General features: G+C 38.9%; 2 protein-coding genes across 6 annotated transcripts; both read right to left on the bottom strand.

Annotated features, from left to right (window-relative positions):
- Positions 1–17,640: 17,640 nt before the first annotated feature.
- On the bottom strand, positions 17,641–41,226 carry nsg2 (neuronal vesicle trafficking associated 2). The gene is made up of 5 exons (XM_079487283.1): positions 41,031–41,226; positions 40,494–40,652; positions 36,819–36,938; positions 20,654–20,764; positions 17,641–18,732 (listed from the first exon to the last, which is right to left on the bottom strand). The coding sequence occupies exons 2-5, from the start codon at positions 40,620–40,622 to the stop codon at positions 18,541–18,543; spliced, it is 552 nt and encodes a 183-aa protein (XP_079343409.1). The 5' UTR covers positions 40,623–40,652; positions 41,031–41,226; the 3' UTR covers positions 17,641–18,540.
- A 2,624-nt stretch (positions 41,227–43,850) lies between these two features.
- cpeb4b (cytoplasmic polyadenylation element binding protein 4b) lies at positions 43,851–69,392 on the bottom strand. 5 transcript variants are annotated; one of them, XM_079485929.1, is made up of 11 exons: positions 68,954–69,392; positions 67,165–68,317; positions 60,785–60,875; positions 54,056–54,106; positions 52,036–52,059; positions 50,500–50,670; positions 50,303–50,392; positions 50,058–50,176; positions 49,464–49,578; positions 48,205–48,386; positions 43,851–47,736 (listed from the first exon to the last, which is right to left on the bottom strand). In XM_079485929.1, exons 2-11 carry the CDS (start codon positions 68,263–68,265, stop codon positions 47,509–47,511), a joined length of 2,172 nt encoding a protein of 723 aa, XP_079342055.1. In that variant the 5' UTR covers positions 68,266–68,317; positions 68,954–69,392; the 3' UTR covers positions 43,851–47,508. The 5 variants fall into 5 exon arrangements, with proteins under 5 accessions (XP_079342055.1, XP_079342056.1, XP_079342057.1 ...); XM_079485930.1 differs by having other exon boundaries at positions 69,174–69,304; XM_079485931.1 differs by lacking the exon at positions 52,036–52,059.
- Positions 69,393–72,089: the final 2,697 nt, after the last annotated feature.

Genomic DNA, 72,089 nt, shown 5'->3' with positions numbered 1-72,089 from the left:
AAGAGAAAAAAACAAAAAATTACAGTTTGGGGTTTTTAATAAAATGTGTATTGTTTACTCTGGTCCATGTTTCCCCTGTAGATCAGTTTCTGTGAATACGCCCATATCATCAGATATGAGTAAGTGTGTTGCACAGAACAATAGTTTCATTCCCGAATGAGTAAACCAGCAGATAGATCTATGGAGTTATATTAATATCTATATTATACCGGCGCCGCTACCGACCTATGTACTCCAGAAGCAATCGATGAGACAGTCCCTGCATGTGCTGCATCGCCAATAAGATAACTGTCACTCTTTGTTCCCAATAGACATGGCTTAAAAAGAGTTTGTTTTTCTCTCTGTTGACTGAAAAATGGAGACAGAAAATCTATGAGTGAGAGATGGCTGTGCAAGTGTTTTGAATGAATTAAATATCCGATACCAGTTCTTTTAAGATTCAATCTTCTGTATTAGACAAAGGCATGACTATACGGAAGGCAAGAAAAACATATTTTCGACAGATTTCACAAACATCCATAATTCTATGGATGTTATGGATTAGTTGATCTGATCCCATTCAAAAAGATCAACCTGATTCAAGCAAAGCTGAAGCTTCACCCAATGACTAAAACCAATGAGCGTCTTTGTATTCACAAAAAGATTACAATCAGAAACCAACAGGATTAAGAACAGGAGAAGATTGTAAAGCTCTTATGTGGGATACACAGTTCAACCAGGGGTCCGCAGCCCCAAGGGGGTCCACGGTGGAACTGCAAGGTGTCTGCTAATTACTCACATGCAACTTTTTGTTAAAAATGTAAAGCATGGGTACAGAAATATTATAACCAAAATTGAGTTCTTTAAGCTGTGCACGTGCGAGGCCGCACGGACTCATTGAAACGCATTGCAATTTTAACCTGAAATTGAAGGGATGAAGGGAGTTGCGTGCAAATAAAGTGCATTCTCATATATTTAAAGCTGTAAAGAGCTTATTTGACTGGCAAATGACGCCACACCGCTTCTGCGTTGTAAACACTGATAAGTTGCCCCAAAAAAAACGTGGAATGTTGCCCTCCTTAGTCTGACATGATGCTCTGCAGAAAAAACGCATGAAATTTCATGGAACAGCCGCGACAATGCTGATCCACGAGAAAGACAACAGAGCAAAGAATTATAAAATTGTTCTGCAACACACAGCAGAAGAAAAAATATTACACTTAATAAAACGGCCTGGTTTTACAAGAGAATGCATAACATCTGCACTGATTTCCTTCGAATCCGGAGACAACCTCCACTAGAATAGTCTTTGTGCCATTAACCAGGGTCAGTCATCCCATTGAGGCCTTAATAAAAAACTTAAATGTTTTATACTCACAGTAAAATGAAAATGTATGATGCTGCACATCCCTTAAAATAATCTATATTAACAATAAAAATCATACACAAAACGTATGTATGTGCAACAATAACATGCATAATAGTGCTAATGTTATGTCAATACATAATATCGCTGCGTCAATAGGGTTGTTTCTATTTAAATTGCTTTGTTTACACATTTACCTTAAGGGGTCCATGCTCCATGCATCTCTCACGTTGAAGACCCTTGGTTTAAAGACCCTTGGTTTAATGTAAGCTTTATGATTCAGGTCCATTATAAGAGACTCACTAAGACTCTGAGGTAACTATGGCCAACTCTCTGTGTTATTCTCACTTTGTGTTTGAATCTATCAGTAAACACAGCTGCAGTCGTGTCAGGTGCTGTGTGTGTGATTTACAGCTTGGACATCAGCGCCCTGTTGTCGCCTTTGAAATTGAGAAAAATCTTCTGCCTCCAAGAGACACACGTGCACACTTTCTCTCTACAGACTTAGTTTATCTAAACATTTGTGCTGGGAAACGATTAAAATTTTATCGAATTACTTTTCTGTGATTGATCGCATTGTTAAGCGTAAAATTCAATAATGAATTCAAAAGAAGTGCATTGTGCACTTTTATTTTATAAGTATTGCTATATAAATAAAAATGTAATAAGATTTGGTTTGCAAACACTTAAAAAAAATCATGTGCTTTTTTACAACTGTATTTCCTTTACATAGTAACATTAACAATTTTAACTTAAAATATTTCTTGTAAATCTCAACTTAAACATTAATGTAATCAAATATAAAACCAAAGCCATATTTTTCACGGCCAGGGCATCAACGCTCTGTCTAGTTTGATATAGAAAAAACAAGTTATAATGATTATTGATTTTATTGCTTATAAATAAACTCTCCTTCAACACAAATGGCCTTATCGTACACCCGGCACAATGCGGCGCAAGTGTTTTCGCTAGTTTCAGCACAACGCAGTTCTCATTTCCCATCCTGCGCTGCGTTGTTTTATTGTATGCTACTTTTTTCTTTATCTTAACAAAAGAGAACACAGTTCCTTTAATATGAGTGTTTTGGGCCCGTCATTTGTTGTTTAATGAACATTATAAACAGATCTTTACTTTGCTGCTCCCCCTTTAAAGTCATCACCGATTTATCTGTGCTATTACCATACATTTTTTTTAATAATTTGCACTTTTTAATCTTTAATCAAAAACATAAAGCTCGACAACTCTTCACCACATGACGTAAGCAACAAAAAAGAGGTAGGACTATCCAATGGCCAGGCATTTTTAGCCTTCCCTCCAGGCCCAATTTACAACAAACCAATCAAAAAGGGAAGGGCAAAACAAAGCCCTAGGTTCCGCTTTCCTGGTGCAGGAAACAGTCTGTCATAGAGCTGAGAAGCAGATGGCAGGGAGAAGACGCTAAATGGAAGGCCTACAACAATTAGCCAAAGAGCGTAACGGCTCATGCTAATGCCCTGGCTTCCGCTCTTTAAGGTGTTTGGGGATTTTATCAGACACAAATGAGTCTTGGTTATAAAACAGAACCGACAACAGAAACAGAAAAATGTGTAAATGAAAACGTCTTTACTGGCAATAAGCTGTATGTAATGTTCAGAGAGTAAAATCGAAACGGGTCTGAAGTTGCAACTTTTGCTGCATTCATGCGCTCTCTGAAATTCGATAATTCCTACTTCAATCGGAAATAATTCATGGTACTGTGCTCTTTTATTGATAAAAGATACTTTTAATGTTTTAATGCAACTAAATCATTAGTAACAATAATGTTACAAAATACTTTTAATGTTAATAAATCCATACGTTACCTTCGGGTTTGTAGTGGGAAATATCTCACCTCCTAGGTGTCTTGAACGCAGTATTAAAACTATGTGATTACGTAACAAATATGTTTATTCGCTTGTGACGTCATCGAGCGCCACAGTTTCAGCGCACATACAGTATAGCACACACATTTTCTAATATTGTCTGTGCGCTGTATGTATGTGATCAGGCATATTTGATATAAATGAAATTATTTAACGCAGGGATGAACTTTGCTTTTAAGTTTTCATTTCGTCCAACGCCACTCCACAAACGTTGGTTTTGTTAACTTGCCGGACACGCCCACTACCTCTGGCCATGCTGTGCATATGTCACAGACTCAATAAAAAAATGAGTCACTTTGTCACTGCAGGTTTCTGGCAGTGTGCTACATGTGTATCTTCATCTAAACAATGTCCCAGACATCATTTCCAGTGAATACACCTCAAATTCAGAACCCGAGGAGACCGTCTTCAGTCTGCCAGCATTGCAATCTGTTTTCTTGGAGTCGCCATTCACTCTCCTGTCATTCATGTCATATCAGTGGTTACCCAGGCTATTACCCACAGCAGAACAGACAGAGGATGTGGATGCTCTGCTGCTTCTGATGTTCAAAGCATAAGGATGAATTCCTATTATTAGTGTAACAAAGCAGCAGTGTCCTTATTCCTTGCAATAATGATGCATTTACCTATTCACTTATCACTATATGGTTATGGGCATTATGAATCAATGACCTCATGTACAGTATACAGAGCCAAAATCATATATGGTAATGCAATCATCACAATCCTTGATATCAAGCATCCACTAAGAGATTAATTGAATACCAATATTCATATAACATGATATTTTATTAAGGCAACTTTGAAGATAACAATACAATTTATCCCACACATGTTGTACCATCAGGGCTGAAAATCATCGCTTAGCGTCGTTCAGTAGTCAGGCCTACAGTAATACATAGTTGATATAGTTATTTTACCTGTTCCCTACCATACCTGTCCAAAAGCCAAACCTAACTGTGAATTTACAAAGCAACAATCATACGGTCAGTCATATTGCCCTTGAAGGACAGGAATGTGAGCATCTGTGACCTCTCAGCGAGAGCCTTCAGACTCCTGTTTGAGATCTGTGATCAGAGCTCAGTCAAACAACAACACGAGTCACTGGAGAGACAAACCTGCCATGTGTCTTCCACTGTGCTAAGTGCTGGATTTGTCATAGCTGTCAAATATAGAGGATCTGCTTACACTGTATGGATACAGGCTGCCAGTGGGGGGGCTTTCATATAATGAAATAATAAAATACACACGAGCTATGTGAATATTTTCTGTTGACAGCTTGTTATGGTGTTTCTGCTACATTATACAAATAAAAATGATTACGGTCTTCATTTCTCCACAAAGTAATGTCGATTGCAACACTGTAAATTATAAAATAAAAGTATTAATGACAGAATTAATAAATAGAAGCAAACAGTTTGAACAATGTAACAATTAAAATTAGTTTACATCAAAAAAATACAGCAATGCATTTTCATTTGTACAAAAGTACCATCATGTCTTTAATATGAAAAATATGTGGTGGGTATAGCCGTGCCAAATTCCCAGTCCCAATACCAGAGATGTAGTAAAGAACTTTTACTTTTACAAAAGTGAATGTTTTTAAGGACCTGTACTGAATAAGAGTGTTTTTACATGCTGCACTATAGCTTATAAAGCATATATCATTAGTTTTACTCCGTAACAGTTCATGAAAGGAAAGATGTAATGTAAAACGTATGAAACAACAACAACATTTATTTATGAAATGCACTGAAGTAAAAACGCTCTCATAAAATACAGATATTTAAAGATGTAATTAAAAGAAAAAATATTCAATACTATCCAACACTGGCCTATGCATATTAAAATAAAGTAAAAAATAACTCTGATTTAGTTGCTTGTAGTGTACATTTTATGTATATTTTTTGTATCTATAGCCTTCTTTATATTGTCAGATTTTTAGTACATTTCTGTTACAGCAAAAGAAAACATAATCAAATGATTCAAACATTCATGCATGCATGCATGCACGCACACACATAAACAAACAGAGCAAAGAGCAATGCACAAAATGCACAAAAAAACTGAGAAATAGATTGCCGGTACAGTCAGCTGTATTTTTATTTGAAATATGAAATATATTGTGTTGCTCTGCTGATGTGGCAAAAAGGTGCTCTGAAGTCTGAACATATCAGCATAAAGCTGTAATCCTGGAGGATTTGTTAAACCTGACCTCAATAATATATTAGCGTCAAGTGCAATGTGAGCTTAAACTAAACCAAACTAAACTAAACTAAACTAAACTAAACTAAACTAAACTAAACTAAACTAAACTAAACTAAACTAAACTAAACTAAACTAAACTAAACTAAACTAAACTAAACTAAACTAAACTAAACTAAACTAAACTAAACTAAACTAAACTAAACTAAAAAGACAAGTGAACTCACCCCACAAACCACAATGAACCAGCACAAGACAGAAGACACAAGGGCATTAAATAAGGGAGCAAATCAAGGTACAATGAAATGAAAATATCCAATTGAAATGCTCTCTTAATTTTTCTGTGGCTATATAATAAATTAATTAATTGTACTCTCAGTAACGCACACACTGTACAGTACATGTCTTCCGTATAAGTAGTTTAGATTTATGTAAATGTTCTCTTTATTTTTGCCATTTTTGTGGTGCTCAACTTGCCGCCACATCACAAAAACATCTAATCTGTGGTTTATTTCAGGATTTCCTTTAAAGTTAATCCAAAAATTTTAATTCTGTCATCATTTGCTCACCTGTATAAAGGACTTTTTTACGACTAACACATAGGAAGATATTTGGAGGAATGTTTGTAATGATCAGTTCCGGGACATCATCGAATACAATAAGAATAATTAAATGGTAGTCAAAGGTGCCCGAGAACTGTTTGTTTTCCTAAATTCTTCAAAATATCTCATTATGTGTTCAACAAAACAAAAAAATACAATATTATTTTTCCTAGGGAATTAATCAATAATAAGGTGACGAGAGGATGGGAACAGAGACAAGACCGGAGAGAGTGTATGGAAGGCAATAACAACAATAATTGCCTCTCTCCACATTAAACATGAGGTTCTGTCATGATCCTGCCACTATACTAAGAGAAACATGACATGATGCAGCAGAATCATGACATACGCTCATAGTTATAAACAACCAATAGTAATTTATGTTTCATTCATAACCTACAATACACAACCGTAATTGTACATATTTTTTGTTATTTTTTTAAATGTATTTTTCCGATAGGGTCAAAAAAACATAAAATTACAGAAAAGGACCGCAATCGTGTAATTTTACAGGCACATTTTTTTTTCGGTTTATACCCGGCCGCCCAGAAATTTTCAATTTTTTAAAGATTTTGTTTTTAAGATTTTATTTTATACAGATTAAACAAAGTAATAGCAAATTAGACAGCAAATTTACAAGAAAAACGAACAATTTATAATATATATCCTTATATCCTGTAATTTGACAGGTATTTTATTTTTATTTTACAGTATGTTCCTGCACTCCAGCAATTGTTTTAAAGTGTATGATTTGCTGCTTATACCTTGTCAATGGCAGGTGAAATTATAAGTACTAGAACGCTTAAAACAAAAACTTGTATGTGTCCCTCTGCTTAAATGTCTTCCCGAAAGACAAAGACTGACAAATTCTAAATGTGGATATCTGCTTTTTTTTGTAGAACATGAGCCAAAATATACTACCAACACCTTTGAAAAGACATTTCTGCAGATCTCCCATGAACTCCCTGCTTGTTCAGGCCAAGGTTCGTGTGCAATGTGCTGCTTACACAAGACTGGCATTTTACCAAGGTTTAACTGTTGACATTATCATGAGGCAAGAGCCAAGGAAAGAGTGACCTGGGATTTGCTTGCCTGTTGGGGATGAATTCTGCTTCCCATTCATCAAAACCTGCCATAGTATCACGTACTTCAATGTGTAACTGTAAATTATGGTTCATGTCAATAAAATCTGCATGTAAAATGCTTCACATTTATGCTTGAAAACCATTACATGAAAACCATATACTGACAATTTCTTTTAAATATAGCAACACATATTAGACTGCAAATCCATGAGCAACAAGGGTAAATATTTAGTTCCACAAACACCTCAGAGGGCATCTTACGTGCAGTTTAGCCTGACTTGCGGGATATAAAAAGCCTGCAGTGTTAGTGTGTGAAGCAGACATGGAGGTGAGATGTGCTGCTGACAAGTGTTAGATGACGAACAGAAGGTGACAACTTGCGATCAAGTTTCTTTCCATGAATAGCAGCAGAATTAACATAATGTGCGAGTTTATATTAACATGATGTTTTATTGAATCAGCCTTATTTAAAGTGAGAGCAAGAAGAAAAATCAGAAGAAAAACCGACGTGACTTGACACTTGACACTTGACACTTGATTGTTGACACTTGACACTTGATTGTTGACTCTTGTTGACTCTTCTTGACTCTTCTTGACTCTTCTTGACTCTTCTTGACCCTTCTTGACCCTTCTTGACCCTTCTTGACTCTTCTTGACTCTTCTTGACTCTTCTTGACTCTTCTTGACTTTACTTTTTTCAGAAAATGATTAGTGAATTTGGACAGATAGAATCAAGACTATATATTAAAAAAAGTAAATTATAATTTGTAAAAGGGATTGGTTTGGTTGAATTCATAATTAATGATAAAATAATGACATGCTAGCTTTGGATAAATGACATGCAGTCACGTACCACGACTACATTTCCTGTTGAACTGTTTTTCAAATATTCTTGAAACAGCCATGGCTGATGGGAAATACATATGACCATGCCAGAATAACCCCTTTGTATGCTGTATGTATGACACATGGCATTTGCCTGTTTGACCTGTGAATCACAGCAGACAGAAAAACTGGAAGAGGAATTCTGGTATTCAAATATAATCATTAAAAAAAACACACACAGGTGGCAACAGTCTCAGCTTTACATGAGGAGGAGTGTCACGTTTACATACAATGTAACACTGAACCCAAACCTCACAACGTATGGTTGCAAATGATTAATTAATTGAATTAATTCAGATTTGTTTAAAACCGCATGTGCTGTCTATGTCTTGTGCCCTGAATAGTAGTACAGCGATTTAAAATATGCTTCATTATTTCAATTGATAACTAGAGTAAACATACAAATAACACAAAACAATAATGTTTCTCCTAAATGAAAGGGCAGTTCACACGTGATAATAAGATTTCACATTACAAAAGGTGTACTGTACAAAATGAACACACAGACATATCCCTGTACATTTCCATAATAATATAAGCTCTTTATCTGCCTCACGATGAAAGACTATGTTATGGTTCTCTTTTCAGCATCTCTATTGAATTTGGCAGGAATGTTCTTCAGCTCACCCAACTCAGACTCCATCTACGCCCAGAGGTGGGAGAAAGAGACAGGGTTTCATTAGCAGCCGTTTTAATTGCTAATCGACTGCACTAATTAACGAGAATGGATCAGGCCAACTGCTGCACCCCTGAGACTTTTAGTGATACAGTAGCCGTTCAGCTGCTGCTGCGGTGCGAGAACCGTTGTCTCTGTAAAATGTTCACTGCGGAGATGTTGTACTAGTGACTGTTCTCTAGATTCACTTTAATAGCTCTGTTAGGCTCTGATAAGACATTGAGGGTGGACATTAGAAAATATCTGCACTTTTTTTTCTGTAAACTGTAAAAACTGTAAAATATACTGTAAAATAACGTGTTTTCCCTGTAAAATTACAGGGAAATTACAGGGAAAACGTTATTCTGTAACGTTTTTGACCGTATTTCCAAAAATACATTAAAACTCTGTAAAATTAGTTTTTTTTACAGTTTGGTCACATCAGTAACATGAAAAGACAGAAAGGAATTAAAGATTACAAAAAGCGGTTGGGACCATAAAAATATTAACAATGAATGTAATAATCTGTCTGAATGAAACGAACTGTTTTATCATATTCATCTGGTGAGCTTCTTATGAAAGTTATAAAATCTCATAATCTCATAAACTGTATTTTTCATGAACATTCTATACAGACGGTTTTATCGGACAAACGCACCTGGCCCAAAGTCAACTTCCAGTTTGTGTTTGGCTGTAGGACTGGGAAAGTTAACCTGTTATTATCACGTTAGATTAATTAACGCAGACAATTATTTTATTGTGCATTAACGCAGTATTAAAAAAAGTATTTTATATAAAGCCCTGGTTCTGAAATGTACAGATGGGTAACACAAGGGGTGGGATGTTGATCAGTACTGGCTGGGGAATGGCATCACCACACGTCTCAACCAATGAGAGCATTTGGGGTTGGCCTAAGACTTAACACAAGAACTTTAGGTTTGTAGGTATTCCCAACTGCCTGCTCTGCCAATAGGTAGCACCGGCCCTGTTTCAGTGTCCTGGTTGTTAGATGTTTCATGGATTACGTTTGTTCCATGTTTCTTTATTCTTTTGTTAAGTTACTTTGTCTTGTCTAATAAGTCTTATACTTCACGTGGATCCACTTCCTGTCTGGATAAATCTCATGTTACAGTATTCTTCTGAGGCATTTTTATAAAAGCAACATAAATATCTTCATTTAACTAAGGCATAGCCCTGGTTTAAGCTAAGCTGTGTCTGTGAAATTGGGCAATCATGTTTGTTTTTGTTGAACCATCTATAGTTAGTAAATTTTTATGGGATTGGAGTTCTTTAAACAATAGTTATGCTGCCTTCAACGTTAAAAACCTGGACGTTAAAAATCATTTTTAGAAATAGATCGCAAATTCATATATCGGGTGTAAAATAACGTGAAAAACTTAATTTCGCTTTACAGAAAATATTTGTTCTGTTACTTTACTTTAACAGCGCCCTAGCTGCCCGGATATTACTGTTATAACAGCTTTTTCTTAACAGTGTAGATCATATAGTGTAGAAAAATATCACTGGTAAATTTGCAGTCCTTTTCTGTAGCGTATTTCAAAAATACATACAAATTCTGTAAAAAAACATGTGAAATCATTTTTTGTGTCGGGGCTATTTTCTTTTTATTTTAAAGACTTATTTTGGGACGTGTTTGCCTTTATTTTGAACAGCTGCAGAGAGGACAGGAAGTGAAGTGGGCGAGAGAGAGGGGGCGGGATCAGGAAAGGACCTCGAGCCGGGACTCGAACTTGGGTTGCCCGGAGCGCAACAGCGCTATATGTCGGAGTGCTTAACCGCAAGGCTATCAGCTCCGACGGGTCTATTTTCTAATAATTGTGCTTTTCGAGGATTACACTAAACAGCCAAAACCAAGATATTGTGAGAAATTTGGTTTTGTGTTCATACAGTACTGTGGAAGTCAATAGGGGTTAATGCTGTTTATTTACCAACATTCTTCAAAGAATCTTCTTTTGTGTTCTGCAGAAGAAAGAAAGTCACACAGGTGTGGAATGACATGACGTTGAGTAGGTAAATTATAAAATAATATACTTAAATAAACTATCCTTTGGTTTTTAATAATGCATGTTTAATGGGAGTCCCAACAGTCACCAGTGAATGCAGTGCCTGGGGGAGGAAGGCGGACAGATGAGCAATTTAACAGTTCTAAAAAAAGTAGGCCAAACCAAAATTACACACATGCCATGAGTGTGCCCTGCCGAGATCCCTGAAGACAAAATTGGAAGCCAAGAATTACTCAAAAGGTGGAAGAAATGTCATTTGAAAATGCTTTCAAGGGCAAGCAGTGAGAGGTTAGCAGTGTATGTGAAAGCAGTTAAAGCATTCGTTTGTGGCTGAAACCTTAAAAACGTATCAGTAGGCGACAGTAATAGATGCTGCTCTATCACTGTGTATATTTACTGTACTACTTAGTAAATTAAAAATCTAAATGGATTTTGTGCATTAACAATTTTGGTGAAATAATGATTTAATATGGTACCAGTGGTGTTTCAGTAGACCCCCCGCAATCGAATTCAAACCACAGTCTAATCAGTTCTGGTGCATTGAACCCTCACCTACCATCATTTTCCATTTGCATGTTATTCATTCTGTAATATGTCACATTATGATGTAATATACAATTTCATGTTGAATGCTGTGATGTCTGTGGCTTAAATGCCTGGAGCGTTTATCTGATTTGGACTGTGCAAAATGAAACATCTCGTGCTCCATTTAAACGTCAAGCTACATTCTCGCCTAAAATGAGGTGACAGATGTCACAGGCAGAAATCTGTTGGGACCCAGTTGGTGGGGGTCCGCATGGGCACATGGTCAGAGCTTCCTTTTTAGGGGAGGAATCATCTGTATAAAAACAAAACAGGTGCTCAAGTCTGTCTGTTAATGTTCGTTCATGTTTGTGTTTGTTTAGGTGCCGTCAAAACCGCACTCAGATTTTGCTTTAACCTGACATGCTCTATTTAGCTCTGATGGCTGACCTGATATCACCCTCATCATACGCAACAGCACAACGCACAAACAAACGAATATGCACATTTGCTGTGAGATCCTGAAGGAACCAATCCATTTCTTAAGCCATAGGCGTTGTACTGTATGTAAAATTCAGCTTTTTATTTGATCGAAAGAGACCTCAATCGGGTTCACGCATGCTTTTGATGCTCAGAGTGACTGAAAGATGGAATAAGTCCCAATGAATCTGTCACAATATTCAAGTAGCTACCAAAGCTCATTCTAAAAAAAACGAATTTGTTTGCTTGTTTGAGTAAATAATTGGACATAAAATATTGATTCTCAATATATATATATATTATTTGTTTGCTGATATAAATCCAGACCTTCTGGTTAAGGCAAGACGCCAAGTTTAAATGAGACAAACACACAATTTTGTTTCATCATTTGTAAATATAATATCCTATGTTATTAATTGGGCATATTTTATTTAATGTACGTGTAACATTAAACTGCGCAGTCAAGATGACTTGTATCCAAATGGCAAATTATTAGATCTGAATGGTTGTTTTCGGTGACAAACTTCAATAAATCAAGTATTCCAGAGCGCTATGTTACATATACCGTCTATCTGCGATAACAACTGGCAGGCTGTTACATTATCCCTTACGTAATATCTTTGTTAACTAATACAGAATATGATATGCTATTAGGGATAATATGTTTTAAAAAAAACTGTTTTGATGACTACTTTTAACATGTTTCTATTTTTATTTGTCCAAAGCGCCATTGCAACACTGCAAACTGTGAAAAACGCTGTAGGAAATAAACCTGAATTGAATTTGTGTTAATGTGTTGCTTTTTCAAGGCTTTACCAACTGAACAGAAATCAATGATAAAGGCTCAAATGCTTGAAACTGACACATTGCGCAGTTGTGTATTTTAAAGGCTCACTGTATAGAGTACAATTTCATTTCATTTACAATACTGACATGTTGTTTTTCATTGGGCTTTTCACCACATGCGTCACTATCCGTCGCCACAGGTTGTAGTGAGACACAAATACTTCAGCTGCCTCCATGGCAACAGTGAAACATCACAATTTGCTAAATCTTGATTTAACTAGACCTGCTTCTCTCCCAAACATTTCAATTCCATTGTTTCCCCTTAACATTATCATTGTGTTGACTCTGGAAATAAACTACTGTTATTACTACAGTTGTGCAGGTTCGTCATTTTCGTTCTGAGCTGTTGCTGGGCTTGGCAAAGTGTGTCGACCAGTTAAACACCAGCTTGTCCAGACTGGCTTTGGTTTGGATTAAACCATATTTTTCTTTATCCTGCAGGGTAAATCGCATAAGCACACTACTCATCTAAGGAATTGCTTTTACGTTGACTGTATTTTTCTACTGTCACTCCAGATAAGGTTTGATCTAGGACCATACACTCACAGGAAAATCTTCTCAAATCTAAAACCCCATGAGGATTTATAAAAGTCCTTCAACGCCACATCTAATCAAGCAGATTCAAGATGAAACAAGTTCAAATAAGCCTTTAAACACTCTTAATGTCCTTGTCAAATCTGGCACTCTTCACTCCAGCAGTAGTTCCCGAGGACACATGTTGTATGTAGTTTGGTTCATAGATCTGTTTTCATACAAACTGTACTTAAATGGAACTTTTCTTTGAGTATGTGTACAGACTTCAATGTTGTCGAAACAATCCCAGTTCACACAGATCCATGAAAAAAAGAAAAGTTTGCATAAAATTATTGCGTGGAGTAATTAAAAACTGCTGGCATATATTCAGCAACACTACAGAGCATTAACATTATCAACTCTCACAACTGGTATGCTTCCCACAGTTTTTAAGGAGGCCCCGCTTCTGAAGAAACCCACTCTTGATCCTGCACTGCTAGGAAACTGCAGACCAGTATCACTCCACCCCTTTATTGCAAAAACTCTTAAGCATGTGGTGGCTGACCAGCTCTAGAAATTTCTCACACAGAAAAACCTCTTGGACAGTGTGGTGAGGAAGGCGGGACGAGAGCCGTGACGCGGGGCCGGTGGCGTAAGTGATAAGTTCAAGCAGCTGTGCGCGCACCGGCACCGCATCTTATCACAGAGGAGATTGGGAGCTTAAATGGATGTTCGGCAGGACTGTTGATGAGAGAGGACCGGGCCCGGACATATGTTTAGTTTGTGTATGTTTCACTTCCGTGTTTATTGTTTATTTCATTAAAGTTTTAGTGTTTGAATGTTCGCCGGTTCCCGCCTCCTTCCTTCCCTTATAACGAACTTTATTACACTGGTGCCGAAACCCGGGAGGAAGGAGGGACATGCTGTCAAAGAGCCCTCGCTGCCGAGGGTGATCGCGGTGCTGAGGAGTTCGGGCAGCGTGGACGAGGGAAGTCCGCGAGTGGCTGCCCGAGGTGGTGGTGCTGGATCGAGAAGTCGGATGGGACGAGACCTCGCTGCCGTGCTCCTGGGTCGAGGTGGGGTGCTGCCGTCCAGGAGGGAGCCAAGGCCCGTTCGCCGTGGGCCGAGCCTGCTGCCAGCCGCCATGATGGGGAGGAGCAGGGAACGGAGGACCAGCTGCCCTCAGCTGGAGGGCCATCGCCGGCCGCCAGGGGGCGGAGGAGGATCGAGCCGTCCACCGAGCATCCAGTACCATCGCATGGCACCGCGAGGAAGAGTTTCTCGGCTGGCTGAGGACCGAGGGACAGCGTGTCAGCGAACCGGACAATTTTTTTTTCTTTTCCTCTCTCCCCTCTCTCGGCCCCTCACGCTCCGGGGGCTCCCGTCTCCGTTCTTTCGTCTCGCCGGTGCATGGCCCCAGGAGTAGGTACAGTCTCGGTGGTGCCCCCCGGCCTGTAAGGGGTGATGGGGGTATGTGGTGAGGAAGGCGGGACGAGAGCCGTGACGCGGGGCCGGTGGCGTGAGTGATAAGTTCAAGCAGCTGTGCGCGCACCGGTCCCGCATCTTATCACGGAGGAGATTGGGAGCTTAAAAGGATGTTCGGCAGGACTGTTGACGAGAGAGGACCGGGCCCGGACATATGTTTAGTTTGTGTATGTTTTATGGCCGGCAGTCTACCGTGAGGTGGCTGCCGGTTACTTCCGTGTTTATTGTTTATTTAATTAAAGTTTTATTGTTCAAATGTTCGCCGGTTCCCGCCTCCTTCCTTCCCTTATAACAAACTTTATTACAGACAGCAACCAGTCTGGTTTTAACAGCCGTCATTCCACCGAGACGGCACTGTTCTCAGTCATCGAAGCCCTGAGACTGGCAAGGGTGGCCTCTTCTGCACTCATCCTCCTGGATCTATCTGCCGCTTTCGAGACCACCACATCCTCCTGTCGACCCTCAAGACTATGGGTGTCTCTGTAATGGGGCTACGATGGTTCGAGTCTTACCTCTCGGATAGGTCATTCAGAGTATTCTGGAGAGATGAGGTCTCTGAGTCCCAGCATCTCAGTACAGGGGTACTCCAGGACTCAGTTCTTGGACTGCTGCTTTTCTCCATATACACAAAGTCCCTAGGTTCTGTCATTCGGAAACATGGCTTTTCCTATCACTGCTATGTGGGAGTAGTAATTGATGATCAGCTGAATCAGCTGATTCACAGATCATGTTGCCAGAACCATCCGACCCTGTAGATTCATCCTCTACAATATAAGGAGAATTAGACCTTTCTTGTCTGAGCATGCTACGCAAGTTCTTGTCCATGCTCTTGTCCAGTGCAGAATGGACTTTTGCAATGCTCTACTGTCTGGTCTTCCAGCTTGTACAACCAGACCTCTTCCGATGATCCAGGTTGCAGCGGCAACAGTGATCTTCACTCCTCTCTTCGTTAGGTTGTTCCGGCTCCCTATAGTCGCTTGCATCCAGTTCAAATCTCTGCTCTTGGCCTACAAAACCACCACTGGTTCGACCCCCAAAATGTTCACTCGCTAATTTATACTTATGAACCTGCCCGATCCCTACACTCTGCAATCGAGCAACATCTAGTGCTGTCCTGCAAAAGGAAGAAAAAACGGTCACACGCACTTTTTCTGGATGTGCTCCACGACTCTGGAACAATCTCCATCTTGCCACAAGGTCAGCGGATCTGTAGTTGTCTTGAAGAATCGGCTAAAAACACATCTCTTCCGTCCAAATCTAACCCATTAGTACAGTCTTCTACTTTTCTACTGCACCCATGCACTGTTGTTCTTTTGTTGCACAGATTGCTTCTATTGTTTTCCCCTGCTTTGGATAAAAGCATCTGCTAAATGACTAAATGTAAATGTCAGGTATAAAAGACATAAAGCTATTTTAAACTTTACTAAAGCAACAACTAATTTGCCATCCACCATCAAACAAGAAGTTGGCGCGATGTGGGAAGTGTTTTTGGTGCTGGTCGCGTCTGTTCCTCCAAAAAGGTCATGTTCCTGCTACAACAGGAAGATAAAGGATGACAAGAAACCTTGTTGTATATTCTAAGCGCCATAACAATTCAAGTAGTCTCACAGTCCCGTAGTGTCAGCTCGGCTCAAAACACTGTGTTATGCATGCCGGTAGTTGGCAATGTCAGTTTGTAAACAAAACATTACGCATCTGTACACAAACACATTCTTCTACAGAGTATTTAATACAAAGAAGATTGCAAAACATTGAGTATCTTTTTTTGAGGTTGGTTTAAAATTTGAGGAGGGTTTCGAATTTGCCATATATAAATACTGTAGTGGTGCAGTAAATCTTCTGGAAAAGCATGAATAAACTCAGTATCTTGAGCAGCACAACCACAGTGTTGTCCACCATTTTTTATTTTGGTACCTGTGCATGCCTATTGATTTAACACATAATTTGAATGCGCATGTCACTGTTTTCACAAATTCACGATGTTGTAGTTTACGTGGTAACAATAATGGTGTTGTTTAAAATCCTTGCACCTTGAAACCTTGTTTCAAAAGTTTACATTTTCAGGCCCCTAAAATGCTGTTGTGGTGTAAATGAAGAGTTTTAGTTTATTTTGTAGTTGCATCCATCTGTAAACTATTAGTACAGAACCATCAAGATTGAGTACATTTGAGTATGCATTAATTACTTTGTGTATTTCCGAACAGTGGATTAATTGAAAAGATCTGAATGAAATAAAGCTACTTGTTTATCATGGAATCAAATCGAAGATCACTGCTTGTCTTATGAACCCTCATGAGGGCACCAAAGAGCACTAGGGATGAAATAAAGATTTTTAATGCATGCACAGAATTTCTAGGTTATTTATAACCCAGGGTTAGGTCAAAAAGAGACAAACTCAATCGTTGAGTTGTAAATTAACCTATGCTAGATTGTTTCAACCCAAAAAAGGTTTGTTTTAACCCATTGTTGGCTCATGTATACTATAAACCATTTGTTGGCTTGATAAAGTCCGGGTTCAACCTTTTTAACCCAAAGCTGAGTGGAAAATAACCAAAAAGTTTTAAAATTCATTTTGAACTGTTCTTCGCACAGCTAGTCAGTGCGAAGTGATTATAGACTCTGTGCATTCATGGATCAATATCTTGACATTTAAGCTGTCTCCAGTCGCCTCAGCATGAGGAAACGCGAGCTGGAGAAAAGTCATGAACAGACGACACGAACAGAACTGCTCATTAACCAAGCAGAAATAAACCAGCTGTCAGTTCTTAATGTGCGACTGCTTTACTCATCATCAGAGACTGCCATCAACCCATGAGAGAGAAATGTGTTTATCAATTTGAGTCAGTAAAATGACTTCTGACAAATATGTGAAATCATTTTATAATCTTGTTGTAAAATAGGCTTATAATGCTGTTGATGTGTCACTAGCATCACAGAAAATAATTAGAATATCTGACTACGAGAAACAATTTAAATGAAGATATTCAATATAAGCGCGTTTTTTTGTGTGTGTGTTTTCTACATCGCTAGTGTCTTTCTTGGATTTTTTATTTATTATGGTCGCAAATAAAAACCCACCCAACACAACGACTGAACACCTTGTATATCTTTATTGTTTTGAACCTAAAGGATATACAATTGAAAATACTCAAGGCTTGGCTACATCTCAACTAACAACAGCACAAGATTTCCAAAATCCATTTTTTCCTCACAACAAATATAAAAATGGAAAAAGAGCTGAAGTGGGACAAAACATAGCAGAAAATCAAGCTTTGGCAGGAATTCAGATGAGACGCTTCGACAAATCATTTCAGTGTCCCTGGTTAAATACAAGCATAGACACCAGCTAAAGCAGGTTGCAAACTCTAAACACCTCTGCTCATCCATTGAGAAATGCTGATAATATTACAATATGTCTGACGGAGATACACAACATGGGTAATTGCTCTCATTGGTTATTTACATTGAGGTTCAAAGTAGGAACCCTATCATTCTGTACATTTGTAATGTGTTCTTTTGACAGTCTACTGTTAGTCTACATCAATATTTCAGTAATATATATGTTATACATGAAAATGAATATAACAAGTAGGTTTTTGTTTTCATTTTCTAATGAGAGCATGATATTTTTGTGGAAAAATGCACAAAACTCCCTTTGTTTTGTCATGCCTTTTGAGATGTTGCCATCACCTAACTACAAGAGGGAATTATGGGTATTCTGTTTTCATAATGGGTCATTGACACTCACGGACACCGTATGGGGAAACTGCTCGACAAGATTGCAGTCATGCCTTTATACAAACAATAGCAGAACATTAAATAATGTACAATAAAACCAAATATAAATAAATTACAAAATAATTGAGAGATTTACTATGCTGCAAAAAATGAAACATTGAACATAACAGGAACAAATAAATATTAGGGAAATAGGGAATTGTGGGATGTTAGTGAACGTGATGATATCCCTTTAAAATTCAGCACGGCAAATCTCATTGGCTGTCTGTGTTGGGAGGCTTGACATCATGTTGGGCGCTGCCGGCAGGAAGCCATGGAGAAACGGAGCGAGAGGTGGTCTGCTTGGCCATGCTGTAGTGACTGATGACGGTGTAAAAGCGACCGCGGTTGTTGGCATCCTGGGCAGTGTAGTAGGCCTCCAGTGAAGCAGGAATACAGCGCTTGTGCTGTCAGGAAAAGTGGAAATGTAACGTTAGCATGTCCATTTACAAAGAAATGTGTCACGTAGAGCTGTTCTTTAAAATGCATTGATCTACAGTAAATTAATAGAAATCCACTGTGAATTTCACTTTGACCCATGTCTCACCCTATAACATCCAACACACTTATGCTGTGTTCACACCAAACATGAATTAAGTGATTTGCGTGAGTAAATTATGTCATGATCGCGGTGGAGAAGAACCCAAGTGCAGGCAGCGGTCAAGGGGTTAACAAAAAGTATGAAATAAAACAACAAAGACCCACGATGGGGAGAGACGAAATCCAAACAAGAATACGCAAGGCATTGCAGTGACACCTACTGTATGACACATCTGTACGCGTGAAGATTCTCACTGATGTTTTTTGTGCGGAAATAAACAACTATTCCCACCAGTAATACATAACGAGGTACGCTTCGCATTTAGTGTTAACACAGCATTACAGTGACACTTTGTGACTATGATAAAACAGTGACTATAATATATTTTATTTGATATAATTTATTTAAACTATGTTATGCCATGTATTTCATAAAATAAAAGAGAAAGCAAAGTGAACCGAGGCTGTCAAACACTAAATAGTGCTCATGAATTTGACTTTGTTACTTCTCACATGAACTGTCATGAACACGCCAAGAATGGTGGGAATTAACAACCTAAATTTAGAACTGTTCCTCATACAAACCTTATGTTCTATTAAAATAATTCAAATATAACACAATTTACTTAGAGTACATTTTGTCAGGCCCCGGGTCTGATTACCTCCTTGTTTCTGAGCTCTTTGCCCGAGTCGAGGAACTTTGTCTGGATCCGGCTGCTAGACCCGTCACCCGTAATGTACCAGAGCCCTAAGCCAATAACCCCCGTTTGTGACGGCTTTCCCAACTCATGCCAGGCATTGTTCTTCCAGTCCGTCCTGGACTTCAGCATCGAGCTATGCCTCATGAGGAAGCTAATGTGATGTTTGTTCTGGCTCTGCTCTCCGGTCGAGCTCAACATGGGGAGTGGCCGTCTGGAATGCCAAAGCCCCTTTCTGCGCCTTCTTCAAGGACTTTCGACAGGAGATGGTCAAGCTGTTCGATCGCAAGGCCCAGGGGAATGAGGCAGCTGCCCTGTTATACTGTTTAACCCAGAAAAAGGGGTGACAGACTACGCCCATCAGCGTTAGGACACTGGCAGCGGTGTGCGAATGGAACAAGAACGCACAACGCGCACGCTTCCTGGAAGGACTCAACCATGCCATCACAGACAAGCAGGCCGCTCTAGATATGCCTAGCGATCTCGAGTCCCTCATCAGCCTTGCCTTTCGGGTGGAGAGCCGCCTCACACGGTGTCAACAGCTCCACCTCTCCAGTCCAGTCTTCTTCCAGGACCTTGTCAATAGCGTACTGGGTGACATGATCAATTAATTTATCTTCGTGTACTTGGGTGATATTCAATTTTTTTCCCCCTCTCTACAGTGCACACCCAGCACGTAAGGAGGACCCAGCGCCTGCTCGAGAAGGTTATTTGTTAAGGCGGAGAAGTGCGAATTCCAGTGCGCCTTTCACCACTTTGACCTCCACTTAAGTGTCATGCAGGGGGAATCGAGACATTCAGGTAGCCTTTGAAGTATGGTTTGTCTCCGCACCTGTTCTGTCTGTTCCAGATCCTGCGCTCCAATTAATTTTTTCGAGGTTGTGAGCGAAAAATAATAAATATCTCTCATTGTACCCAAAGTCAACATGAGTAGCCTCCAGTATTATTTAACCTTGCAAATTTGGCAGCAGTGAAAACTTTCACACGTTGTATTCAATGGTTAAAGTTTGCTTCTAGAGGTGAAGTCGAGTGTTATTTATTTCTGACCTGTTGTTGTAGTTTAATAGACATGAATCTTGCACCCGCTTACCTTATACACAAAGCCATCAGGACAGGTGTGATCATAGGTGAAGGCTTTGTACACCACCAGGAACACTATGCATGCCAAAAAAGCCAAAGCCAGAATAATAAGGATGGTGACCTGCAATAGAAAAAAAGCACACATTTGACCACAGTTTAAACCACAAATCCTAATAATTTAAATAAAGTTTGAGCCCACCAATATGGCAAAAATGCCCAAGAAAACAGTACAAGTAATTCACCTCAAAATTAAAGATATACAAAAGATTTCTTGAAAGACCACAAAAAAGGTTTCATAAAAACTTTTTGCCAGTAACTTACAGTAAGTGAAAACAGTACTAATTGGAAAGTAGTATTAAGTAGTAATTTAATGTACAGTAAGTTACTGTCAAACCTGCTGCAAAACTACAGCAAAGTTTTATAGTGCATGTTTTGATCCTGATGAACATAAAATGTCAATTGAACATAATTACTGTACATCACTGTAATATAAACTAGGAAGTACATTGATTTATCTAAGAGACATTCAAAAATTAAGAAGTTTTAACACATTATGTTATTTAAGGTTTTTAAGTGAATATATGTTGTTTTTACTGGAACAAGAAATAAGACTAAAACTTTGTTATGATGCATTCAAGACGAAGGACCATCACCTGCAGCTGAACCTTGCAAAAACAGAACTGCTTGTAATCCCTGCAGACCCAAATACTCATCACAACCTCTCCATTCAACTGGACTCATCAACCATCACACCTTTCAGAACAGCCAGAAACCTGGGAGCGGTAATCAATGATCAGCTAAACTTCACAGATCATTTTGCCAGCTCCACCCATTCCTGTAGATTCCTCCTCTACAACATTAGGGAAATTACTCCTTTATTGTCCGAGCATGCTACTCAAGTCCTAGTGCAGGCTCTTGTCCTGTCCAGACTGGACTACTGTAAGGTGCTACTTGCAGGACAACCAATCCTCTACAGAGTGGTCTTCAATGAACCGAAGAGAACTAATGTCAATCCTCTCTTCGTTAAGTAACATTGGCTCCCTATAGTCGCTCTCATCAAATTCAAAGCTCTGCTCTTGGCCTACAAGACCACCACTGGTTCAGACCCAACCTTATCTTCCCATAACGTAACAGACCCTACGTACCTGCTAGATCCCCATGCTCTGCAAACGAACAATGTCTTGTAGTGCAATCCCAAAAAGGGAAAAATCCTTCTCATGTACCTTATCTAGATCTGTTCCACATCTGTGGAAGGATCTGCCCGCTGCTACAAGATTAGCAGATTCTGTAAACATCTTTATGAATTGGCTCAAAACACATCTCTTCCGTCAACACCTGACCGAATAAGTTCTGACTTCTCTTTCTTTTCTACTCCCTTGGCTAAGTATACTGTGTTAGGTTATATGAGCCCAGTATTTACTGCACTTATGCTATTATTTGTCCTTATGTTGTTCCAATTGCTTCTATTGTTTACCTCATTTGTAAGTCGCTTTGGATAAAAGCTTCTGCTAATCCAAAAAGGACTAAACGCTCTGGAGAAAATAGTGTGATCGCAACTTCGTTGTCTTTTTTCCCCAAAAGCGCAAATTTTTTCACATCACTGTCAACTTCTAGAACATTCACCTCACAGGATGCACCACAATCTGTCACGCCACATTTGTCTCAGCAAAGCGGCTCAAGCGGGGACTCCGTGTGGTCCAAACTACAAATCCGAGGCTTAAAGAAGCCAATTCCTGGCCAGACTAGACCAATTTGTCAGGGGCGATTAGTTCGGTAAAAGCTGGGCCACTTTCTGGGTTTTAGTCCCGGAGACAGCAAATGGATGTTTTTGAGCACCGACTAATTAGAATTATGCAAATGGTAATGAAAGATAGATGAGAAAAAGCCTGCTGACATCTGAATATTTCAGAACTCTTTCACCATATAGAGAATACCGTCTGTTTGGTCGAAGCACATTAACAACGTTAACTGAATCCACTGCACTGTGGATATTGTTCTTGCAACACAGATATAAGAAATGTAAAGATTGTGAATGCACGTTTGAAATAATGTCATCTTTTTTATACCTATATATAGAATCTGGTCAAAAACCTAATGAGCTGCCAATCTAGACAATATTTTTAAGCATCGTATGTGCACTCAGTGGTTCTCAAACTTCTTTGTTGTGATGGCCCCCTTATGTGGGTCACATTGCTTTGTGGACCCCCAAATAAAGACTTATTATCTTAAACTTAGAATTTTTATTAAACCAAAGACATATTCAATGATACAATGCTGGAACATCAATTTTGTATTTTGGTGATATTATTTTCTGATGTTTGATTGCACAAAATATATGATAGATTTCTATATTTCCAAAAATACCACAAAATCTCAAAAATCATTGGTTGTCTGTTGACTTGCTCCCTATGTAGACAGCTTGCAGGAAACACTTAGCAGGTCACTGGAAATTGGAACAGATCTATGATGTTTTTGTGGGAGAAAATGAAGAGAAGATACAGATGCACAGACTGTCCTTCTCCCTCCATATCTACTGTATACCATCGAATGCATTTCAAACCAACCTTTGTCAGTTCACCTACTGCGACATTTTTAAATGAAGAAAAGTGTTTTGGGATTTTACTAGCCGTGAAATTTTATATTAAATCCCATGAAGCGTTGCAGGGAAAGTCTTTATCAAGCCCATGCTAAAGCCGGCCATATGAAACAGCATTCCAGGTGAAAGCCACCGTGGGCACATGCTGAAAAGGCTACACTCATTTACTTGTTATTCAATTGTTTATGTTTGACTGTCTTCACGGACACTAAAATCCCCATCTTCACCCCGTCCCCAGAGAACGAAGGAGAGGGTGGCATAAAAGCTCTGTTCTGTCAGATCCAGTTTAGATCTGAAAATTCACATCGACTCTGGTCTAAGGACAGAGGTGCCACAAAATGAGGTCATTTCCACTCAAACGTCAACGTGTTTGCGACATATCAGACACGCCACCATCTGCTTTCCTGTTTGTTTGTGCTCATACTTGCACAAGGTTTATTCATCACTGCAGTGCCTTACCGATGAGATTCAAGGTTGTGGGGTTTTGTTGTTTTTCCTGGTCTCCGTCGCCTATTTCTTGTGGTCAGAATAATCTATGTTTGGAAAACTATAATCCCCAGGGTGGATTTATCTTGGCTGGAGCGCTGGAGTATTAATGCTTTATGCTGATACTGCATGTGGGGAGACCAGCGTTTTTATTATTTATTTATGCATAGTTGTTGTTGTTGAACGTCTCTGGCAAAATAAATAATAGCATAACCCAACAAGCTGTAATTTGAAAAAAGAATCTTTTTCACATGAAATGTTACAAGGAGGTATTTATATAATAATAAATGATAGTATTAATGTAAATAATGAGAAAAAATTATATTATTCAAATAATAAGAATAAATGTAATTTAATTTATTTAGTTATGCTTTTTCATTAAAAGGCAATTGTTTCAAGAGCAAGAAATACAAGGGATACATTATTTTTTTACATTTGTCGGAAATCATAATTTTTTAGCATTAATATGATTTATGATCCAAATATTCAGGAATGAAGGGAGACCAAATTCAATAAAGACATCCCTTTTGGTTTCCCAAATTGAATGTTGGGGGTAATACCCAGCAATACTGTATATTTTTCTCCTGTATATTTTTTATCAATAAAATATATTACATGATATTATACATCATCCACATAAGGACCATAAATTTACTCTGGACCGGATACCTGTTTTAGCCAACAATGTCACCAACCAATCCTGGTTTCCGTTACAAAATAATACAATTTTGCACGCTGCCCAAAAACGTAAAGCTGAGGGTAAAATATATATTTTTATTAATATTTATAGAACTGAGCCATGTTTTTCTGATCATCCCGAACAAGCCTGACACAACAATGGCGGCTCAACCTGATTTAAACAGGCACTGTTTGATGATGCTAATAAAGAAATCACACATAATGAACAACGTAAAATCGTACATAAAATAGTGAGGGGACCATTGTATAGCAAAGAAAATATATCAGGAGGTATAGTGCCATATTTGTATCACATGGTTTACTCCTGTTACTTACTAAGAAACTCATTATAGAATGACATTAATTTGTAGGTCTGAAAAGCACACTATTACTAAGGTCGTTCAAAAAATGGGCCTAGGTTTAACCGTTTAGCTCAGTCCAGTTAGCCCATATCAGCAGATGCAACCAACAGAGGTACTGTTAGAAATCTTACATTTTAGTTGGTTTGTACAAATCAAGAAAACAAACCGTCTGCTTAACTGCCATGAAATGAATGAAAACGTTAGCGGATAGCTCTCTCCAGTTATCCATAAAAAACAGTGCACAATTTACTGTGTTAATAATAAGCAATGTTCTGTCAATTTGTTTACTGGCATTTCACCTGTGTTCAATTTGTATTGCGTTGTTTTTTTTAATGAATGGAAATGTCCCTAGAAATGTAACAAAGAATTTAATGGCAGAAAAATACAAGTTCTTTTTATTTTAGCGTGTACTCGAGTGTACTGTACTTTGTGGTTGTCTACTTGTACATCATCACAGTCTGTTCCAAACAGTAACATCTACCTGTTTGTTCTGTCTAGAGTATTACTGTCAGATTTGAGGTTTCTGTTTTTTCATTGAGCCTGTTCTTTGTACCTTCTTGTTCCCCTCTATTACAAAATCTGTCCATAATGCTCGCTGTATAATATTCTCTGTCTTTCTTCTTCTGTTTGATGAATACTGCATGATCTTTTCTTGCTTGAATGTTCTGCAGTTAAGGTCGACGTTTCCTATCCTCTACAAGCTTATGTTTGAAAGAGATTTTATCCCGTTATAACCTTGCTAATGGCTTCGACCGCTCCACAAAGGTGCATTTGTATAATTACCTTAATTATAGCACGATTTCATTCACTCCTCCAATAATATGCACTGTATCCTCACACACAAGGCAGGGACCATTTCAAGTCTGCCATTACTAGATTTGCTAACTAAATAGGCTTTCAGTCTGGCTTTATGTAACGTGCTATCATAAAATATTAAGTGTTGCAAGGACATATAAAATTACTTTTAAAAGAGCATATGTTCCATAAATTTAGGTTAAGCTAGGTGAATACCTTCTCAACTCTCTCTGAATATTTTTACGTGTTTTTCACGGTTTGTCTTTTTCACCAGTCTGTCTGCAACATGTGCCCATAAGCACATTGTCATGAAACAGACTCAAATACAGACGTCTCTCAACAAAAAAAAACATTTTATTTGACAGAGGACAAAACGAGGGGGAAACTAGAAAAAGTTAAGTTAAGTTCCATACCGTGAATATGGAAAAAAGGGGGCGGGGCGGGGCGGGGCTAAGACGCAAGACAGGAGAGCACATGGCACAAAGAACAAACAATGGCCGTGTGCTTCCAAACACAAGCATAAGACATGGGACTAGAAAAACAACCACAAGAAGGGCAGGATAATGACACATAGCACCAAAGCAGTTCTGTCTTCATATCAAATCAGTTTTGCCCTCCATTTATTTTAATACTGCAGCGTCGTACCTCCTGTCCTGTCATCAAGCTCTATCATCACTTCATTGGCAAGCTTCCCCATTTAAATAGAGGTTTTGTACTGAAAGAGCCTTTTTAGAGAAAGGTTTTATTGCTGCTCCGTCTGTCATAAAGCAGTGACGTTTCATTTCGGTTTTAACAATGTCTATTAACATTTTTCTTAGGAAAAGAAAAATCTGACACTATTGAGACAAAACTGACATTAAAAGAGTACAGAGAAGTACAGAGCTATTCAATTAATTTGAATAGGATGGCTCTGACAATTTAAGTACTGGAAGAATTTCATGAGAAATATTAAAAAGAGAAATTGAGTTCATATTGTTATCTCTTGACTTTTTGATTGCAGACTGGTATTACGCCAGATCTGTGAACAGTTAAAGATATCTCAAGAAGCTTTAGGAAAAATATTACTGCGGTCTTCTCACACGAGGAACCTAATAAGCACTTAAGCATTTCCATTGGCACTGTACAATCTTCATTAAAGCGCAATATCATTGTATTTAATCTCCCTGCGGTCTAAGAAAAAGATATTAGAGACATCTCATTCGTGATTTTATTTCCAATAGGTGTAAATTATACGAATTCTGGGATGCTCCAGTTATGGCTCAATGAGCATCTTTTGTTGCAGGTCTCTGTGTCTCCGCTCAAGCGCAACTGAAACAATCACCCACACGCACAAGACCCACAAGCCAGACCACTTTCCACTCCATATGTGCGAGCAGGTCCATCCATCACAATTTCCTCAGGGGGTCCAAGACTCTGACATTCATATCTACTCTTGCCGCATAACAGTGGTGCCCCCAAAGCAGTGTGATGCCAGTCAATAAATAAATCAATGGATCCCTGAGATATAGCGGGCTGAAGACTCGCTTTTCCCAAGTACCTCCGTTATGAGATGTGAGCCAAACCTACCCACAGAGCATTGAGAAAGTTATCCAGGTTTGGGCATTATTCGATAAATAATGCCTTAGATATTTGCTTTCAGAATTACCCTCTCGCCAAAGGTGGATTTTAGAGTGTCTGAGGGAAAAATCAAAGAGAGTTTCAGAAGAACATTTTGTGGGATTTGTAATCGTAGGCTTTATGTGTTCCTAACTATTTGCTTGCAGATGCGAAGAGGGGGAACAGGCTGAAGAGAGGCTGGGGAGCATCTCTGTGAAGCATTGCACGTCAAGGTAATGGAAAAGACGAATGTGTTTATTCACTATTTGCAGGGTCAACGCCCGTGTCTTGGATCTCTTCTCGCTCTGCACCAAAATCTAGTAAGCTCCCTATGTAGACAGCATAGGGAATCATAAGCCCTTTTCACACAGAGATCCTGGAAATTACACAGAAAATGTCTCCAGGAATTTGTCCCGGGATCGTTAGATTTTGTTCATTCTCACTGCCAGTGATTTTCTGGAATCTGTGCGTACGTTCACACACATCCCTTTAAGATCCCGTAAAGACATGTGAAGTAATATACTGCAATATAATGTTATGTGCGTGACAGTAGGGTTGATCACGGTGAAAGATATTTCCTTGCTGTGTTTTTAAGTGGCTAAATAGCCCAATTTGCTATTATTACTGCCTTCCTTTATTTTGTGCCAAATTGGCCTAAACAATCTCTCTTTTTTTATTATTATTCTGTAGCATATATTGTTGCCTTTTGCAAATGACAAAGACGTCAATTTTAAAACAACACCCCACGGTCCAACACGATCTCACCATCCAGCTTGGCAATTCCACTATCACTCCCTCTGAAACAGCCATGAACCTCGGAGTCATATTGGATGAACAGCTGTCCTTCAATGATCACATTGCAAAAGACAACGCGATCATGCCGATATGCCTTATTTAACATTCGCAAGGTTAGACCCTACCTCACTGAGCATGCGGCACATCTCCTTGTCCAGGCCCTGGTAATCTCACTGTTGGACTACTGCAATGCTCTCCTTGCTGGTCTTCCTGCAAAGGCTGTCAAACCACTTCAGCTGGTTCAAAACCCAGCAGCAGGCCCCGTCTTCCAACAGCCCAAAAGGGCTCATGTGACACCCCTTTTCATCTCTCTCCACTGGCTACCGGTTGAAGCCCGGATCAGATTCAAGTCACTGATGTTTGCCTACAGGACTATCACTGGATCTGTGCCGGCATACTTTCACACCCTCCTACACCCCATCAAGAACCCTGCGTTCAGCAAACGAGCGGCGCCATGTAATGACTTCTCATAAGGGCACTAAATCCCTTTCCCGCTCATTCTCCTTCACATCTCCTTCCTGTTGGAACATTCTTCCCAATGCGGTTCAACCACATCTCTCACAACCCTTAAAAAACGACTTAAGACACACCTCTTCGGCGAATACTTGACAGACAAATGGAAAAAAAAGTACACTAACCCTCTTCTCTCAACAGGTAGTGGTCTAGCTTTTGTTGAAACTAGTAACTTTGTATTAGCACCTGTTGTACTATTGCTCTTTGTGACATATCGCTTATTGCTCCCTGAACTCTTTGTAAGTCGCTTTGGATAAAAGCGTCTGCTAAATGACTAAATGTAAACGAGTAATGGAAACGCAGAATTTCGGATTAAAACCCTTAATTGGAAAAAAATGTTTTACTCATTTTCTCAAAAAGGGTTAATGCGAGTAATGGGAGATGAAAAAGCATTTGTCGCATAAATTCCTCCATATAGTCACGTAACTGCACAATGAGACGGCAAAACCTGACTAACCAGAGTACTGATCTTGTTACACAGCATCAAAAATGTTGTTATGGACATTCTTAAATGCCTGAGCAAAGAAAATACGTATTGCTGTAATTGCCTCTTAAACAGCAGGCATCCACAAAAGCGCCGCATATGTTGTGTTTCGTAAATATGAAAATTATTATATTCAGTGACTTCTCTTGCTTTTCTTACAGACATTTAGTGACAGTTTATTAGGAAAGTGACGGTTGACTTGTTGGATGGAAACAGTGCTTATTGGAAAATGTTTTATGTAATATTCAAATTTGGCGCATAAGCTAAATTTGCTATTTGGGATGGAAACCCGGCTACTGTCTAAACTGACTATAAAAGTAATTTCAAGTTTAAACTGTGTTTAGAAGCAGACAACGCTGTTCTTGTTCTCGCATCTGACCTTAAATTTGGGAAAAGGACTCTTGCATTCATCCATGATTTATCTCAAAATAGAAGCCTATCTTTATTTTTTTTATTTACTTACGAACAAAAATGACTCGCTTAACTATATTTGTTTTTACAGCCAAATTATTTATGATTTATTATAGATGTCTGTCATCACTACACAGCTTTTACGGCATTGTTTCTGCCTTACATTGTTTCTGCCGTACTCTGATACAAGTTTTCTCTATTAAAGGGATGGTTCACCATAAAATTCACATTCTCTCGTCATTTTCATGGGGCAAAAGCTTTCTCAATTCCGCAGTAAATTCCACATGGTATGAAAACTTATTTGGGTATTCTTGTTTTGAGCCTTGAAGAAAGTTTTTTAATGTAATTATGGTCTAATTCTCATGAACGTTAAATATTCATGACATACATGTTTTGAATAAGCTAAAACAGTCTTGGCAACTATGAACACTGAAACACCAACATTGCATCAGTCATACTGATTCCATTTCTTATAAGCGGAAGTGACAGGAATAAAGGAAATCTCCTCGGGGTGCAGAGAAATGTCATGTTCAGCTCCAATTACTTCATTCTAAAATAAGCCAATTAGACTGGGTCTCTTCAGAGATGCCCAAATTGCAGGGGACAAAAAGAACTAGCTTTTGACAAACACTCTTTATCTGAGAATGCTTCACAATATTTAGGCAAAAGAAAGCTAGTGAAAAAAGGAGAATTCACTTTTAACCAACCAAGTGCTTTATTCTTTTCTAGTCATCGCACCCTAAAATGCATCAATCTGCATTGAATGGACAAGCTGAGACCTCCAAACATCTTGCAGTATTTATCTTCAGAGCAACTCACCAATAGTGAGACATTTGTGTTAAGTATACGGTAGGCCTATCTATAGGCGCATTTCTGGCGTTCGCTGGGCCTGGTGTCAATAACAGTTTTCATTTCAGTAACAAAGGCGTTTTCAGTTCTGACACTTAAAGGATGTTTGCTTGAATATGACTACCTCTTATATAACAAAAGCTCGGGTTAAAATTGATGTCGCCCCTTTAAGTTGTGCTAACCGAATCTCAGACCCTGCGCAGAGCTTAAAGTTTTCCATTGGGGGGGTGATCAACAATATGGCAGAATAACAAGACTGGCCCTCTAGGGCCGTGTCTTTCACACCAGCGAGCTTGTGGGCATTTTGGCCATTAGCCCTGCTAACAGTGTGCGTTGAGAATGAGAGAGAAAGAGAGAGAGAGTCTGTGCCGCAGGGAGAGCTGCTCTTTGTAACAAATTGCTCCCCAAGCAACCCCACAGGTACACAGGCAAGAGACTTGTGCTCAAGAGAGTCAATGGTGTCACACAATACCATGAACTTATTCTGCTGTGAAGTCAGATACAGTAAAATGCATGCTTTGCCATTTTCATGGCAATTTTTGCTAGCGTTTACAAGTACTGTCATATTGCGAAAAGAAATAGTAAAATGAAGACTGTTAGGGTCTTAGGGCATTTTGGTTTCATACGCACGCGTACATTGAGCATGTCCAATCACGTTGAATCAAGTCGACTTTGTACTTATGCTCGATATCTTTAGGTTCACTGTTAAAATGCCAGTGTGAACACCAAGCAAACCCACACTAAAGTCTTTTTTGGGGGGGTTCGGAGAACTGCATATGTGCACACCCTTGAAGTCCAAAATTTGGAAAAGGTACTGGTTTCCGTTCCTGACGAACAAACATACTAATGAAAAAATAGACTACATGCACTACGATATGATAAATTCTATTTTGCATAAATAGTTGAAATCAATAAGATTTTCTTCAATAAGCATATACCATTTTCATAACTGCAAAAATGTTATATTAATTAGATATGCACCCATACTCAATTTCTCCAGCGATACCAATAGCTGATCATTTTAAGTGATATTAATACTGATACGAATTTTTATTTCTTCATATTTCTTCACTTTCTAAATGTTATTAACTCATTTAATGACTATCAATATTGAACATCAAACATTTTCTCTGTACGGAACTACGGAATTCATTTGACTTTCCATCGGCCGAAAGCCCATAGTGTCAAATCTGCTTTTATCAACCAATACCGATTATTGGCTTATATATCGGTGCATCTCTAATATTCAGGATTATATTAATATAATTTCAGTTGTAGTATTTTTACATAATGGTTTTATTTGTTTAAGTATTAAAAGCACTACATTTGAGTAAATATTTACATTAGGAAGTATTGTAATATTACAGTACTAAGCATTGAAGAAATAATAATTGCTATCACTGTAAGAATTATACATTTGCATCTTTGATTTGCGGATAAACTTTGACCCATTCGTGACATTTTGTGAGACTCATCTTAAATGTGTGTCTGTATAGAGTATTGATAGTTTGGGCAAGCTCACAATGTGTTTGCATTATGCCGAACTTACTGAAACTCTGTTCAGTTTATCTATCATAGTAAAAAAGGTGAAAACGAACTTCGACGAGCTATCGCATTATCACCAGGCATCAATGGCCAAAAAATGTCTTTGATACAACTCACACTGTCCGCGCCAATAAATGGATGATATTTCTATTCACAAAGAAACAGACATGCTTCTCCAGCAACGGTGGAAGGTGATATTCATCAGGGTTTGAACGGAGGATAAGCCATCTGGTGTCATAAATCATTCCCGTCGCCATGAACAGAGAACAGCACGTCCCCCGAAGCAGTTCAAATAAACAGTCGCATTTAAACATGACAAATGATTCCAGTGAGCTTTCACACAACTCCTGATGATTTTACAAGACAAGTGCACGGAAGAGATAGAACAGTGTGATGTAACGCACGCATAAAATAGGCAGACAAGCCTGCTGGATGATTTAAACACTTCTTGACAAAGTGTAGAAAGACTATGTAATTTCGAATGATGGGACAGCACAGCGATGTTTCTATGTATTTTACATGCTTTTATACCAGCATTCTTTGATATATCTTCCTTTGTGTTCAGCAGAAGTAAGAAAGTCATTCAGGACCTCATGTACTGTAGCACGGACCACCTACAGTCTGTCCACTAACTGTCAGAAACCCCTCATCCAACCAAGACTATCTTCACGGCCGATGAGACGTTTTTATCTTGCCCATGGAGATTCACATGGCCAACGTTCAACATGATCAATCACTCTGACAGCGGCTGTCCCAAGCATTACCCGGGGTCACTGCTTGACAACATATGGTTTTGCCCAAGCAAACCATTTGTCAAATTCTATTGAATGGCAATCATCAGAAGGGGGGTGGTTCCAGCAAGTCAACATCACTGCAGCGTAGCATAGTCTCCAGACTCCAGGCTGGGTAACAACCGTCTCTGTTTGCTGACACTCCCACAAGATTGGGTACTTTATTTGCGACTGAGCAAATGCCTTGTAACAATTTACTGCATGTATAGGGGGAATGAATTGGCAGCGTTATCCAAAAGCGGATGGATCGCTCTGCGTGAAAGCCTCCTATCTGTCAATGAGGGGGTGAGTTACATTGCGCGAACAAAGGAGAAAACGCTTTTGAACGCTTGCAGACTCTCAAATAAAAACTGTCCTCTGTAAGGTCACAATACCTTTCCTGTGTGCTCTTTATTCAACTGTTCATTGATTTCAATAGCCATTCCAATACCAAACAGTGACATGTAAGACATTTTGTTAGAATTTTTGTATTTGTAATATATTGTATTGAGAAAAATGACAATACTACCATGTACAAAATTAAAGTGATTTACTGGCAGAGCACAAAAGTAGATTTTCTTAAAAATCAATGAATAAAAAAGGAACAAATATAAAGGCAAATGTACACAAATGTACACACTATTTTCGATTCAATTCAATTCTGTTTTATTTATATAGCGCTTTTCACAATGTGCATTGTTCCAAAGCAGCTTTACAGGAGAAAAAAAAAACCCAGAAAAGGTGAAATACAGTTGTAGAATATGCACGATCATACTAATAAAGCCATGTTCACCTTATCTAATATCTAATATCCGCAGTCTCCCGGTGAGCAAACCAACACGGCCCTGTGGCGAGGAACCCAAACTCCAATGATAAATAAATGTAGAAAAAACCTGGGGTGGATTCCAGACTCAGTCGATTCGGGATAGCGGCACTCAGTAATTTTGATTAAAAGTTACTGAGAAAATGTTTATGAATGACAGGGTTTTTTACTTAGTTTTTAGTTGAAACAATTATTGTATAATTAGTTGAAACAATTTATGTATATTTTGTCCAATTTTGTGACTGATATCACAATATATTCTAATAATATATACAATATATCACAATCTGTGCCGGATTAATAACACATTGGGCCCTAGGCCTATAGCAAACCCAAGGGTCCCCTTCATTTCATTGCCTTGCCACAGTGTCTTCTACAGTGTGTGTTAAATTGTATTGCTATTATGTTTAATTTCTAATAATTTTATCTAATTATCAAATTTTCTATTATTGAAATATAATTTTATACTTATATTTAATTTCTGTTAAATATAAGCGCAAGTTTGCAAACGAAACCTTCCAGGATATTAAAAAGAAATGACGACGTTGGGTAATGCCAGAGGTGTTTTTCCTTGGGCACAGATGGAACTGAAGTTTGGGAATTTTAGTTGTAAGATTAGCCTCACGTTCTTCCCATACAACTGAACACCAGCAGGTCAAGCGAAATACTTCGTATTCTCGACATGCGAAAGCATAATGCAATGAGGCGTTTCCCCACAGGGATGGCACAAACTTGCGAAGTGATTTTGATTGGACGGTGAATTATATCAGTCAGGAACATTTTCCATGAGTGTCCTGTTATTTTAAAATCAGCCACCTATATGATTTGTCAATCAATGATGTAAGGAGAGTTCCCATTTCCTCCAGCCTATCAAGAGACCCCCTCCTTTCGCTTCAGCCCCACCAAGCCCTTATCCGGCCCTGATCACAATATATACAGTATCACAATATGACTGCAATTTTTTCCCTCTTTTTTAGAGCTGTTCCCTCCCACTGGCTCTCCGGAGATGTTAAAAGGAGACAATAAAGATTTTGAAGGAGAGCCGAAGGCCTCGGCAATGCAGTGTGGGCGAGCCATATAAGCGGTCTTGCAAGCATGTCTGCCGCTCACCCAGCCCTTCTTCTTCATTCTTATTTTGCAGAATTTCAGTTCACTGTCCTCTATTTCTCTACCTCTCCACCCATCCAGATGTCTGATGTCTGCTTGACATCCATTTGGCAACGTGCGTGAGAATTCATGTGTCAGTGTGCAGACGCTGGCAGATTATTAATTGGTTTGCAGCACTGCCTGAAGGCTCTGCAGGGGTGTGTTGCTGTAATTTGACATGTTATCTATTATAAGTGTGTATGCGCTAGAGTCTGTTACGCCAGAGCTGTGGAAGCATAAAGAGTTGAGGCTATTCACTTTACCGTCCTGTTTTTGTGGCACTAGATGCATCACACAGAATTGCAAAATGATGATTGCTTCAAAACAAGTTTGAGACACTTCTACCTACTTCTTCCTTCCTCAGAACTTCAACATTTTGAAGAAAGTTGGTAACCGCACGGCACGTGCACCCATTCACATCCATTGTATGGACACAAAACCAATGCAAGTGAATGGGTAGTGAATTCTAAAATGACAAAAGTGTGACTAAATGATGACAGAATTTGTATTTCTGGATGAACTACCGCTTTAATCTTGGTATCTATGGTACATAAACATTGATATATCAAATGTATCCATGTGTCGCACTTGGGAATAGTTGTAAAACTGTAAAAAACAAATACAAATCCGCAAACCCTTTCCTTCCTTCACCTGCCAAACCTGCCATCCAGGGTTCTAACAACAAAACGAAATCGCAAGACCTCTCTGCACAATTAAGTTGTCTTAATACCGCATTTATTTCGAACGTGATCTCTTAATATGTTCCACTTGGCTGCATAAGACACCAAGAGACCTTTGTTTTGAACATTTAATGAGAAGGAACGTTCCTTCTCCACTTGCAAGTGGAGCTACAGCAGGGAATATGAACAAATCCAACAGGGAGATATCAGACTCTAGTTAGTTCTGAATGGCTCATCCTAGACAACAACCAGAAACAAGAGTCTTCTACCAGCAGCCCATTAAAGAAAGCTGGGATATGTCTCCTTTAATACATCAAACGATAATGAGCAACACCCAAGGAGGCAATTGTGTCTGTGAACGAACAAGGCAGTTGTCGGGTCGTAAGGTTATTGGTGTCGATGCATTGTGATTCTGAGGAGACTGGCAGTCTCCTTCAGCATCATTTAAGCAGGAACTTAATGATTATGCCAGCGTTTCCTGTCTTCTACATCTGTCTCTACAATGACCTTCACCGCTCCTGTAAAATGTCCCAATAGACGTTTTATCTCTGCAACTGTGCAGTAATGAAGTCCAAACCACTCACACTGCCAACAGCTCTCTATCACGCTGTTAAAAAGGCCATCCCTGGGAAGCGGACTCTCCCAAACACCTCCGCTTCCTTCCGCCATTTGGACAGTACCAGGTACTGGCGTTCGGAAAGGTGTTGTGTGAAGACGTGCAGTGTTTGTCTATAGTTTGTAAAGTGAGTCACCAGATTGTTGATGGTGTGCGCGCGCAACTAGAAACCTCTGCAACTGGGTCTAGGATTCCATCCAGATTCAAACAGAGTTGAAAGCAAGCTTTAAAAAAGAACTGGCAACCCTTGTCATGCTTGAATAGGTTGAGATAAAAGAGCTGGACATTGAGGTGACACTCATTTTCAAGCAACCTAGGATCCAATCTGGCCTTCCCTCCTTTATCCCATGACATAAAATTCTAATAAGTGGCTGGAGATGTGGCTGAAATTTCAGGCCAATCCAAGCTGGTTTATGCTGGATGTGTTCTGGTCTTCAGCTAAATGATCCGGGTGGTGAACAGGGGTGTCACAATATAAGGATGTGATATTAATAACTGTAACACTATGAAAATGATAATATTGTAAATAATTAAATGCCAGTATCTGGTTGACATTTCACTGACATATTGTGTGGTTGTATTAAACCGGTTTAACGTTTTGTCTCAAGAGTCACAATGGTTACAAACTCTCTCTCTCTCCCTACATTCATATTCTAATTCGTGTGATTCGTTGGCCAAAAAAGAGAAAACACAAATTAAACAAAATAACTATACTGATGTCATTATTTATTTATTTAATAAAAAAAATTCAAAAGATATCGTGAAAATACTGTAATCGTGAATTATTTTTGAGGGTTGGTTACCAGACCATACAGGACAAGTATCCAGTATGCACATTTCAATATATGCTGAAGATCATGAAAAAGCCCACCAAGACAATATGAATTAAAATAATTAACATAGCTAAAAGAAAATTGTTTGCTTATGGAATAAAAACACTGGTAAAAAAGTCAGAGGGAGTTGCAATGTTCAATGTTTCTATCGCTGTGTTCGTCCATGCAAACATGTCCACAAAAAAGCTCAGTCGTACCTTCAGCCTTTCGGAAACCCCATCAGTGACGCTGATGGTGAACTCCTCAACTTTCGGGACTTTCAGTTTGGCCTTGTTCTTCTGCTCCGTCTGGTACTCAGTCCGTGTCTTCACCACCACCTGCACAAAGAGAGCATAACCATCAAAACAGATAAAAAGCAAATTCAATGTGCCCCAATTTTGTGAGATGTTTCGAAAATCATCTTGAATTGTAAGTTCCTGATGTCACAGATTATTGAGTGTTCCTGCAGCTCAACTGATGAGCATTGTGTAAGTCCAAGACATGCATCGGTTGTAGGTTCAAAATGAAACCCCATTCAGTCCTAAAGCAAGCCAATCACATTGGTGAATCCGGTTCATGTATTTACAATACAGAACTGTCATTTTAATTCAAACCCCAAAATTCTGTTATCCTTTACAGAATTACTTCGTTCTGATGAACACAGAGAAGGATATTTGGAAGAATGTTAGCATTCAGATCTGGGACGTTATTGGCTATCATAGTAGGACATATTAAAATGGTAGCCAGAGGTGCCCCAGAACTGTGTTTTCCTAAATTCTTCAAATTATCTTATTTTGTTTTCAACAGAACAAAAAAATACAAATACTTTGGTAATAAACATGCAATCAAAATACTTGAAGCAGATTTTAAGATGGAAACCTCAAAAAAATCATCATTGAGGTTCCCGCTCTTGTCCATTATCCTGTTGTGTTGAATTTATGAATGTAACTGATTGAACTAAAAGTTTGTTTATTTTATTTGACTGAATTCAAATAACCTGTAGCTCATAACAGAGCATTGGGTCAAGGGTTCTATTCTCAAGGAACATGCACACTTAATGTTAACCTGTCATTTTGATTCAACATCCACCAAGATGTGGTCAACTCAAGTTCCAACCAGTAACAGCCGGTTTCAAAATTAAACATTTTGGCCAAACCATTACGCTGAAGTACAGATTTAAGAAAACCACCTCCAGATGATAACATGTCATCATTGACCGCCATCCTTTTCAAGCTCGACATTGTTGAACTCTAATGTCCACAGAATGACATTTCAGCACATGTCATGAACTCTATAATTACTGCTTATCTGTCTCCATCCCAAACCCTTTGCTTTAACATTTCATTTTTCCGTGAATAACAATCTTGTCTGCTTCCATTTTTCCATCCGTCACCTGAGCTACGTGAGACGCCCTGTTATCATTGTGATAGTTATTCCGGTTTTTGCAATTCCCCAGAATGCCCCGGCAGCCTCCAGGCAAGGTGGTGCGTTGCCATTATTGCTGCTGATTTGAGCCACCGATAGTGTCAACACCAGAGACTACTGCAGTTCAGACTGGATTTATTCACTTCAATCTGAACATGGGTCTGATATGCTGTAATGTCAACCTGTTTGCTTAAGGAATGTTGCGAATAATGATGAGATGAAGCTCGTGATGTGCATGTATTGAGCAGACGATGAATGTGGTATTTTGCAGATAATGTTGTAGGGTTTTGAAGAATGCCTTGAACGAGATTTTATAGGAATCGCTTATTTGCACACTTCTTTTTGCCATAAAATACTATTAATTATTCTTTTTAGATGACTTGGCTAAGTAAGGGATAATGTACAGGCAGCCGGTTGTTATCGCAGAAATAAGCCCCGACAGTGTGATCAGGGCCATATTTCGCGATAACAGCCGGCTGCTTGTACATTTCCTGAACATGAAATGTGAATTAAAAAATTGTATTAGCTAATTTTTACCGAATGCAGACCTTCTGCGAGAAAAGGACAAAAGTGACGTTCAATTTTCACAAAGAGGTTTGGTTTAATCATTATAAAAGACCGTGCATTATTCGTTTTGAGCGGTTGTTATCAGGTAATAACAAACCAGCAAATGTCGCGACCGGCCAATTAGAATCAAGCGTTCCAACGAGCCGAGTAATAAGTTAAGGATAATGTACAGGCAGCCGGTTGTTATCGCAGAAATAAGCCTCGACAGTGTGACCAGGACCCGACACGAAGCGTACAATCCCGCTTATTACACGGCTACTTGCAACATGAGAAAAAAACTGGACATGAAATGTGAATTTGAAATATTGTAAGCATTAAAGCATTTTTCTTTCGGTTTTAAGGTCAGAAACGACGTTCAAATGTCACGAACAGGCAATTTGGTTGAATCATTTGTAAATATAATGTCATATATGTTATTAAAAGATATATAAATATTTAATTAGTTACTAGTTATTCATTTTGAGAGGTTGTTATCTGGTAATAACAAACCTGTAAATGTCGCGGCTGGCCAATTGGAATCTAGCATTCCATCAAGCCGTGTAATTTAAAATAAAGACTGCAAGGAGAGCTTTCAAACAATTTCCAGTCATTACTGTCTGACTTCTATCTGCAGACCTCAAGAGAAAAATGATTTCCCGTGAGGTTCATCCTTGTCCTGCTTAGAGACTACTCATTATGTCAGTATTGAAAATGAATGGTTTATCATTGTACAAATGTTTGTAACAAGTTCACACTTTACAGTGACTTCAAATACAAAACTCTCTTTTTTCTGTCTACATTTACTCCTCAAGACGTTCCAAACCTGTATACACTTCTTTGTTCTGTTGAACACAAAGAACGATATTTGGAAAAATGTTAGCAACCGACATTTCTGGGACATCATTGACTACTATAGTAAAAATAAAATGGTGCCCGAGAACTATCTGTTTTCCTAAATTCTTCAAAATATCTTATTTTCACTCTTATTCTACCGCTCATTCTGTGGGTCATTTGCGATATTCTTATGTCAATTTTTCCTCAAAAATGTCCATGGCAACCTCTTTGTGGTCTCTAGTCGGCAATAAAATAATTTAAGCTAAAAATCTATATTTCATGCTTATACATTTATTTGACAAGAAGCCATGAAAGAAGCAAAAAAAACTATGAATCTGACAGTCACAGTTCTTTCACAAAACGACACACAACGTGAATGCGAACCAAGAAACAACACATGAGAGCCACTAGCGTCCACAAAGAGAAAAGGTTTCCTCGCTAACATAGACATGTTAATAATCCAACATATCCTCTTCACCTCTGAGCTGGCATTCAACAGAGGACACAGCAGCGTCCATATGAGATAAAATGCCTCTTTCTCTTTGTCATACAGGCCAATAAAGCGAAAGGGTCCCAAAGGATTACCCGGCGAAGGCAGGGGTGCCGGGGTTTAGATTAGGGCTGTACGCTCCTTTAAAATATGACAGCGTGCGCTTTTGTGACCGCCTTGAGCACAGGCTTGGCAAAAGAGACGGCCACTTCAGTTAGCAGGTGCGACGCATTATTGTGCCATCCTCAGCGAAATCCCAAATAAGGTCCAAAGCGCCACTTGAAAAAGTGTCACAGCTCTCACCCTTACGCACACAAGCGGACTGCAGTAAAACTCTGTGTGCCAAAAACCAGTGCAAGCAAATATAAATGGAAGTAAATATAAGCAATTGAAGAAATTTTTTTTAAGACTATAATGTAATAGCAGCTGACAGGTTAACACGCAGCAGTGTTAATAAACCAGTCGCTTTCTATCTGCTTGAACTGGTTTGGACACGTTTCAATATCTTGTTTTCCAATGTGACATCAGGTGGGGGATATATCACCGAACCGTAGTCTGATGTGCTGTCAAACGAGACTCAATGAAAAATGGTTCTTACCTGGTCTGGGGCTTGGTACTGAAGATTAGTAACATCCAAGGGTGTGATGAGGGGGACGTTTTGAAAGCCGTCCTCAACACTCACTGCTTTTGCTCCTTTATCTTGTAGATTACTCCCCAGTTTAACCATCTTTAAAGGATTATTTCACGTTTCACAAGCCTAGAAAACCAAGAGGATTTTAGGAAGTGTGGTGTCATTTTATTTAAAATGTTGCTTTGGTCACATATGGACTACCTGAAAAAACGGAAAACACATCTATACCTTGCACATCACCTCATATGTCAATGCATTTGGTAAACACATCACGCGTGTCCGTCCGTTTCCAGTCAAAACGCGAATGTTTTTTTCTATTCTTTTTAATAAACTGACGTATGTGAATAAACGCAAATGAAATCAATCTTTCTCGCATTGAAACAAAGCCCTGTTTGTTGTTTGAAATGCAGGTGTCTAAACAGTCACAGACATAAAGCATCCGCGCCCCTTTCGAGGCAAATTTACCAGTCACAACAAAAGAAAACGTTTTTAGCACGTACTCACCTAAATGTTTCACTTCCACGCTCAGAGACAGGCTTGGTTCGGGTTGTTGATGAGGGCAGGTGGTGCGACGCGATGGAGAGGCTGTATGTGTGAGTGTGTGTGCGGTGCGGTGCTGATGCGAGAGATGCAGATAATGACGGCCTCCGTCCGCGCGCACCGCGCAGCATCCAAACCCTTAACTTACACTCGAGCCACTAGGGGGGATCTGAAGGAAACCCTTCATTTTTTTTACCCGACCCTTAGAAACGCTGAAGCTCACTTCCAACCGACACAGTCTTGTTTGCCATCTGGTGGAAAACCGAGAGAAGTGCAGTAGCATTTCGATGTGTTGTGTTTGGTTTCAGTACAAACTAACTAACTAGGCCTAACTAACTATTGTTATTGTTTTTTAAAACAGATTTGACTATAAAAGATAATTCTTTTATAACAATTTAATATAACATAGACTGTTTGCCTTTATTAAAATGAAAATTCTGTCATAATTGACTCACCCACAAATCTTTATGACTTTCTTTCTCCTGCAGAACACAAAATAAGATATTTTGAAGAATGTTGGCAGGCGGACAAAATTGGCAATAGCTTGTAAAGAATATAAAACATATTTATATTCCAAAAACCATGACAAAAGAACAGCATATACAGTACATGCTTTTTTAAATAAACAAACAAACAAAATTGGCTTTCAACAGTTTGTTTGTTTTGTTATATAACCAGCATATAAAGAGAGCATTACAAATGTTTACTTTATCAGCATTTTTAGATGGATTTCTTCAGGAGCGAAATAAAGTCATCCAACAGCAATGTGAAAGACTGACAGCATGACAAGACACGTGAAAACTGTGATAAAATACGGGTTATTATTATTATAAGTATTTTTTGAACGTTTCCTTAATACTGTACAAAATAAGAGTTTGGTTCCAAAATGAGATAAATCTATTTTATTTATTGTGCATTCCAATTAATATCACACTGCAGTTGCTTTTTATTTTTAACCCTAATAACTAAAAAACACAGCTAGCTAATACAATAGAACACAATTAAACATGATTACATAATAAAAAACATGATTTTTTTAATTTGCATTTGTCATTTTGGATCAAATATTATTCTTGTATTGTTAAAAAGTGAATATGAACTTGTTTTCTTTGCAGTATTTGAGGTCTGAAAATATATTTTCTGTTATTTTCACCTGTTTCTCCAGTTTTCTGCTAAATAAATGCAAGTTCAAACAATATTCCTATTTTAAATATGGGAACGCTATTCGTTCACAGAATGAAACAAAAATAACATTTTACCTAAAGGTGATATACATGTAGGCCTAAACATTTCATATTTGAATGGCGTTTGAAAAAGACTAACAAATGTATACATGAATGTGATTTGGATGGTTTATAAGTTGTTGCAAGTGAACATTTGGCTGTCCATAGAAAAAGCACGGCCAGTGTTTTCTACTCTAATTCTGTTCACATTACCAGAACTGGAACTATTGTACCACTAGACCATAAATAGAAATTCTATGTAAGCCACCATATCAGATCCATCTCCGGACACAAGGGGGCAAAATGGATTCGCCATGCTAAGTGAGCAAATATTTGGCACTAAAGACCATCCCATTTTTAAACTGCTTTATGTTATCCACGACAAAGAGCAATGACACGCACGTGACATGCATTGCATCTAAGTCAAGCGCACACACTATAGTAGATTTGACAACATAAACAAACGCTACTGCGCATGCGTGGACTGCCCTTAACTTCCGGTACACATTCAAAAACAATAGAGTGACTGTAGATCATTTCTGAAAGAACAAGAAACCATGAAAAACTATTACTTGTCTCGAAATATTTTGAATTTAGACCGCAATAACCAAGCTCAACCACTAGATATCAATGTACCATACCCTTCCTTTAAAGGCATCCAAACACCAGGTCCCCTTTAACAAATTGTTTAATAAAATGATCAAACGCTACAACATTTTTTTGTTTAATACAATTATTATACCATAAAATAATCATATAAATGAATATTAACATGTTTTCACAGTGAATAGATGCTTAATGCGACCTAAACTCAATGCTCAACCTTTGTAACCAGAGTCAGACATGAACATGATCTCATCTCACTGTTCTCTACATCCTTCCTCTGACAGAATAGATGAGATTGTAGGAACAATTGAATCCGGTTCAGTGTTTTATTAGGGTGGGTCATCATCATTACCTCAGTAAGATGGCACTCCCAACTGCGTGAAGACAAAGAACCGAAAGGGGGTCACACTTCTTCATGTATGCGTTTGGCGGTATTGTTGATTAAATATTCACCTGGATTCTTTTCCGTTTCATAATCTGAGAAATTGAAGCGATGTTGATGGTATCTCATTATTATAAAATACTGTGAATGTTGTCTGTTCTATTGAGTGTTTTTATATTCAGTATCACAAATGTAATTCCCAAACTTTCTTTTTATTTCTCTTCTTTTTAAGGCATATTGAACCATCTTTGGCTTGCTAGACCCTGCATGGTTTCATTGGTTTAGTGAAGGATGCTGCAACATGACATTCGTTTTCACTGCGAGTAAGATGAATGACCAGACAAGGGCCTTTAAAGGTCAAACAAATACAGCACTTGCCATATAAAGACAACGCAGATAAAAGCACAACTCGGCAGATGGCGCTGTTTAGACTGTTACATTACAATTATGAAGTCTGCAATTTCACACAATTTTCGAAGCCATTAAATATAAAATAGATAATATTAACAGCCGTTAGGATGAACTGATCAGTGAAGGAGACACACTGAAATGAATTTAGACTCAACATGTGTGTGTTGTCACAGTTAAGTTTTATTCATTCAACATTTCACATTACAAATATTTAAAAATTATGCATATTGTTATAAATAGTTGGCTGCAAACAATTAAATAACATTAGATTTTCTTTTTCGTTTCACTAGCACTTACAGACCAACTCCTAGAATATGAACATTTTGTATAACATAACTTAATTAGAAAGGAAAATACAAAAATAGGAACTTATAAAGTGAAATGACAATAAAATTAATGTGATATCTTAAGTAAAAAAATGCTATTAATAAATACAACAACCTTCCCATACACAGTTAAAAACTATTGAAATTTTGCCATTAAGTAACATCATTAACAGACAGATATTTAAATATTTATTTTCCTTCAGAAAATGTGAACCATATATTGTGGAGCACAATATAGCAATTAGTAAAAACTAGACACTTTAACATATTAAAAGCTTCACCTCAAAAATATAACAAAAATCTGATCAAAATTATAAAAATTAATTATACATTCCAATTAAAAATATACCAATAAACAGCTAAATACATTATTGACCTAATAATTACAATGCAATCAATCACAGTAGCTTGAAATAAACAAAATAAGCAAATGAGCACAAAACCTTTAATGTTTTAAAAATAACTTCAATTATTTTATATTAGTACAAATAGTTTGATTTCTTTTCTTTTTTACAAACACCAGCATGAAAAGGATTACAATAACAGTAGAAAATGACTGTGAAAAACATATTAACATCTTCTTTAAATGTCTGCAATTAAAAATGGCATTAAAGAATTACATTGCAAAGAGTCTTTATCTGGAAAAAGTTCAAAAAAAGTATTGCACATAACAACTCGAAGTTAACTTGCAACATTTACCACATTCAAGTCTTAAGTTCCCCTTCCTCCAAACGGGTTTTGATTTACTTCGAACAGACAGTGGGGATGAAGTTCTCAAGTCTTTTCGACAGCGTACTAGAATATGCTTTCGTCCTGCACTGCCATTTCAGCGTTTTCTCTAGAATTTCACGCGTTTCGTTTTTTGTTTTGTTGTCTCCTCCGTGCGCATCCTATTGATACTGGATTACGGGGAAGGCATAGAGAATAATAACATGGGAAGGGTGCAGGGTGTTGGGTGGCCTTAACCTTAAATCAAAGTTTAGAAACATCTGGTGCACAACCACAACGAGTAATTTCAATAGCTAATTCATGTACGGTTTTTTTCTCATCATGCATGCTAAGGATTACAATAGGAACTAGTTGGCAGTTCAAGAATATATTTTTTCAAATGTTAAAATATCTAAACATCAAACATCCATTCTTGTGATACGAGGATCAGCCTAAACATGAACCAGATTTAGCATTCTCCTTTAGATTATAGTTTATATTCCAGCTACGGAGAGGATCTTTTATATCCAAGTATGTTTCCGCAATATTAACATGAATGACAACGAGTTCCTGCCATGCTGCTGTCAGATTCATTTTATATCTATTTTTGCCGTTTTAACCTAGCGTGCGAGAGCCGAGACCCGTGGATCTCCCCTCTGCAGATTTGTCGCATCAACACAAGTGCGTGCTTTGTTGTAAAGATTCCTCAGCACTGAAATGTATAAAAAGCATAATTGAAAATAATATATATTAAAGTCACTCAACTCTTTTTTTGTCTCTTAAAATGAAAATTTCCATTTATATGCAGATCTCTCAGTAACAAAAGTACAAAAGCTACCTTTCACAATGTGAAAAATTGAGGTATTGCAAAAAGGAGTTTTTCCATTTGTGAAAAATGTGCCTAAAATGACTGTTGAAAAACAAAAGCATTTAGAAAAGTAGTGCATAATAAATGTTTATATGTGCATGACAAAATAATTTAGCTAGAAAACACTGTACCAAAAAATCAGCAGGCCATGTATAAAATAATCCTTTTTTTGCCATCTCTTTAACAGCAAATTCTTCAAAAAGTGTTTAACTTCTAAAATGTTCAACCACCACACCCACGAGCTCAAGTGATAGTGCTGAACGGGTGCATCAGAACACCGTCAAGCCAACACGAGGATACATTTCTCACTAGTGTATCAAGTCGTAACTGATCACTAACTCCCTGACTTCTTTAGCAGATTTAGGCGCTGTGTAAATCTCTACCCAATCGGATGCAACTTTTCGAAACCTGATGCCTGGCGTTAACTCCTTAACAATACCCGAACGACATACGTCTCCTTAGTTTGACCTCTGGAAAAGCCTTGCGGAAAGGCCGACGCACACTGGGTTCAGCGGTTTTCACTAGTGTTACTACGATTTTAACTGCATGCTGTTCGATTCGAGGCCAATCTTTGGTTTGCTGGAGCCCGTCCGGTCTTTATATTGAATGGGATGAGGGTTGGGGCCAAAACGATACACCAAAGCGACGCCTTTATCACTTCGTTTATAATTTGAAGGGAAGTTTACGAGAAAGGAAAGGTCCATGGTTTCGCTATAGCTACTGCGCAGCCATCTTTGGTTCCCTAATGTCTGAAAGTTAAGGGCTTAGGGGGACGAGGGGCCAACGAGTGGAGAGATGCATGGACTACCTTCAGTTATGCTTGACACTCAGGCTGAGTGGGCACGGGTGCTGGAGGACAGGAGGTATATTGTTTGATCGTTCTTCAAAGTAGCTTTCTCTGTCTGTACCTCTTTTGGGGTTCTGGGGACTGGGTAAAGGCTTACAAGACGCGTATTGCGAGAAAAAAACAAACGAACGAACATAGGCTTGCTGCTTGCAGCCTGAGAGAACAACGGTCGGTTGCATCTAAGCTGGACCAGAAATGAAGTTCCTTGCTTGCAGGCAGACTACTGCAACATTAACAACACACATTCCCCGCTAGGATGCTGTTTTCCAAATTTTCCATCAGGAAGTGACAGAGCAGATTTTCTCAATGTGCCATTTGCTGATGTCATTTCCTTTTCTGTGGTCCTGGGGGAAAGGAGACCAGCTTTGTTTTTGTAATATTTGACTTAAACTAGCAGCTAAGCTTGAGGTATTAGTTTTCTTGCATGTCAAAATAGAGATCGAATCCAGACAGCTGTTGTGGAATCAGTTGTTGTCATCAGAAAAAAAAAAAGAGATTAGCATGGTCTTAAAGCACAAATGATACAAAAAAAAAACAGTGTTGAGAGAAATCGCTTTAAATCCCAAGCTTTGGTTAACAACTGAGATCTTCGACCACATCTGCATTCTGGGAAGCAAAGAAATAAGTGCACTCTTCTCGCACCCTTTCTTTCATATCCGCTCCTTCGCCTTTTCGATTAAATTAAAATAGGACGTAATACTTCCAATCGCAATGTTAACAAAAAAGCCAATTCTAAAGTCATGCAGATACGTACTGACAAATTATACTAATACTCAATATATTCACATCTCTGTGCACTTGAAAATGAAATATAATGGAGTTATTAAAAAAATAGAGAGATGGATTAGACATTTTCTTTTCCTGAATCTTTTTTTTGGATACACATCCATTTTTTATATATTAAATGACAAATTAAAATCATATATTTTGTTTATTTTCTGTCTTTTTTTTAAATTAAACTAAAAAGGAACCAGCAACAGAAAAGTGCATTTATTTTGATGATGATTTTGCGACTCCTCCTACACCTACTCTCCTTCTCTTTCTCGCTCTGCGTCTCCCGGCCCGCCGGCTTTAGTTCCAGCGGAAGGAGATGTGGCGAGGTCTGTCGCCGCCCTCTTTGACCAGGGGCTTGTGGAACTCCCGGCCGGCGCGCGAGTGGATCGCCGCCCAGCAGTATTCACAGTAATACTGGAGACAGGTCACGTTGGCGCAGAAGAAAGGAGCGAACTTGCCTCCACAGCGGGTCCCCTGACATTCATCGCACAGCTGGTCATCCAGAACGTATGGCTTCACTTCCACCTGTACAGAAAGACATTCAACTTTTCATGAGCTTGTAAACGTTTAACTTGTTACGACGAAAACTAGAATGTTTTTGCAAAAGGAAAGTCTAGACTAATTGTAGAACGTTGTGATTTTTTGGCTTGTTTTGCCTTAATACTGCAATAATACATTTATTTTTCATTAGGAAATCAATATTTGAGTTACATATTACAATAACCTATAAATGCTTTACTGATGTTTTTGTGCATAGCAGCACTGAAAATGAAATTACAGAACATCTCTACTTTTACCAGCATTGTATTCAAGAAACTGAATTTGACACTTTTGACACTAAAAGCAGAACTTGTATCAGCCAGAGCCCATCAAAATGTCACAACTAGGGTTGAACCATAGTCCAAATTCTGCTCGAGTGTTTGCGAGGTTCGCGTGATCAATGCCGTTTCATCGAAGTAAGCGCAGCCGTTTTTTGTGGAAGTCAGCACTGACCCGTTTATCGATTTCTCCATGCTGCAGTTGTACAAAACGAGCACTGATAGCAGCAATGTAGCTCTGCTGATTAGAGAAGGCGACCCGCCCTGCTCCCTTGGGGTACTTCAGCTCTGGGTCGGTGTCAATGCCTGCGTAGCACACGCCCCCATACAGCCTGTCCATGATCATCGCTAGCTCCACTGTCAGAAACAAAACATACATACGTGATCACCCAAGGACAAAAAAAAGGAAGAATGCACGCACCCCCGCCCAACCTCAATCTCCCCCCCAAAAAACAGTCCTAAATGTTACTTATTAAATGTGATTAAAGAAAGGCAACTGGTTGCCAAAAATAGTTTTTTTTCACTTAGCAACACAAAAACAAACAATGTCAAATAAGATGGCATCAACAAATGGCACCCCTTGAGTAGTTTATATGAAGCCTACTTAAAATTGTATTATAACCACAATAATTCATTAAACAAAGTAAAGAATACTGTGGCCTCTAGAGACTTCCATACACAGCCACTAGACAGGGTATCTACGTCATTCATCAACGCTTGTCCGTATTAATCGGCATGTCATAAAGGTATTTTTAAACGCTGCGTGTTGCGGTTTTAGTTCATTTAAATGTATGCATTCAGTAGAGACTTCAACATGTTTATATATAGACAGTGACTAGACAAGCCATTCGTATGGTTTCAAGCCATTAAATTGCGTAATGGCCTCTGTTATGATGTTAAAGCATATCATATAGATATCTCAACTTCCAGACTTTGGATTATCTGTCTACGTTATAAAACGCTATTCAGTTCCCTACTTAATCAAAAAATGACACCACACGCTTTGAGTACAAAAACAGCTGTGTTGCTTTAAAGCTAGAAACATCTTAAACGCCAGTAATACAGTATTTAACAAACACAAAAAGGTACCTAGAACACTATGCGAAGATTGGTTTTACTAATGTAGCGCATAAAAAGAGTGTTTACCACCCAGTGAACACTGCTTGAGGCTTGACATGGCAGAACTAGATCTACTAGAAACTAGTTCTCTACATCGCGCACAATGTGTTATCGGTCTCTTGCTGTGTAGATGGCCTGTTATGGCGAGAACAATCAGCTGGCGTTGCATTACTTGCTTGTAATATAAATAAGGTGTAATAGATGTGTTGACAGCATTGGTGACGAGTTTTCTAATCCTTTGCCTTTTTTTCTTTTACAACATAGGTCTTCCAAAAACCATGTCTATTTAAAAAAAAAACGGGTTCACCAATATACCTGCGCGGAGTGGGCGTGGAACACCACCCACAAATATGGTCTTCCTTGGGTCAAGGGGCTGTGAGCCATCCATCACGAAATCGCTATCATTAAGATTCCACGGACGAATCTGGACCTGTTACAAAAACCACACAGAAATAAAATGAACAAAAACGCTATGTAGTTTTCGGTCAGATTTCAAACTTTTAGGAAATTCTTTACAATAATGTGCTACGTGTTAACAGTAGGAAATGCATTATCTAACCTTAGCTAACAATGAACAATTTGGTTGTTTTTTAGTATTTATAGTTTATGTTAGTTACATTATGTTAGTAACATGTCAATACAGTTATTCATGTATGTTAATTCAGCGTGCATTAACTAATGTTAACAGTAACTACGTTTGATTTTAATCATGTGTCAGTAAATGCTAAAATGAACATGAACTAACAATAATAAATGCAGTATTCGTATTAGTTCATTGTTAGTTAATTTTAGCTAATGCATTAACTTATTGTTAACAAATAGCACCTTACTGTAAAGTGTTACAATGTTTGACAGTGTTAACTGTATGCTGGTTTGAGCTGGGGTGACAGACATATAATTTATCCTTACAGGTTTGTCTTTAATGGTGGGGCTGGAGACACACAAGTAGAGCTTTCCGTCCTCCTCGATGCAGGCGTCAATAAGAGCCTGAACAGAACTCTCATCTTGAAACAAAAGGAATGCGTAACCTTTGGAAAAACGTGTTTTAGAGTTAGTAAACAATAGCAATTGATAATAGTTTATCCCTTCGAACAACCTTAATGTTCAATAGCACAAGGAAATGCACTAAAAGTTCATTACTCTGATCAACTCACCTTTTGGGGGGAAGTATGACTTGCTCTCTGCCTTGTGAGGCCAGTCCACAAACAGATGTCCAAAGCGGCGAAAACTAGCTGTTATCTCATCTTGGAAAGAAAATATTCCACATGTAAGAGCAACCTACCCAAAGTCAACATTGAACCTTAAAACCTTTTCATAAAGAGTAGACTAGAAGATACTCTGCGTTTAATACCTTCATCTATGTCAGGGGGGAGGCCGCCCACAAAGACCTTGCGAGAATAGCGCTCCACCCTCTCTCCGTTCTGGTGAGGGAAGCAGTGGGGCGAACCAAGGCCTGGCAAGCTCGGATCGGCTCTCTCCTCGTCTGGGAAGCCATCTTCCATCGGGAACAGGGAAGAGTGTCCTGAAGAGGAAAAACAGGAGTTAGCATCTATGCTCATGCGTGGCCTCCCTGCACCACAGAATGAAAATCTTAAGACGACGATATTAAGCATTAGCGCTATTTTGTAGCTGTGTGACCCGATGATGAAGCGGGACATATTGATGATTCATGTTTTCATATGAATTAACACAGAATGTTTAATCACTGTTTGTGTCAGAATGTGTAGAAAGGATGGCTGTGCTTGAGACTTATGAGACGACCAGATGGCAGCTACACCAACATTGAAGACATCTAATAATCAATAAATAAAATGTATTATTTCTTTTATTTAAACACAAAGATGGATCCAGCAAGTACAACTAATAAGCCTATGATGAACTATAAGTGACTTTTATGGATATGTAGACACGTTAATATAAATGTCAAGTGCTGTGTCGTCACAGGCTGGCTGTTTCACGACAGCTATACGTGTCTCATCCAAACTAACTTCAGATCCAGAACTATTAATTTGATAAATATATAGACAATCAGGCAAGTTTAAATACACTTGACTGAATTTATGTTTCTTTCACACATACAGCCTTTTCTGTAAATAAAACAGCATACTTCCGTGACACATTTCCTGAACACTACGGGAAATGTTTTGTGTTGAATTTAAGAGGCATTAAATTAATGATTTGAGTCAACCGTTGTCAAAGAGTGAGCCAATCACAAAGTCCCGGAGGTGATGTCAGAGGAACATATTAACAGACAGATTGTTGGACCAGTTGGAGATCAATCACTTCCAACTTCTGTTTGTGTTACTTCATAAGACTTTATTATTATTATTTTGTGTGTATTAAAATGCTTTGTTGTTGAACCCATTGTACGGGCCACTTGTTTGTATAACATAGGGGCCTAACAGGCAATATGGTTACAGAGGAGAATATCTTATCAGTGTATCGCTGCATCTGTTTTTGTAGCCCTGCAACAGAGCAGCGATAAAAACCGAGGACTATAGAGGCTGTAGTATTACTGGCTCAGCCAGTCCAGCAAATTTCCTCCTGACGTGACAGATCGCAGGCCTGAGTTGCTTTACAACAGTTTACATAAGAGAGTTAGCCACAACTATGGCCTGAATAGATGTGTGTGTGTGTGTGTATGGTTGCACAACCAGAGAAAAGCCTCAATCAAATTTGTTTTGCACCAAAAAAAAATCACTGGAGTAAAGTAGGAAGAGGCAAAAACATAGATACAGATGGAAATGAAGGCTGCACGTGGACATGCAAACAATTAACAATGGCCCAAACAATGCATGCAGACGCTGGTTTTTTTCCCACTGATTCCGATTATAGATTGTAGTTTGTAGTCTTTTTGCTCATTTGGATTGTTAAAAGGTTTCTTTACCTCGTCTCCTCCCATAACTCCTTGCTGCATGTAAAACAAGATGATCACAGTTGAAGTAAGACATCCCCATGAACGAGACTCTCATTAAACCATGTAAAATATGTTTAACAGGCATTTTATTCCACATTGTGTACACAATAGTAATATGTGACAGGCCTAATTTGTTTAATTATAAAGGACATGAAAAACACAATGCTGTTATAGACTCAAACTGTTCATCTCAATCGTCAACTAAATTCTCAGTGACTGAAGAAGGGACTTATTTGACAAGGACGACCTTGTGTAACTTGTGTAAACTGATCTCATTTCAGAGCCGTGAATAGTGAGGGAATCACATTTCTGCTACATTTTTAAATTTTTAATGCTGTTTGTACAGGCTTTTTTAAGCTTGCAATAATGATTTTATTGTGAAAGCTAAACAGCTAATAGCTCTGTAATCTAATGCTGGATTCACACTAGCGGTGGAATTGCCGAGCCGCAGCCGCCTTTAAGCCGATGTTGCTGCGTTACCTTTCACAAAAAGATTAAATATATGTTTATCTTCAGCTGCATGCCGCAAAGAGCCGTGCCCGTGGAAGTTGGAGGATTTTGGAAGCATGAGCACCGCCTGCGTTTTGCCGCTTACCGCATTGTTTCCCTTTTAAGATGAACTGGACAGACGCATCTGCCGCGTAACATGTGAATTCAGCATTAGAAAACACCTTAAAAGAAGGGCTGGCCAACATGCATTATACATTCACAATATATCAGTAATGACAAAAAATAAGCAACAACATAAATATGGTGGCTTTTTATTTCTTTGGCAATAACATCCAGAGTATATATTTATGTTTTTTTTTGCAGTAGCATCCGGAATTTTGTTGGCAAAATACCTAAGAAAATTATACCTTTGAATTACTTTAACACTGTACACTAGAGACACTATAGAGACCCCGTTTTCACCGTTTTTCTTGTCTTCTTCTGTAATTTTAGGGTTTTTGAACGCACTTCCAAAAATACATAAAAATCTGTGCATAAAACTAAAAAAACATAATAGAAAAATTATCCAAACGTATGTTTTTTACAGTGTAGAAATCCTTATGATGCACATTTATCTTCACAAACCTGATCCCCAAGTAATACATGCACATACAGCTGTGGAAAAAAGTATGAGACCATTTCAAATTTCTAATTTATTCAGCATTCCAGTTCGGTGTCTGTCACTCCTGAGGTTTGATTTTGTTGAAATTCTACAAAGTCATCCTACAGCAATGTGAAAGACTGACAGCATGAATAGACACATGAAAACTCATAAATCACTATAAAAAAAGTTATTCAAATTTCACATTTCCTGAACTTATGTACAAATATAACTGTTGTGATAATTAAAAGTGAATATTAACTTGTTTTCTTTACAATATTTGAGGTCTGCAAAATACAGAACAGACCTCTTTCTCAAGTTTTCATTTTCTGCAAATAAATGCAAATAAACACAATATCTTTATTTGAAATTTGGGAGAAATAATGTTAGTAGTTAACAGAATGAAGCGAAAATGATCAATTTCCCCAAACACAAACCTAAACGTCGTGAATTCAGAAAAACTGAAAATTATTTTGAAATGTTCTCCTAATTTTATCCACCGCTGTATGCTATATAAGCTTTGGAAATGTATAATTTCTGAAAAGAACCCTCTAATTGTGAAAATAATATTTTCAGTCAGGCCAAAAGCAGAACCTCCACATCCTTCATGCTTCATTTGTCTTGTTTGGGGTGAACGGTTATATAAATCTGCATTACACCACGTGTCTCGAACCTATGCAAATAAATGTTGTTTCGCTAAAAGAGCAGCAAATTGAATGACTAATAAATGAGACAACGTGCCCCGGTGAAGACAACAGCTAAAACAAGTTTAGCAGTTCCTAGGCACAACCGTGCAGCTAATCTTGCTGACTCTGTCAACACGTGGCTCACTGGGCCCCATCCATCCACCCTTCTGCCTGAGCCACTAAGGCACCAAACCAATAAAATACATGTACATACCGTTTATGGGCAAGGGGTTGTCTCCTCCTGGATGGGTGAATCCGAGGCGACCTTTGAGAGAGGAGGGTATAAATCAGCTGGATTGGTGAAATGACAAAGCACATCTGGCCCATCCAACACGTGCTTCGTGTAAATGCACGAAGGCCTGTGATCGGCCTCCAGTTTTTGAGTTTACACACCAATTTGAATGTACGCAATAAGAGTCAAGCTTGGTGCACAAGAACACAATAACAGACACGCCAAATGACTCAGTCAAGACCAGATCACCACCCTATTGAGGAAACATTCTGAAACAAAACCCTACTACACTACTGCCCCAAGGAAAACAAGCATCAAAAGGCATGTTTGCAAAGTTTCCTGTGTTATATTCAACACCCCCCAATAGACCAAAATGTACTTCTGGCGTATCACAACACTCTCCCGGATCAAGATCACTTTCATACATTCCCCCATATCAGAATGGGAGGAAACAGAGTAAAACCAGCATGACTGGTATGGTCTTTCACTCCAGGGGCGCAGTGGCAACCCCCCCTTCCTGTTCACTCAAAGAACAGTCTGGTGGCTGGGGTTGTCACACCATGTTGTTGCTTAGGAGGGAACAGAGACCTTTTGTACAAGCTGAAGGACAATGCTGGAAGCTATTCAAAGCAACTTGAACGGTGGACTGTTTCTCTTCCCATGCCTCTTGTTTGGTCATCTCTGTCTCACTGGGATGGTGTCTGCAGGATCATCCGCCAGCTTCTGGGGGTGCAGCACTTCTCTGTTGACCCTGAAGAGTTGCCCTAATTTGGATATTGAATGGCAGTAATGTATACACGGGTGAGGTGTGCCATGTGTGTAGCAGATAAGGACGGGGTGAAGTTAATGTGCTTCAGATTAAGCTTTGAAACCAAAATGAAACCTAATAGCAACATGCAACAACTGCCACATTATGTAATTAAAGCACGCTTCAACCTAAAGATATAAAAATGTCATACGACATAAAATTTGTCTGTTTCAAGTCAACATGAAAGGTGCAACCCATGAAATTCTGCATGATCATTTGAGGACAAGACTTTATCCAACAGGTTGTTATATGCAAAAATACGTAGAGCCCCTGAAGGAAAGTCTGCAATCAAATGTGATGGAGTACACCAGCAACAACCACCTTTATGAAGGGATTCGGATTGAAAAGTGAAGGTCAAGCCACGAGTGCACCTTCTGAGAGAACAGTGACAGTCAGCGTTTGGAGGAGAGATGTGAACTGAAATGGTGGTCAGTCAGAACTGCTTGCACGGATGTTTTTTTCTCTTTAAATTATTTTGCAGTGTTGCCTTTGAAATACAACAGTTTATTTATTCATATTTTTAGCTTATAATGTTGAATGACACTTTTAAATGAAGTGCTTTGTTGTGGGGGTACAGTACAGTACAGTACATTCTTTCAGCAGTCAGTTATAGGCCTAATATAGGCTATTCAAGAAGGGAGAGGGCTCCATTTTTGGTTTTAATTTAGCCTATTTGTTTTTGCAAATGTTTTTATTAATTTACTTTTTATATTGTATTATATTGAAAAGCAAGAAAAAATATAAAAGGCTATTTGACCATTTAGTTTATGCAATAGTGAAAAAACAGCTAAAAAATGTTCGGTGTGAGGTATTCAGCCTTCGGCCAAGTGTTAAATGCGAGTTGCTTTGGATAAAAGCGTCTGCCAAATGCATAAATGTAAATATATATTTTTTTTAAAGTATATGTTCCTTTAGTACTGATACTCACGAAATACTGCTTATGTGTCTTCTGACTTGAGGCATGTTCAACTTCTTGAAATGCTGAAGACTGCTCGGCCAATGTCTGACATCAGACTACGGCGAGAATGTTTCGAAAGCACACCAATGTTTCCCATACAATGCATTTACTTAGGCGGTGCGCCCAGGTACATTAATGGCCACCATTAATGTACCTTTTGAGTCACATTTTGTATTTTTCACAAAAAAAACATTATACAGCAACACAGGCCAGACAGCACATAGCCGATCTCTATAATGTAGATGTACTGTATTGTGATTTTGTCCAATGATGATGCGTATATAAATCTTGATTTTTAGCAGCAGTTAAAGTGACTGTTGGCATTAAGTTGCCATTAAAATGGTATAGTGACAGATTAGAAAGACAAAAAAAAAGATATCAAATGCAAACACTAACACGACGCAAACACGCCGTGATGACGTTACCAGCTCTCGGCACTTTGATGTCATAGGGTTATCAGTGTGTGTAATAGTCTTGCAAAAAGCTTTATAGTTCTGTTCGTACGTGGACAAGACACTTACATACTCGCATTGAAACTCCTCTGTATTTACGTATGGCAGCTCTATTTACGTATGGACTTCATGTGGTTCATTTTCGACTGCTCACACGGATATGACGCGGCGCATCCAAACTGACTCCCATCTGCTCACTGGATACTTTGCTGCATGGTGTGTTTCTAGATTGTAATTACAGCAAGGCAACGAGTTCCGTATCATACGCCACAGAGAGCCGTGACTTTCAATAAAAGCATGACACTCGCTCTTCTAAATTCCTCGCCCTCTGGGTGGCTTGAATCTAGGCTGTGGGGACGAGAGGTAACCATAGAAACGCTGTTTGCCGTTGATTTTGGTTCATGGCGCTTGCACATAGCACTGCATATGTGTATTGGCCAGGACAACCTAAAATATTCGTATACATTATGTTTTTAACATTAAAATGATGGTGAAGGGTAAGACACCTAGCGATATGATTTCTTAAAAGAGCCATGTGTAGCTCGCGAGCCATAGGTTCCCGACCACTGTTCTAGAGCAAGCTCAATCTCGCGCCAAGAGATTAGCCTTTCCAGCCCAGCTCTAGAGTATCTCAATGTAACCCAATGCGGACTTTAACAGTGATGACCCTATTGCGGACCGTCTTTTATTTCTATGTAAGAATCAAAAGCTGAGGATGTGTTTTATAACAATAACCATCATGAAACCGTTTCCTGCATCGCATGTTTGAACATCAGTTACTTCAGAGCCACAGAATACAAAAATGAAATAGCTTATTTCAGTCTACACATTGACAAACTATTTTAAAAGTGTTTGTTAAAATGTGAAAGCAGCTCTGGATAAGCTCTGCTGCACAGACACACAGCCATTTGTAGGTCAACAGAGAGTTTTATCTTTATCCTTGCTCTGTTTGCGTGTGTGTGCAATGATTCAGCACTAATGGGCAGCTTCTCACAGCTGCTCCCTCTCAAACCCAAAACTGAACACCACCGTCAAAAAAAAAAACAGTAAAGTAGAAAAAGAAAGTAGAAGGGTCAATGACGTATAAGGATTGTAAACATGCCAGGGCTCTACAGTGCGAGTGTTTCACTCGCATTTGCGCCTAAAAATAGTTATGTGCGAACTTGAAAAATAATTTACGAGCACAGTGTGCGAGTGACGGGCTGTCCTCAAACTGAACAACAGCGCGATGAACTATGGAAGGCCATTTAGGCAGAAATGTCTTTAGCGAAACGTGTACACACGCTATAACGCGTGTACGCGTTATTGCGCCTAAAGACGTAATTACGCGTACAGACGTTAGACGCGTGGACGCGTAATTGCGTGTAGACGCGTAAACCCCAAACTTCCGCTGTCAAACTAAAAGTCACATTAAGAAATGTAGACCTTACCATATTTCATTTTAACTATACCTTCCTTTTGACTCTTTCGACCTTTATTTTGCTTAAAAGCATGGCGTAAAAGCATGGCGAAAATACAGTTTAATATTGTTATATAAATAATTTAATGTATAATTACTAAACATAGTATTTTGTGGAAAAAAACTTTGTTTTGTGTACTGGTTAACCAATATCATATGCTACATTTATTTTGCATTTCAAAAATATTTTAATAAAATATATTATTCACAATGCAAAACTCAGTATATACAGTACACTTATAAAACAGGAAGGGTCAAGCCCCAAGAGAACATGATCAAACACAAATAGGGCAAGACTCACAGACCAGCAACTAGGCCTGGCAATGTTTTTTTTGGACACTTTAGTCAATTAAAAAAAAGTTAACAGCCTTTTTATACAAATAGATCCTAACAAATGTTTATGTTTAGGGAAATACCAGTAGATGTCCCACTATACAAGCGAGATGAGAATTACGCTAAGTGGGAAGACTGTGAGGAGTAGCAGATCACTTGGTAGCATGATGACGCGCTTAACATTATGCAAATGAGAGCGACGATTCGCAACCAATGAGCCAATCACTGAATTAGTGTGGGAATGTGCGGGAACTGCTGGATTTTAAGCGGAAAGAGAGTCGAGTGAGGTAAAAACTGGAAAGATAAAATTGGAAAGAAAATGAAGAACATACGTTTTTATTTTAAGCAAAAAAGAGATTAGGAGAAAGAAGAATCAGGGGAGGGGGATATGGAAGGTTCAACTAACTTTAACGAGGTTTCTTCACAAGATTTACAAGAAGTTGAGAACAACTTTAGCGAACCTGTGGTGACTAGCGCTGTCACGTCAACATCCACTGGAGCCGGCAAAGGGAGATCATATACATTTAATGTCAATTGGCTTAAGATTTTCCCATGGCTGGATTTTGAGAACAACCTCATGTTCTGCAAATAATGTAGAGGGCAGAAACAGTATATGCATGAAGTATATGCATGAAATTTGTTCAGTTGTTTAATAAACTAATTAAAAAATAATAATTTTGTACTGTGCTCCTAAATTTCTTTGTGTGCTCCTAAATTTTTTCATTTAAGAGCACATGTACTCCTCGGGAAAAAAGTTAGCGTAGAGCCCTGCATGCCAAAATTTAAACACAAAATTATATATATATATATATATACATTGTGGTTATTCAAAAATTAAGAATGTGGACTACAACTAAATTTAGATTAAAACACTTTATTAACTAAGAATTTGCCATATCCTTAAAAACTGTATATTAAAATGAATACATTTCCTTGACATACATACGTTTTCTTTACAAATCTTTAGTATTTAAAGTGTTAAGAAATCAATTATTAGCATTTCTTTTACTTTTAGTGCGTAATAATGTCATATTTTTGTTCTATAATTTTGTCTTCTTGAATGAACAAACTTGTTTTTACAGTTGATTGAATTAAAATACCCTTTTATACTGTCATGGTGAGTGAATATTGTAGAACAATGCCACACTAGTATTATATGGGTAAGCAAGTCCCACAAAATGATGCTGTTTATAAAGAGGTGGCACTCATGATGAAGTGAAGGAATCAGGATGCATGACAGTTGCAGTCAAAACACAAAACCTTTTAATTGTGCATATTTCGCAAACAACTTGTAACTACACGATGGAAACAATCCCCTTCCCCAACAATAACTGCAAAGTTTAGACTACTTTAATAACTGAATAGCATGCGAAGGTAAATTGCATACATAATATTTAAGAAAATAAATAGAGAACACAATCGAAATTAATTTGTTTCCTTGGTAGCGCCACATCTATGGGTAGCACTGGGGCTGCCAACATCAAGAGTTAGGAGCACCCACCCGAAAATAAATACCATGGGCTTTCTGAATAGTTGAATACTAAACAGTAACAATTTTATCATTAAAACATGCATGTCATGTCTGCAGTGGCTAGATATGTGAGAGGAAAGCGATCACACTGTCCATCCTCATCATAGCATAAAAGAGAAACAGTTAAAACTAGAAACACATCATGTTATGCTTATATTGAGCAGGTATGAGGGGAACACGCTCGCATTTTGAAGATGTTTGTTCGTGGGTGTATTTAATACAACGTAATGCAAACTTGCAATTGCTACACATGTTACAGTCATCTGCTGTTCAGCCGCACAGTGTGCCCTCCCATTGTGACGTGATGAAACGTGGACGCCTCCGGTTAGCGCATGTTTATATAGAAAAATTATGATACAGTAGTGCCGCGGCATAGAAAGACGCATTCTGTATGAATGGCCGGTCATAGTGCAACAGTGAAAATGGACCCCACTGAAACATTGTTTAAGCAACATACACTGGCAATGCGGTATATTAGAAATTCATATCATAACAAAAATGCACACCGGTATTCGGTATGAACCAGTTAATCGCCCAGCACTATCAGAGATTCTTAATTCAGCCACAAAATGTTTTATATCCTTTCAATTGAATACAATTATTGATCACCACATGATAAGTTATCATTATATATGTCATTGACCCAGAAACCGAAAAGACGACTAGAAAGTATGCAAAATGGTTTTATTACCCATTTATTCATCTATGTGGTTACGTTGACTTGCGTTGTTCAACTGGGGAATAACAGGCGCCTGTAGCAAACACCAATTACCGTAAAAAGAGACCTAATGCCTGTTCCCAAACCCCACCTGACACCCAACAGAAAGAACTGTTTGGGCTCATTCATTGGATTTATTGCTGTTTTCAAGGGTAAGTCCTCCACAACTACTACTTTCCATCAGTTGTCAACTACCACAGACCATATGACATTTTTTGTGCAATATCCAAACAGCTTAAAAATAATGAAAAACTGGTCCAACAGCATCGGTGATAGACCAGAAGCTTTCTTAGCATTCAAACAACAAACACCCGGCAGTGTCACTGGAGTAAAAGCCACCCAAAGTCACATGAGAGTTGCTGCATAAATCAAACTGCTGATGGGTCAATGGGTTTTTGGCCACCAGTATGTTACTTTGACACACAATCTACTTCCGTAGACTCTTATCTTACCTTTTAGAGTGTCTTGCTCGGCCCTCATGATGTCAATCAGAGAGTTCTCCAGAGAATGCATGTTGAAGCCATCGAATGATCTGGGACGATCCTATGAGGGAGGGGAATATGACAATGGGTATCAGGCAGCAAAAAACAATGATGGCATTTCTCATATCTCTAAGATCGCAGGGAGTATCCCTTTCATCTACAATACACTTCAAGATGTTGTGCTTTTGTTCCTTTCAAATAATCAAGAAAAACAGCAACAACCTAGAAATGCAACAAAGGCACTAGACCCAAACATAATCTGAATAAATGTCAACATCTATTCGCTTAACCTCAGGATTACGTGACAAATCTAATGATTGATATGATCGTAAAACAACTGGGAGGTAAAGCATGAAATAGCTTGCTTAAAAGTTCGACAGACTTCGATTCCACTTGACATTCTACCAGTGGAGCTATAGGATTAGACAAATGTTATATTGTATAAAGACTACGAGATAACTGTTGGATGAACAAGGCAGATAAATGAAAAATGTCATTTAGATTTAAAATCAATGAGGTAGTTATACTTTACCTGATGATACACCACAACATTTTCCGAAAACTAGACCAGACAATGTGATCACAAAATAAGGCCATGTACTAAAGGGAAAGTTCACTTTAAAATAAAAATTCTGTCATCATCTCCTGTCATTTCAAACCTGTATTGAACAAAAAGGAAGATATTTTGAAGAATAAATGTTGAAGAAAACAAATAACAGTGGTATCCATTCACTTCTATTGCATGGACATGCATGGGTGAATGGGTTCCGCCATTCTTTTGTTACCAACATTGTAAAAACACAGCAGAAGGAAGAAAGTTGTACAGGTTTGAAATGATAAGAGGGTGAGCAAGCGATGACAGATTTTTCATTTTAGGGTGAACTTTCCATTTAAACATATGTCAAGTTTAACCCTCTTCACTCTTCTGTCCACCACCAAGTATAACAAAATCAAGGTCTTCTTTAGTGTGTAGATTTACTTCAAAAACCTGCTAATTGAATTACTGTTTTCAAACATGTTTTTTAGACACTCCGCCCATTTACCACTGGTCAACAAACAGATCTTCATACACAAACCATTGGTTGAGTCAATGTTGACTGTTCAGGAGTCAAACAAACAGAGCAATGCACCACGGATCCACAGTGTTTGGAATATTATGGAAAGGAAATCAACAAACTGCTTGCTTACTGTTGTCTTTAAATATTAAACTGGAACAAAAATGTAACAAAGCGTTTTTTTTAAGAGCATGTTTCAGTTAGCCTATTTATTTGTCGTGTTCCCTGGGAATTAAACCATCAACCTCTGTGCTGCAAATACAATACTCTGCCGACTGAGCTACAGGAATACAAAATAATCTTGACCAAGTGGTATCATTACCATTAATGCCAAACAAATTTTTGCCTAACAAACGAACAAAACAACACACCAAGGTTAAACACAATACTCGCTCATTATAACACAAATAATTCATAGCCTGGGTTCAGGTAATGTAATGAACCTGAGCTTCAACGTAGCAGCTTGTTTTGTCAAGCGCCCAACTAGTCTGGAGGGTGCCGTGATTAACCGCACAATCTGCTCATGCTCAGCCACGATCCTGCATCTGCTGGGATCTTCAGAGCAACACTCATCCCCCTCAGCTTAGAAAGCCTGCGCGCTCACGCAGGGCACTTATGCTACAGCGCAGGACTGGCACGCTGATTCAGAACACGAGAGCGGGCCAAAGGCCATCTTCAGAATCGCCGCACACTACACTCCACTAAGAGCCCTTTGATGAAGGACCAACCCCATATAGATGGAAGCCATCGCTGATAAAAAAAACGAGCGGGCTGCATTCTATGAACCATGTCTTATTAAAAAGGTGTTAATAAGCATATCCCGCTAACGCGAAAGCTATTTCGGGTTCAACTATAATTAGCTTGGTGCAAGGCTTGCTGACTCAAAGGCCTGTACCCACCGGGGGCATGTTTTCAGGTCATCAAAGTTCAAACGATATGAAAAAGTCAACTGAGAGCGTTCGGAAACGGACCTTGATGAAACACCCGCGACAAGTCGCGTTTTTTTCAGGGCCGACATTAATCTGAAATGTCATGGCTAAACTAATGAAAAGGGAGACGGGGGGGTGGGTGGGCAGCGGAGGCTTGACATTGTGTTTTTTGTAGGAACGAAAGGTATTTCAAAGCCGTCCACATCAAATCACTCTAAAGCCTATTAATCCGGTCTTTCCACACGGTTGGAGAGGCAGGGGGTATGGAAACTTTCCACTGGGAGCGCAATTGACTTTGCTGATAAAGTAATTAAAGTGTAGAAAGAGGTCTCGGTCAGAGAGAAGGCATAAAATGACCATGATCATTGGTTTTGCGGTTATTTCACACCTCTTTTCACTGGAGGACATATTTACTATATGAAAAACTGCCATTTTAAAGGTAGAGGTTTTAATAGATAACTGAAGGACGTTAAAGATAAGCACAGGAATTGCACATGTGTTAATTTCGGTATGTACTGACTGAATCAAGATAACTGGGCTAAACCCATTTGTGAAAATGTCCACAGAAAATGTAAACGGACAAAAATGTATTTCTTTTAAACAGCCATTAAAATGTGCACTTTAAAAGTTAGTTTAAAATCGGACTTAAGCAATAATTTAACTTCATTTGAAATGTCATGTAATTGCTTAAGCCTACTTTAATCATACTAGCCTTTTTTCGCAAAATCTAAACAGACATCTCGCCTCTGCAAAAGCTGGAAAATAGATTGAATACAAATGCCCATGTAAACGGATTTGTTGTACAGAACATAAGAGCTCAAACTGTCTACTTTTGTTTTTGCCTTAAAGGGACAGTTCACACAGAAATGAAACATCTATTTGGAAGAAGGTTTGTAACCAAACATTTCACTATTGACTGCCATAGTAGGAAAATAAACTTCCATGGTAGTCAATGGTGCCCCAAAACTGTTTGGTATCCCACATTCTTCAAAATCTCTTTATTTGTGATCAACAGAACAAAGCAATGTATACAGATTTAAAACAACTTGTCGGTGAGTAAATAATGACCGAATTTTATTTTTGGGTGAACTATCCATTTAACAAAAGAGACAATTTGGTTCAGAAAAACGAGAGTACGAGTCAAGACCATTGTAAATGTATAAACCCTTTAAATTAAAATAGAAAAGGATTGCGGTAATCCCTGCAACATTGTTCCTCTGTTTTGTTTCCTCTGTTTCTCTTAACTGTAGAGCCATTTTTACAATTTTATCTTTATAGTTATCGTAGTTTGAACCAGCCTTAGATGCTGACTTCATTTTCATTGTGAGCACTTACAACACCTCAAGCAAGTTCCTCTATTGAACACAAAGACCCCCAAGGCACTGTGGCACTTATGTGGATGCCTGCAATAAGGCCCATCCTAGACTTTAGAGAAGATTGCAGGGAGCTAAGACGATGGCAAAATTTACAAAGCAAAAGACCCGGCAAGCCGTGTGCATAAAAACACAGACCTTGCCAATTATGGCAAGAAGAGTGTGCATCATCTGATGTTAAAGAATAACGCTTTTACAAGGCATTAAACGTGAATCTTAAAATTAAAAATGTAGTTAGCCAAATCTGCATGCAGTGCAAAATGTGAAATGGTAAAAAAGAAAGTGTGTCAAATTGGGCATTTGTGCAGTCAAATCCCTGGCTAACCCTCTGTTCTCTAGGCTAAAGCCGAGCAACAGATGACGGTTTGCCGTGGGCACCTGCGCCCCATATCAATAGCCAAACAAAAGCTGGCCTTGCCAATAAAACAAACAGCTTTAAAATGTCTCCTTGTCAGCCTGATCGCTAATTGAGCCTTAGGCATATAACAGCCCATTTGGGTAAAAAAAGGCCCACTTCCCATCAGCCATATTTGTTTTTCTGTTTTCTTTACAGTGTCTTCAATCATCTAACCTCGTCACCATACCCATCTCCACCATCGTGAATGGCACGTCCCATTTCTCATTTTCTCCCCGAGCCATTGCTTAATTACACATCTCGCCAGCGCCTGTTCATGTGCGAGTCTGTCAACGCGTGAGCGTGTATGTGTGTGTCCTCCCCCCTCCGGAGACAGCCTTTGCTTTCACACCAAACATCAGATATTCTTGGCTGAGAGTACACAGAGCCTGTGGAAACTTCCAGCGACATTATGCAGTGCTGGGAATCACATCACGTATTCAACCAGCTGGACCGAAAAGCTGCGAATAAGAGCTGCTTGTTCTCAGCGGCAGGAGCCACAGGTTTCCAACACTATCAAATACCTTTAGATTGTTGGTTTTTACAAGAATCTAAACCGTAAAACTCCTGGCTGACCCAAGTTCCCAAACCAGATGATGACCTTTGTGTGCACATGGCTCAATAAGAGGATCTTGAAAGCACCTGCTCCTGGGAATTAAGTGCAAAGTGTGTGACGTTTAGGACATTTGACAACAAGATAACTTGACACAAACGAGGGTTGACATTAAATTTAGATCAGACTATTTAAGTGATTAAAGTAGGGATGTGCACGAATGTTCAAATATTATTCGATCCTCAATAACTATTCGAAAATAAAGAATGCTATTCCAATACGTCTTCTTTTTCATAGGAAAAAAAACTGCGTCACCACAGCGTTAAGTTACCACTACGGATGCCCTTAAGAGTTGTCACGTCTTATTTAACGCATCTTCACTTCAATAGTTACCTTATTTGAAATAAATACTTATTTATTGATGCAAATGGAATTAAATAAGACGGACACTGACCATGAACGACAAAGAAAGCAATATTTATGTGGTGCTGATGATCTCCAGGAAAAATCTTCCTCAGATGACGGTCACGTAATAAACAAGGAAACAAACACTACAATAGCTCCGTCCTTGTTGGGGGGTATTTTTTAGGATCTTAACAGTCGGCATGGAGGTATCAAGCCTGTTTACTTTATTTATTATCAACATTATAAACAATAAAGCCAGAAATTCTTGTCAGATCTGAGTTTTGTTACCAGAAGAAGCATATTTTCTTCGTTGTTGGCTTGTTAACCGGCTGACGAACTTCGTAAACTGAGTAAAATAGGCCTATATGCTTGTTTTTCTTATCAAGAACGTATAAAACAAAAAAAAAGAAGCAAATATCACAGACTGTCAGTAAACATTGCATTTTGTTATGTTTGTTTTCTTATTGTATCATTACGCGCAAGTTTAAACGCAGTTTTTATGTGTTTTTCAATTTTTTCAAAAATATTTGACATTAAAAACATATATAGAGGATATGAATATTGATGAATATTTTAAGATAATTATAAGCTTGATGTGAAATTTTGACAAAATAAAAACATAATTGTGTCTTTATAAACTTAATTTAAATCAACAAATATTCCATTTAGGATCTTAAATATTCTAAAATAAAATTATTGAAAAATGCCTAGATTAAAGTACCAACAAATACGTGATTTCTATAAAAAAGACGACACCAACAGTGTCATTCAATGAAATGAAGGTTGTGACAACAAAACCGTGAGGGACAAGTTACAAGGTTTAGGCCAGATGCAAATCAAACAAAGACATGCTAAATTTAACCATCTCAATTTAGCCATTCCACCTCGTTCTGAGCTGTGTGGCCTTGGTCTTTTGTATGCAAGTATGAAACCTTTTATCTAAGAAATACAGCCACTGGGCAAGTTGCATTAGGTCACGATCATGTAAAAGACCAGTAGGAGCTGTTTAAATGTGAACAAACAATGATCTAGTTTACAATTAGTGGTCGAAAGTGTGTTTTTAAAAGCCATTGACATGATACCGATGCAGATTGGGTCAGGTCTTCATGTCACACTTCCTATTCCAGTGAATTTTCCTCAGGGCGAGAATGAAAACTTGTCCCTAGAACTCACTTTATTTACATAAAATGCATTAGTTGACCTTGAATGTATGTTAGTGTTGGATTATTCACTTCTTTACATTCTACTTTTTAGTCTACTATAAACAAAAGTGATTAAGAATTTTTGGTTCGAAGGATAAAATTCACAAACTTTACCAAATTTAAAGTTTTTTAAAACTAGACGTTTTAAACCAACATACAAAACCATACATTTGTGTAAATAGACATTTGATCCAACCCTTGCCCTGCATGACAAAGGGCAGTTATGACAACCAATAAACATAAAACATCATAAATATTTACAATTTATTGGTTTAAAATTCACAAAACTGCATCAATAAAGCAATTTTGTTACAATTAAATAAATGAAATTCTCAGATAATAATGCGCATCTAGTAAACGTCCAGCCCTATATATCATTCATTCAGTAGTTACTATTACTTATTCATGAGACAGACCACTGAGTCAACAGTATACGCACCTGGAAAGGGAATATGTTCTCGCTCCTGCTCTCATCCATCCAGGACTTTGGGTTGAAGCCGGGACTTGTGCGGGAGTACTTCTGCTGAGCCATGTGGTTGTTGGGGAAGGTCTTCTTCAGCGGAGAGATGGAGTTGATAGGCGTCATGCCACCATTTAGGCCACGGCGGAACTCGCGGCCTTGGGAGCCGCCCCAACCGCCGTAACCCCCGCCTGGGCTCCAAGAGGTGGATGAGGGAGAGGGCGAGGGGCTCTGGTAGCTGCCCCAGGGAGACGGAGGCTTGCTCAGGTTGTTGGAGAGATGCGGCAGCTGGCCAAAGGGGGCGCTGCGGTGGGGGAACGGCACCGGGTGGGGGCTGGCCGGAGAACGACGATGCTGCTGGTGCTGACTGTGAGGGTGCTGAAAGTGGGGGTGAGGTGGGTGGTGTTGGGAAATCGGACCGATCTGTGGGGAGAAGTTGCCCCCAAAGCCCGGGCTGACATGGTGGGAGAAATTCTGGAACAGCAAAGGGCCATTGTTGGCCGACGCCGCCGTGTTGAAAAAGCTAATGTCCTCGTTGATTATGGTGGAAGCTGTGGCGGGGATAGCAGCAGACCAGTTGTTGAAACTGGTCAGGGAGGAGCTGCTGGATTGGGGGGCCGTGCCCAGGCCTGAGGGCTCCTGATAGTCAAAGGGTGTCAGCACGGGGGACTCTAAACGCAGCTTCTCCTTGCCGTTGGTCCCCTCGGACGACCCGCACTCCACTTTGCTCTCTTCAGAACGAGCCTTTTCGAGCTCGGAGATGATACCGCTCTCCTGGTGGCCGGGGGAGAGTTGCTGCTTGTCTTGGCTTTCTTGAAGCTCCTGTTGCTGGGCTTTGGGTTTCTCCGAGCCCAGAATCTCATCTTGCATGTTGCTGTGGGCACTGGCGGCCGGGAACAGCCAGGTCGAGCCGCTGCTGCTACCATTCCCGGCCGGGGTGCTGTTTATGAAGGCGGCGGGGTTGGCGGTGGCATTCTGGTGGTGGTGCGGCGGTTGCAAGTGTGGGTGAATTCGTACTGGGAAAGCAGACTTGTTGCCAGTGTTGTTTTGCACTAAGACTCCAAACCCGTAATCCCCCATTTATGTTCTCCAGTTTAACCTGGCTCCAGCAGTTATACTTGCTTCCTGTATCCTATAAAGGAACAAAGATTCATAATTGAGCTTAAAAATACACCATGACGCAGTTGCACAAGAGCAGAAGTTGCAACATTACAGACACAGTGGAAACACTGTACTGACAGACTGTGCCACTGCGTTACCAAAAATGCAGAAAAATGTCATCGACATCGTCTGGAAACACATGACGCGTTCGGGTTTTCGAGCTATATGAAATAAATCTTTTTAAAGACCCCCGAGTTATAAAGGTCTGTCAGGATCTAATTATAGATTCGTGACGTCTCTTCAGCTAGCAGCTAACAGGCTACCGGCTTATTCACCAGGAACTACTCAAAGGCTTCATATCAAGCGAAAGGCCGTGTTTTTTTGACGCAGAAATAACGCAACCAGGTACCCGACGCATTAAGATACCGACTTTGAAACGATTTATAAAGCATTTAAGAGAAAAAGTCCTCAGAAATCGTCTCGCTTCTCAGCGAGCGAACATATTATCTGTGTCTCGAGCTGAAAGAATGATGACGTATGCCGCTATTGCGCTTTAATGCTCGCAATACCGCGCGAGATAACGCCTATAAAAATACATCGTACACATTACATCGTCGATCGATCACAAACACGCGTATCAAGATGAAGAAATAAAAACACTTTTCACCTTAGCGGCTGGTCCAAGCGGCGACTGAGGGCAGACACTCGTTCCGGTTATTACCGCAACGCGATACTAACGCAAAGCCTGCGATAAACTGATGATCTGATATTTTAAACTGGGGATCTGTAATCCGACAGGAGTGTCTGTTTTTTCTTCCCTTTCCTCGTCTTGACGTGTCCTGCTTTCTCAATGACACAGCCCTGTCTCGCTTTAGCCAGCTGCTAACCTTTAAATCACTTGTTTCAACGATCCTACGTCATTGACGTCAATATCAAAGCGCTGGTTTAGTTACTGATGAACTGTAACGCGTTCGTTCGTCGTTCTCATCGTTAGATTCGCGTTTCTCTGTCTTTTTTTCACTAGTGCACTGCTGCTGCTCCCCTCGCTGCGCTGCCGCTGCTGTCCTTCTCTCCACACAGCGCAATCTACTGAAGCCGAATGACATGGAGACCCAGTCCACACACACTTCCGGTTAAAGCTCCGCCTCCGTCAGAGCGGACCCCGCCCACGGGATGTCCCGTGCCGATTTTTCCGCCCACGCTGGCGGAAAACTCGGCGTTTAATTGGCTAAAGCGCGGGTTAATCCCGCCTACTTTTCCTCTAATTTGGATGCGATTCATAAAATGTTGCTGCCCTTTAAGGTCATGCGAGTAAATCTCCGCCCTATAAGGTCAACACGGCTCCTAATTATTTTGTAGTCGCTTCATTACTGTATATGTACTCGGAGGAAAATTGACCTACAGTAGCCACAGTTTAACCGTGATATCTGTAAACATAGGCGATACGGTGATCAATCCACCATGAAAAGTATATGGTTACACTTTCAAAGTATTAGTTTTATCCAAATCACATAAATCTGACTACATTTTGATTTTCCATTTTTAGTTTTTCTGTATTCCCTACTTTTTCTGCATGGCAACAATGTCATTTTCTACTAGAATGAACTTGAACGCTTTCCATCAAGTTTGTATGTCTACACAAGACCCCTTTAAGAGGATATTTATGCAACATGTTTGACTTGTAAATGCCCCATGCAATTTTCCTGAAATTCCACTTGTTCCCTAGTGACAACATCGCGTGCCGTGTGAATGTGTGTCCTTTCATGAGACCCTGGAATGAATTGGAATCAGCAGGCGTGTAGCTTCTCTCAGTTGTGATGACACCTGCATGCGCCCTTCTTCTCTGTTTTAAGCGACCTGGATCAATCTCATTACCAGTGTTCCTGCAAACTGATGGCTGAGAGAGCAGGAAGGAGAGTGCCTTTGAATACAACAGCTGTGCCCTCCTCAGACAAAGATCTCATTAAGGCCCGCTGCTGCTGCTGCTGCTGCTGCTGTTTTTACTCCATAATGGAGCTCTTCCACCATCATCATTGTTTCATTTGTTCTGGGACTTCTCATAAAACGTAAGGTTTAGACGATAAATTGAAGCACAAGGCTTTTTGGCCTGAGATCTGAAATGGGAGACAACACGTATAAGACTTAGTGAGGGAATGCAGAAAAAAACAAAGCAGATGTTTGTGATTGTAGCTTCTCCCTTGTTGATTTATGATTATGGCATATTGATCGAAGAAGTATTGGTTTATCATGATCAGTGGCCTTTAATTTCCGTGAAACAGACAGCAGAGACATGAAGATAGCATGGCTATGAAGGAGATCACTTAAGACCTCAAGATGCATGTAATAAGGATCATTATTGACAGTAATAACATACATTTGTATGTCCAAACATTTATATTTACTGCATGCTTTTGGCATCGGCTGTTTTCCAAATGGACGTTTAAGTTTTATATATTTTACACAACCACAACGACCTATAAGAGAACTATGACAATAACTATATTATGATCCACACCAATGTATAATAACGTTATGATATTCCAAGCTTGTGGCTGCAGTTTTAACATTTTAAATTAACTTTGACTGGCTTTTATTGTTTTTCAATTCAATTCAATACTTCAATACTTCAATACTGTACTTCTATAGCGCTATTCACAGTATTGCATTGTACCAAAGCAGCTTTACAGTAAATAAAGAGACGCAGAGTACTAGCAAAGATACAAATATATAAAAAGTATATTAAATATACAAGATAAATGCATTTTATAATGTATAATTACAAGTAGTACATTGTACGATTAACTGTGAAACTCAAGATTTCAATCTAGATATTAAATCTAAAATGGCTGTAGGACAGTCATTGCAATATTTTAATAATGTTGCTATTAAGAAAAATGGATATAAAAAATATAATGTCTGACTTACAATCTTTCTGTATACTCACTATATGTTCTATTAATGCTTAATGTACATTGTATAAAGTAGGCTATATGTTTAAATAGTTCACCCAAAAATGAAAATTCTGTCATCATTTACTCACCCTGATGTTGTTCCAAACCTGTATACATTTCTTTGTTCTGCAGAAAACAACGACAGATATTTAAAAAAATGTTGGCGATTCTCAGTTCTGGGACATCATTGACTACCATATTGTTCCTCCATATTGAATCTTAAAACATTATTTTCCTTAACATGAATGTACCTTAACAAGACCACAGATGTGATTGAAACACTCGCCCACTGTCATGTCTGACATCTATTTATAGAATTTATCCTGGCTAACATTCCTCACATTTCTTAGAAAGACAGACATCTGTATGGTATCTACTTTTTTTGCTGTCCTCATAAGTCGGAGTGCTTTGAATGGCGTCTAATTAAATCCCGATACACATTTCTATTCCTTAACTCCATTCCTCACCGCTCAGCTCACGTTCATTAGGAAAGTTTCATAGTAACCCCAGCGAAATTGGCAATTAACTGTTGCTGTATAGGCTACCTATCCCCTTAATCTCCGATTTCCTCTACAGCACAGTGTCTGCCAACACAGTCTCGAGTGTTCAGTCGTTCATTGTGAGGACTCATAGGGGAAGACAGTACATCTGATATGCACTTCTCTTTCAATGTGGAATGAAGATGCAGCCATGTTGCTAAATGGATTTAAAGGGAGAGACAAAACCTGTCAGACTGGCTTTAATGGAGACACACCTTTCCAGCACAGCTCAAATAACCACCCATGCAAAATGATTCAGGCTGTCTAGCACATTTACATTTATTAGGACTATTTGAATAAGGTTGGTGTGTTT

This window comes from Barbatula barbatula (genome assembly GCF_947034865.1).
Source record: "Barbatula barbatula genome assembly, chromosome: 22".
Taxonomy (NCBI): Eukaryota; Metazoa; Chordata; class Actinopteri; order Cypriniformes; family Nemacheilidae; genus Barbatula; species Barbatula barbatula.
This window is presented reverse-complemented; position numbering and strand designations above follow the sequence as displayed.

Bases quoted from the DNA above. Each gene is read 5' to 3' on its own strand.
- nsg2 (XM_079487283.1), bottom strand. From the start codon at position 40,622: ATGGTTAAACTGGGGAGTAATCTACAAGATAAAGGAGCAAAAGCAGTG. The intron at 36,939-40,493 runs GTAAGAACCATT...CTCTTTGTGCAG, and splicing joins AGTACCAAGCCCCAGACCAG to GTGGTGGTGAAGACACGGAC. The intron at 20,765-36,818 runs GTACGACTGAGC...TTTCTATTGCAG, and splicing joins GGGTTTCCGAAAGGCTGAAG to GTCACCATCCTTATTATTCT.
- cpeb4b (XM_079485929.1), bottom strand. From the start codon at position 68,265: ATGGGGGATTACGGGTTTGGAGTCTTAGTGCAAAACAACACTGGCAAC. The intron at 50,671-52,035 runs GTAAAGAAACCT...TTTCCTCTTCAG, and splicing joins GAGTTATGGGAGGAGACGAG to GACACTCTTCCCTGTTCCCG. The intron at 47,737-48,204 runs GTCAGTGCTGAC...CTTTCTGTACAG, and splicing joins ATGGAGAAATCGATAAACGG to GTGGAAGTGAAGCCATACGT.